The 70,934-nt window shown below is 41.6% G+C and overlaps 6 protein-coding genes across 10 annotated transcripts in view; 3 read left to right on the top strand and 3 right to left on the bottom strand.

Annotated features, from left to right (window-relative positions):
* Positions 1-684, top strand: part of c3h5orf22 (chromosome 3 C5orf22 homolog) — a 13,636-nt gene extending 12,952 nt beyond the window's left edge. For both annotated transcript variants that reach the window (XM_010891377.3, XM_010891378.4), the window contains exon 9: positions 1-684. This exon is cut by the window's left edge and continues 282 nt beyond it. The gene's annotated coding sequence lies outside the window, so the exon portion shown is untranslated.
* A 6,139-nt stretch (positions 685-6,823) lies between these two features.
* On the bottom strand, positions 6,824-7,973 carry mc4r (melanocortin 4 receptor). Its single transcript, XM_010891386.3, has one exon. The coding sequence runs from the start codon at positions 7,823-7,825 to the stop codon at positions 6,824-6,826; it is 1,002 nt and encodes a 333-aa protein (XP_010889688.1). The 5' UTR covers positions 7,826-7,973.
* Positions 7,974-21,657: 13,684 nt separating this feature from the next.
* Positions 21,658-42,152, top strand: zgc:163121 (PLP-dependent decarboxylase). The gene is made up of 15 exons (XM_010891376.3): positions 21,658-21,742; positions 22,992-23,135; positions 34,505-34,747; positions 37,181-37,271; positions 37,458-37,570; positions 39,466-39,581; positions 39,678-39,757; positions 39,857-39,911; positions 40,212-40,328; positions 40,642-40,706; positions 40,928-41,006; positions 41,160-41,309; positions 41,400-41,507; positions 41,607-41,696; positions 41,868-42,152. Exons 1-15 carry the CDS (start codon positions 21,721-21,723, stop codon positions 42,063-42,065), a joined length of 1,671 nt encoding a protein of 556 aa, XP_010889678.1. The 5' UTR covers positions 21,658-21,720; the 3' UTR covers positions 42,066-42,152.
* A 5,951-nt stretch (positions 42,153-48,103) lies between these two features.
* On the bottom strand, positions 48,104-51,825 carry LOC105022712. The gene is made up of 6 exons (XM_010891375.3): positions 51,737-51,825; positions 51,371-51,651; positions 48,969-51,185; positions 48,757-48,858; positions 48,361-48,459; positions 48,104-48,207 (listed from the first exon to the last, which is right to left on the bottom strand). The coding sequence occupies exons 2-6, from the start codon at positions 51,642-51,644 to the stop codon at positions 48,179-48,181; spliced, it is 2,721 nt and encodes a 906-aa protein (XP_010889677.2). The 5' UTR covers positions 51,645-51,651; positions 51,737-51,825; the 3' UTR covers positions 48,104-48,178.
* Positions 51,826-53,215: 1,390 nt separating this feature from the next.
* buc (bucky ball) lies at positions 53,216-57,203 on the bottom strand. 3 transcript variants are annotated; one of them, XM_010891374.5, is made up of 6 exons: positions 57,068-57,203; positions 56,101-56,250; positions 54,331-55,986; positions 54,140-54,247; positions 53,919-54,029; positions 53,216-53,828 (listed from the first exon to the last, which is right to left on the bottom strand). In XM_010891374.5, the coding sequence occupies exons 2-6, from the start codon at positions 56,246-56,248 to the stop codon at positions 53,797-53,799; spliced, it is 2,055 nt and encodes a 684-aa protein (XP_010889676.3). In that variant the 5' UTR covers positions 56,249-56,250; positions 57,068-57,203; the 3' UTR covers positions 53,216-53,796. The 3 variants fall into 3 exon arrangements, with proteins under 3 accessions (XP_010889676.3, XP_010889674.3, XP_019898089.3); XM_010891372.5 differs by lacking the exon at positions 57,068-57,203 and adding an exon at positions 56,804-56,937; XM_020042530.3 differs by lacking the exon at positions 57,068-57,203 and adding an exon at positions 56,529-56,562.
* A 136-nt stretch (positions 57,204-57,339) lies between these two features.
* LOC105022719 (E3 ubiquitin-protein ligase RNF31) lies at positions 57,340-70,639 on the top strand. Of its 2 annotated transcripts, XM_013139696.3 has the most exons (24): positions 57,340-57,466; positions 57,644-57,669; positions 57,867-58,068; positions 59,612-59,758; positions 59,953-60,108; positions 60,211-60,267; positions 60,432-60,606; positions 60,699-60,858; positions 61,064-61,206; positions 61,420-61,592; positions 61,672-61,905; positions 62,214-62,558; positions 62,733-62,918; positions 63,174-63,380; positions 63,768-63,941; positions 64,218-64,316; positions 64,475-64,564; positions 64,648-64,762; positions 68,401-68,513; positions 68,824-68,934; positions 69,489-69,537; positions 69,655-69,751; positions 69,876-70,041; positions 70,130-70,639. In XM_013139696.3, exons 3-24 carry the CDS (start codon positions 57,868-57,870, stop codon positions 70,178-70,180), a joined length of 3,249 nt encoding a protein of 1,082 aa, XP_012995150.1. In that variant the 5' UTR covers positions 57,340-57,466; positions 57,644-57,669; position 57,867; the 3' UTR covers positions 70,181-70,639. The 2 variants fall into 2 exon arrangements, with proteins under 2 accessions (XP_012995150.1, XP_012995154.1); XM_013139700.3 differs by having other exon boundaries at positions 57,340-57,669; positions 61,067-61,206.
* The last annotated feature ends 295 nt before the right edge of the window (positions 70,640-70,934 follow it).

The raw sequence follows: 70,934 nt of genomic DNA, 5'->3' as shown, positions 1-70,934 counted from the left end.
GTCTGGACAAGGACACAGTAGAGTAAATACATTCAGGTATACGACATGAAAGTCAGCATTTAAGTAAATTAGATATTTTTCTAAAAGCAGTTTTATGGAATTAACGTCACATCATGCTTAGGGTAAACATTCTAAGCAGGTGCATCTGCCTCTTATTTCAGCTAAAGGAGAATGTTTAAATCTTTAAAAGGTTGTCTTGGCATGTTTGGCAGAAGCTTTAGTGACAAAGACTGCTCGGCTTGGTGTTGGATCATGGTTTCCCATGGCTTTCTCAGCGCCTGATCTTAACTGAACTGAAAATTAATTGGAATGTATTCTGTTTTGGAAATGTTTTGGAACTCACGTGGTCCCACGCCCTATTAAGAAATGTTTGTGTTTCCATGTTTGTCACATGCGTGTACTGTGTATCTAACCGTGTATGCATGTGTGTTATTTATGTATGGCTCAGAGTGGAGAAGTGATGTGTTGCATTTTGCAAAAGATTTAGTTGAATGTTTGAAAATCAAGATAGCCGTGGATTCCGACATAATACAAGTAATTTGTTTTTATACCAAATGCAGTGATGGCAAGGACAATGGTTCAACTCTAGGAATTAGTTATTAAATAAAAAATATTTTTGTGACTATTTCTTGTTGCAAATTTTTCTCAAATCCTTTCTATAATGTGATGCATCCCATAATAAAATCTGAGGTTGACCTTAGTTGACAACTTGTAATCTTTTTATTTGGATTTGGACTTCAATGTAGCAAATAATTGGTTAGATCCTACACCCAGTCTGGTTTGTTTGCTCCTGTAGCCAGTTGCTTAGCAACTCCATGCTAAGATTTTGCTCAAAGTTTGTAGAAATGTATGAAAATATTTTTCTCTCAGTCAGTGTCATGTAAGTAGACTTATGGCAAACTTCAATACCTTGCTTGTCAATTTTGTGTGCAAGAATACATCCTTAAGGTTGTATGCATGGTATTGTTCCTGTTTAAGGAATTAAATAATTATTATTTTAAGTATGTACTCTGTAACATTTTCAATTGAATTGTTTTGTCCTTTCGAGAACAGTTTTTTTTCAGTTTCTTTTTTTGTCTGTACCCATGAGAAATTGTCCAATTATAATATTCATGGCTCATGGCTTTGCATACAAAATGTCATGGACCCTTCGGGTTGGAATCGGCCTTTCACAACAGAAACACACAATAACTTCAATTAAGAGGACATAGATGCTCCTTGAAACATAATCATGATCTAATTTCTGGGATTGCAACCCACCATTTAAATATTAATTCAAAACACTGCATGCTTATTTAACACAAAGAGCATTCAATGTGTACAAAATCTCTGCTTTATGATGATTTTATGTTACATTTAAAAAAACAGAACTTGCCAGGCTAAAAGATCTGTCTAAAATTGTCTCCCTAGGTAGTCTTGGCATTTTATAGGTTTTCTATGATATGCTAGGCTTAACTTCTCCTGGACCAGGCAACAATTATTTTTTATAGTAAATGATTCCTTCCCTACACCCAAAAGTAGACCAGCTGTCCATTTTTGTCCCACAATGAAGTGTCCATCAGTCTCCATGCAGATGAATGGGTTGATAATCAAGTCGAGTTCCTTATGAAAGGACTTCAACGTGAACTTTGAGATATCATGAAAAAAGTAAAACAACTTGGTTAGAAAATCCATTTGAATGTTGTTAACACTTCCCTGATGGGATATCAGGAAAGTTCTCAAAATGAACTTCAATCGCTTGGTAGGTAAATGTGTTTTGGGAAATCCTAAATCAAGAGAGGTGTATGTTCTGCATACAGATAAGGTACCAAACAAATCCGTCAAGAATGACTGGAATATTCGATTGTGTTGCACTTACATGGAGGAGAATGTAATGTGTATATGCATATTATTTTAAGTGTCTTTTGTATTATAACCACGTATTAATACATGAGATCTTATGGAGTGAGTGACTTGACATTTCATGTAAAAAGCACCTTGTTTCATCCCTCTATGACGGTTAAATCAGCATTATTGTGATTGGACCACAAGTTGGACCTTTTAATGATCCAATCTACTTAAACATTGAAGTTACATATCATCATAGAACATTTCTTTCAAAAGTTTTTATTAAACCCAATCGATTTCAGCTCTCCACTGTCCATATCGGCTAATCATTCCCAGTATACCCAGTATTTTATTTTATGATTTAAAATGTTTGCAATATAGCCCTCCGTTCCACCACAGTCTTATCTGTATCATATCAACAGCTGTGACACAGTAGCAAACTGTCAGGGGACAAAGGGTGGGTTTTAGGTCACTTGTAGCTATGAGCACCGCTCAGGTGCAACCAACCTAGAATGCCAGGTCATCGGAAGTCAACGCCGGCCAGTTTTGACAAAATGTATGTGGATAATGATCGAAATCCGGCATTTACAAAATAAAACTTAATGTTCTAACAGTTGCGCTAAAACAGAGGATTCAAAAAGCGAACATTCACAGGTCACGTTCCTAACCCCGTGTGAACTGAAGTGAATTCCTCGCTAAATCAAATTACCCTCAAGAACCCGTAAGGTCCGCTGTGATAGATTTTTATGTATGCAGAGCTGGATCACAGCTCCTCAGTTGATTTTAAATGACTGTGTTGGACTGAGCGTCGAGACGGACCTGCGTGCTCAGCATTCAGATGCCCTAACTAAGACTGTTGAATCTTAACATACTTTTTTCCTTCTGATCACATGTCTTGAATGGGATCAGGGAGGTTACACCATTCGCGATCATGTATGACCCGGTAACAACCTGTTAGACATGATGCCCCAAAAGTAGTGTACTTTCTGTCGATTTAAAGAGTAGTCGGTGAAAACTAGTTAAGCTAAAAGAAAATATCTCAAATGCATTGTTAGACCCAAGGCGTGCCAGTTAGTAATGGGTAATGTGTGAACTGACTTTGACTTTGAATTGTAATTACATCCTTTGCAAACAGGTGAACTTCAGACTATTCTGTGTCAAATCATTGTTAGATCAGCCCACTCTGTAGTTGCAGTCTCCAGAAAAACAGGTCTGTATGAACCAACAAAGATGAGCTGGTGACCTCCAAAGTTATGTAACCTTTTCAAATGCGCCTGACAGCTGCAGGCTATAACAGGTGACATCAAAGAGAGAAACTTCATTGTGCTCTGTCTTTGTAAATAATTCTGATTGACACACCTTTTCTTCTTGAAATCAAAAGAGGAGACCCACTGCCACGCTAATGGTAGCATTAATGGAGCTAAAGTGACACAAACGCTTAACATTAACAGTTTATTTCAGCCTCCAACGTTTTGTCTATGAGAACAATCTTCAGAAACAAATAAACAGTTGTTTAATTGAAGGGGCTAATGCATTCGTTGAAAAGAAATTGGCCTACCTAGAACAGTGCTGGCTGTCTGGCTACCTAATAGCCTTTTAATGAAGTGTGTTACTGTCAATGCGAGGAACAAATACTGCAACAGTGACCATCAGAATATGTTTATTTGCTGTACCGTTCCCAGAAGACAACAGCTAACTGAAGCGTAAAAGTCTACTAGACAAATGCTTTGCAGTTCCAGTTTAACCTGTATCATTATGTGAACCTACCCTTTTAATACAGGAATTAATTGATGTAGAGGCTTCATGGGATTTTTTGTTTTGCCTATGAATGTGACACTGCATTAAATGACTGTTCCTAATAGTCTGGTCAGCTTTGCTGCATAGGACCGCTTGTGGATTTGACAGCCTGGCAGTTTGGACTGCTGACAACACCATTAACCTCTTTGCAGACGTTGACTCAAGCGGACCTAATGGATGGTAGGTACGGAACACCAGGGATGTTTCTAAAAATGGTTGGACCATTTCTAACCTTTTATTTGTCCATGTCGAAGGGACTGTTTGAGCGGCTACTTTCAAAATGTATGTGCAACTTACACTTGTCTGCTATGAATTGGTATTGGTATAAACTGGCTCAATCAAGCCAAGTGGTGACTGTCTCAAATACAGGAAGTGCATTACCCCTGTAAGTGGCCCAGCTGGTGGCAATGTAAAAAAAAAAAAGGCCAAATAAATCATAATTCCTGAAGATGTTGGTTTATTATGTTGATTATTTGTCACAAGCATTGGTCATTGGAATTAGGTCTTCTGTGGGAGAAAGTAACTCTTGTAACCAGGTAAGAAGGGCCAAAGCCAGAGAGGTGTCCAAGAACTGAATGGCCACTCTAACAGAGCTTTTCGATTTTATTTGCAATGATGGGAGAAACTGTCAGAAGGGCAATCATTTCTGTATCATTCTGACCTCTATGGTGAATTGGCTAGACTGAAGCCACTACTAAGTAAAAGGCATATGACATCAGATCATCATGCTGCGAGGATGCTTCCAAGCAGCAGGGACTGAGAGACTGGTCAGATAGGGCAGGATGAACAGAATACAGAGAGGTTCTTGAAGAAAGCATGATCCAGAAGGCACAGGACTCCAAACTGGGGTATTTCACAGCATGAAAATGACACGTCTGTGAATGTCTTTGAGTGGCTAAGACAGCGCCCAAATTTGAACACCTTTGAACATCTGTGGGGAGACCTGAAGACCGCAGTTCACAGACGCTCCCCATCCAATCTGATCGTTTGAGAGGACCTACAAAGAAGAATGGGGGAAACTGACAAAATACTTGTGTGTGAAACTGTTAGAAGTATTTTTATTTTCAATAGATTGTCAGATATTTCTAAAAATGTGTTTTTATTTTGTCATTATGTTCTGTGTAGACTGATGACAAAAAGTTAATATTATTTATTTAACATAACAATATATAGCTCTCGTTACATCTCTATCCTCCTTACGGATTGTTTAACATGTTATATTCACATACAATATTGCTCTATGTAGCAGTACTACAAATGCCATTCATCACATATGCAGTTCTTGACGTTCACATGCAAAATACAGGACTGCGTAAGCCTACGTAATAACTTATTCATGTAATGGTAGTCATGCCTTTTTCTGTCTCTTCCCTACAATGAAACTGAAAGGAGCCTAGGGAAAGGTGTACGCCGTTTGTATGTTGGCCTACATACATTATTTACTCATCTATACATGCAACATCCAATTCACATAAAGCGTCAACACATTAGGTCTGTCAGCAGAGCCCCGAGAAGATTCTTTGATCGGGGGTGCCCATTGACTAGCCTCAGACATCCGCCTCGTCCTGCAAGCTTACATTTAAACCCTACATGGATGTCAGTCTGGTCAGGCAGCGATTCAAACCGTTTAGACACTGGGCATTTCCAGTGGGTGTTGAGAAAAGTTAATTTGAATGTGATTGGATCGATCTTGAACGAATCAAGCACTCACGACGTAGTACCAAAGCACCATAACTGATGTTCCTTCAATCTAGCAATCCCCTCCAGATCAGATATAACTAATGCTACTTGCACTATCAAAGATAAGCTCCTCACAAGAATCCATTGCTGTTATTTTCGCACCATGGCAGCACTGAGCGAGCTTACTCGTCATCACCTAGACCACACCCATAATTCATGAAAGGGGGCTGATTGGCCCGGTTAAATGGTAGCCGGATCCAAACTTAAGCCTACTCAGCATGACCAGACTGATATCTGTGCAGCATTTAAATGTAAGCTCGCGGGATCAGGTGGCTGTGCGAGGCTACCCATTGGCCACAGTTAACGAGCCTGACGGACTATCAATGCATGCTCATTGGTCGTATTTGAAACACAGATCGCGCCCATCGGCTGTGGTGACGCATGTTAAATTGATTTGTCCCTGCAAACAGGGGCTGAGACTGCAACAGAGGGCCCCCCCTACTTGGATGAATGTGTACACAATTACCCATATATGTAATTCAGCAGTAATGTTAAATAATTCATAAATGCTGGAATTCCAGATACGGATTGACATTAATTGGATGTTAGTGAGATTTATCTTTGATTAAAAGTATTATTAGGGGGAGAAATTTCACTAAAGTGGTATAGCTGCTATAAACAAGCTTAGAGAAACAACCTGAGGAAAATATTACACAAGAAAACGTATTGGTTGAAGATGGTACTCACTTAGCAGTTGAGGATACAAGTCAGGGTAAAATTTTATGTTGAGAGTCTCAAAATTTAGTCTGCAGATGCTTTACAGATGTTCTACTGGCTATCAGTAACATTACCATAGTAACTATCTACCACTTACCCTATAATGTATCCCTAAACCTTACCCTAAAGCTTTAACACCTAACCCTATACCTAGCCAGCAATTGCTTATCAACAGACAGTTTGAACTTTTGTTGATAATATTACTGTAAATAGAACGTCTTTAGATGGAGATTGGGATGTAGGTTAGAGGGTAGGATGAACATTTTTGATTACATATATACTCAAAACTGCATGTCGCTCAGGGTAAGACTGTCTGTTGTTTAACTTAAATGTTAAATATTACTTCTCACCTGAAGGATGATACTGGCATGAGTAAAAGGGTAATTTTACATTTCGAAAATTACAATGAGTTACAAGTCACATATTCACACAACCCTTTCACAGTCTTCCCTGATGTATGTTATGTGTTGATATAATATATATGAAAGGCTTTGTAGCTCTTGAGGAAAGAAATAGAATCTGTTTTAGATGTAGGAAGTTATAAAGAGGGGTTTGTAGAATTTGACAAGGCACTGCAGTAACTGCAACTGTGACCATTTTTTGTGCATTGTTATAAAGATCAGACAAGACAAAAATAGTCCTTTTTACCAAGAATATAACACTGTTTCTTTAAAAGAGTCTAGCTAATCCCAGAACAGTTCACATAATGTATACCCATAAGATCCATGCTCTGCTGGGCATTTCACACATAGAGACACAGCAGGGAGCTAAAACCATACCAGCAGCAGATCTCCTTGAATGTCTTTCTCATTTCCTGGCTCCTGAAGGCGTAGATCAGCGGGTCAATCACAGAGTTGCACATGATGAGGATAAGGTACATGTTGAAGTGGGACATGAAGCACAAGCAGTAGGGGTTCCTGGGGCAGGAGATCATCAGGATAAGGTGGAGGAAGAAGGGCGCCCAGCACACCACGAACACGCCCAGCAGGATGGTCAGGGTGATGGCTCCCTTCATATTGGCAGCCTGCAGGATGGGGCCGTTGCCCGGCAGAGCCGCGATCCTCTTCATGTGCAGCCGCGCCAGCATGAACATGTGGACATAGAGCGAGGCCATGAGCGCCAGCATGCTGAAGAACATGACAATGAGGCAGATGAGGACAGTAGTGCTCTCCGAGTAGATGATGAAAAGGACACCGGACACCGTGCAGAAGGTCCAGATGCTGGTGATGATGGCGGCGGCTCGGTGTACCGTCATGATGTTGTGGTAGCGCAGCGCGTAGAATATGGTCACGTAGCGGTCCACGGCTATGGCCAGCAGGCTCCAGATTGACGCCAGCAGGGAACTGCAAATCATTGAGTCGAACACGTTGTCCACGCTTTTGACCACGCCACCACCCATCTCTATGTTACTGTCTGTGATCCATACCATGACCACGGTCTCGGTGGCGTTGGAAACGCTGACCAGCATGTCGGCTACAGCCAGGGAGCAGATGAAGAAGTACATGGGAGAGTGGAGGTTCTTGTTCTTGACGATGGCAGCGATGACCAGGATGTTCTCCAGCAGACTGAATATGCCCAGCATGAGGAAGACCTCTGTGGAGATGAGCAGCTGCTCGTAGCACCCCGTTGAAGCGTGGTGTCTGTCAGCCCCAGTTGGAGGCTGCTGATGTCTGAGAGACAGAGCTCCAGAGCTGTGGTTCCGCAGGTGAAACGATCCATTGTGGTGCTGTCTTGTGGTATTCATTGTTTAAGTATAATCGGTCCACTTAACACTCTTCAGTTAAATTCTTTCTTCATTTTTCCCTCAATAAGTCTACAGGGTTTCTATGCTTCAAGAAAATCGTCTTACTTCAAGAGCTCTGGCTTCAAGTGCCAGTCACACCGGAGAGTGAAGTAGAAGATGCTGGTAGGTAGTCCAATCCGCTTCCACACGCAGCTGTCTGACTCTGCCGTTTACTCTAACTCCACAGGGAGGAAAGCCCCATCATCTGGTCTCACGCTGCCATCTACTTACCGCAGCTTTGTCCAGAGATGAAAGAAGAACGAGGGGTGATCAGGGAAGATAAAGAGAGAGGAAGGGGAAAGAAGGAGATGAGGGAGGGGGGGAGGCAGAGAGAGATTTTCTGTGTGTCTGACTGAGTTCAGTGAGTGAACAGTTTGAGACTAGCTGAGAGAAGAGGTATTCAAGCACACATAGCCTGACACATCGTAAGCACAACAATTCTCCTTTCCATCTTGCCTCCCCACAGTACTCTCATCCCTGACTCCTCAGAGTTGGTGTATCTGTGGTAATACGTTTGAAATGCAGCACGACTGACACTCTTAATATTGTTGTGTTCCATACAACAATGGTATTAATAAACACATGTTTAGACCTGTTGTGAAATGCAATATATTGTGTTATTTTATGGGGTGATAAACCATTCAGTCACACCACAACCTTGCACAATGAGTTTGTCATTATGAAATGCACGTATTGAATATCTAAACCACTGCATCATTTTCTGGCTGGCTATGACACATACATAAGACTGTCAAATCGGGTTGCAGTAGTATAGGTACACAGGAGGGTGTACCATAGGTCACAACATAATTATTGTAATTAAAGACACACCAGTGTCAGACATGAACACACCCGTCCATTGTGGATGACTTGGATAAATGCAGGAGAAGGAATAGAAACATTGGCACAGGTTACGCCAATCGATCTGGTTTATATGATTGTGATGCTTATAACGCTTTTTGACGGCATCATAAAATCTGCTCCTGCATTCATCCGAGGCTTTAGCATCTGAGGTGAGAGCTGGGGTGGGTACATGTCTGACATCAATATGCTTGCCATTATAATAATAACAATGTTTCATTCCAAGAAATGTATATGATTTTAACATACTATGAGTATGTTGTAATGGAATGGCAGATTTGTGGGTGTAACCCAATCCTGAAATCTTACCTGCCCCTAAACTTTAACCCTTATCTAACATTTATTACATTATTTTTTGCCATGTACAACACACAATGAAAACATGAAACTATTATCATGTACACACATTTATTCGAAAATCCCCCCAAAAATGTCCTGTTCACTAATTTCTTTTTTTATTCTTTGTTGGAAATATGAAATTTTGTGTGCATATCACAAATCTCATAAGCAGTTTCGTGTTACAGCACACATAACCAAACACACAATAATGCAACATTTCACATCAGATTCACACACATCATAACAATGTTGTAACAAGTTGTGTCATATGAGGGCTGTGATGGTAATTCCATCGATAGGAACTCTTAAAGGAGTAAGTACTGAGACCATCAAACACTGGATCCCCCTCTCCTACATTCCTTTTCTTTTCTAAACAATTGGGACTCAGTACCTTTAACTAGTAACCCATTTATACATGTATAAGACTAAGCATACATCAGTTCAAGAATTTTCAGAACAATCCATCCGCTTGATACCAAATCACCGTTTGGTATCAATCCTTAAACAATTTACTCATTAGGATGTATACTGCAACAAACCAGTACTCTATAACAACATGATCCTGTTGATATCATTACCCTAATGATTAGAGAACAAATCAGTACTCTATAACATCATGATCCTGTCGATATCATTACCCTAATGATTAGAGAACAAATCAGTACTCTATAACAACATGATCCTGTCGATATCATTACCCTAATGATTAGAGAACAAACCAGTACTCTATAACAACATGATCCTGTTGATATCATTACCCTAATGATTAGAGAACAAACCAGTACTCTATAACAACATGATCCTGTTGATATCATTACTCTAATGATTAGAGAACAAACCAGTACTATATAACAACATGATCCTGTTGATATCATTACCCTAATGATTACAGAACAAATCAGTACTCTTTAACAACATGATCCTGTTGATATCATTACCCTAATGATTAGAGAACAAATCAGTACTCTTTAACAACATGACTCTGTTGATATCATTACCCTAATAATTAGAGAACAAATCAGTACTCTTTAACAACATGACTCTGTTGATATCATTACCCTAATAATTAGAGAACAAATCAGTACTCTTTAACAACATGACTCTGTTGATATCATTACCCTAATAATTAGAGAACAAATCAGTACTCTTTAACAACATGACTCTGTTGATATCATTACCCTAATGATTAGAGAACAAATCAGTACTCTTTAACAACATGACTCTGTTGATATCATTACCCTAATGATTAGAGAACGGAAATTGCTGGATCCTCATTTACATGTTTCTGGACCATTAGCTGCGTTGTAACTCCAAGACCACACATTTAATTACACAGAACTATAACATCGTACAGAAAAATATTTTATGTTTAAAACACTGGTCAAAGCAGGTAATTTCAGGTGACACATAGATACTGACAGTATGGGTTAAGTAGCATCAACACGTGGGTGTGTAAACGCCAATCACTGAATACATCCTTCAATTTGGTACAAAGAACTCTTTTGCCAATTGCTTGATTCACTGAAAAGTCCTTTCGTGGTTCCAATAAGATGTACTTCCAAAGTCATCACAAATGTTCTGCTCCTCCAAACATCAGACAGTCAGTTATGAACAGCGCTTGACATTAATTTTTTTGCTCAACAGCCAATGTAACGAGGACGCGCGTGGAAGACACACGCCCTCCCCCCCGGCGTGGTATTCGGCGTGCGTCATCGCCGGCCTTCTAGTCACGCCGCTCCTCCTCCTACGGCACTGTCATGTCTTGTTATTGCACACACCTGGTGTCCATTCCCTCATTAGGTTGCCTATATTAGTTCCGGTGTTTCTGGGCGTCTTTGTGTGATATTGTTCTATGTTTGGTGTTGCTAATTGTGAAGCTGTATGCACGTTGGTTGTGGCACTTGTGCGCTCTTGTTTTTTGCGTATTTTGCAAAAAATACCACTATTTTGATGTTAAATCTGTCCTGTTGTCCAAATGAGCAGCTAATGCACACTACAATGTCCTCCCTAATAGTAACCAAAATATACAAGCAATATATTTATTCTTAACATAGGCCTATAAACATGTTATTAAAAATAAAAATGAAATAACTCATCAGCTTTATAATTAATCGCATATAGACGTGCATAGAAACTAAACAGAGCTGCATATATTACATCCTTGCCTTGAGGTCAAATGGTTTGTCTCCCTCTCTAGACTTCCTTCAGCTGCACTTGGCTCTGCTGCTGTCACTGATCCGTTGTCTTCTTGTTCATATATTTACACTCACCTAAAGGATTATTAGGAACACCATATTAAATACTGTGTTTGACTCCCTTTCGCCTTCAGAACTGCCTTAATTCTACGTGGCATTGATTCAACAAGGTGCTGAAAGCATTCTTTTAAAATGTTGGCCCATATTGATAGGATAGCATCTTGCAGTTGATGGAGATTTGTGGGAAGCACATCCAGGGCACGAAGCGCCCAGTTCCACCACATCCCAAAGATGCTCTATTGGGTTGAGATCTGGTGACTGTGGGGGCCATTTCAGTACAGTGAACTCATGGTCATGTTCAAGAAACCAATTTGAAATTATTTGAGCTTTGTGACATGGTGCATTATCCTGCTGGAAGTAGCCATCAGAGGATGGGTACATGGTGGTCATAAAGGGATGGACATGGTCAGAAACAATGCTCAGGTAAGCCATGGCATTTAAACGATGCCCTATTGGCACTAAGGGGCCTAAAGTGTGCCAAGAAAACATCCCCCACACCATGACACCACCACCACCAGCCTGCACAGTGGTAACAAGGCATGATGGATCCATGTTCTCATTCGGTTTACGCCAAATTCTGACTCTACTATCTGAATGTCTCAACAGAAATCGAGAATCATCAGACCAGGAAACCTTCTTCCAGTCTTCAACTGTCCAATTTTGGTGAGCTCGTGCAAATTGTAGCCTCTTTTCCTATTTGTAGTGGAGATGGGTGGTACCCGGTGGGGTCTTCTGCTGTTGTAGCCAATCCGCCTCAAGGTTGTGCGTGTTGTGGCTTCACAAATGCATACCTCGGTTGTAACGAGTGGTTATTTCAGTCAAAGTTGCTCTTCTATCAGCTTGAATCAGTTGGCCCATTCTCCTCTGACCTCTAGCATCAACAAGGTATTTTCGCCCACAGGACTGCCGCATACTGGATGTTTTTCCCTTTTCACACCATTCTTTGTAAACCCTAGAAATGGTTGTGCATGAAATTTCCAGTAACTGAGCAGATTGTGAAATACTCAGACCGGCCCATCTGGCACCAACAACCATGCCATGCTCCAAATTGCTTAAATAACCTTTCTTTCCCATTCTGACATTCAGTTTGGAGTTCAGGAGATTGTCTTGACCAGGACCACACCCCTAAATGCATTGAAGCAACTGCCATGTGATTGGTTGATTAGATAATTGCATTAATGAGAAATTGAACAGGTGTTCCTAATAATAATTTAGGTGAGTGTATATTGTTAGTGACTTACATATGTTAATTGTATATTTTTTTCACTGCATATTGCATATATAGCCCAATGTTTTTGGTGACAGTACACACCCTCATCTGATTATCTTTTCACCAGACATCTTCATTTGTCTCGTGATCTCTCTTTAAATAAATCTGTAATAGTAGGCTATACTAGAAGTCAGCTGAAAAGTTTTAAAAAATGTATGCGGCTTGGAGGTTATTACGTTTTATTGAAATATTTTGACATGCTTGAATGTAAAAGAAAACTAAGATCTACTTGTATTTCTGACGTTACTCATCTCCGCGATGTCAGGGCCGGTGTGGTGTATGCAAGGTTGCAAGATTTAATTGACAGTACGGCTATTCTCCCGTGCAAAATCACGTTTTACCATGCCAACACACCGAGGAGGTGCGAGATTTTGGTTTGAGTTTTGAAAGCTGAAAAAACCCTGTGTATAGATATAGAATGCCACCCGCCAAAGTGGCTTTTAAGCCGACATCCCAACCTGCAAAAAGTCATTTCAGGGAGGTATCCCGAAAAAAAATGTGTCTTGTATTTGCGTTTTTTGGGGCACTCTCCCTCTGCCATGGCGCTCTTGTTTCTATACTGAACTGACTGAGTATTCAGTTCGGGACTCGAGGGAAGAGATAAAAGCCCGCCCACACTGACAATTGATTGGTTGACTTACCGAAACAGGCCAATCAGGATGCTCTCTGTATTACATACGCTTCATACGGCACACACGCAGACTAGCGCACACACACACGCAAGGTCTCTCGCTCCCTCTCCCTCTCTGCCGTGCGCGCTACACGGTTTGAAGCACAGTCTCTGTCTCGCATGCGCGCCCTTGATCACTTGTTCTAAATTCCGGGATATTTTAACTTGCGGGAAACTTGCGGACTCCCGGAACTTCCGGGAGACTTGGGATGTCTGATTAAGAGTGACTGCGTTACCCGCCACAGCCGAATTCCACCCTCAACTGGCGGGTGGGCGGGTGCCAATGGTCAAGCCCTGAGTGTGACCAAGCGGCACGCACAAGCCCTGAAAAGTGAAGCCAAAACGTCTCGATCGCCCCCTGGTGAGTGGTCCCAGTATAGGTCATAAACCCCGCCCTCCCCATGTTATTCAATGGGACTCGAGACCAACTAAACAATTAAATTACCCTTCAAATATATTTTTTCCGAAGCTGGTTTCTGTCATTTACTGTAGTTTGTATCACGCTAATGTAAATTCAAGAGTTTGTTTTTAAAATAAGTTGGTTTTTAGTTAGTTATTTAATGCTCTAAAAACGGTGGTGTGACTTCGTGATTCACAGCTGTGATTGACAGCTATCTGAGCCGAGGAGCCACTGAATCTTCGGAGGACTGAGGAGATTGGAACTTTACATTTAATCTCTAAATTTCTATAATTAATATAATTTCACACGGACATAATGGGTTGTTCTGCAGTACATTGTGCTAACCGATCTGGCATTTCCAATCGATCTTTGAATTTTTTTCGGTAAGTTAAATTTATAAGCTATTTAATTAGTAAATAAATGTAATGGGCTAGCTAACGTTAGCTAAAAGACAACAAGCCTCGTTAATAGCCATGTTAATAGCTAGCAGGTGATCGTTTGCTAGAAGTTACCAATTATTTTTGTATAAGGCCTATTCTAAATTAAGGTTAAACATGATGTAAGTTAGGCTATAACATATCGTCTAGGTTTAACAAGCAAAGGTTGTACTGTACTTGGACTTGCGATTGATTACGGTATGCGCATTCTGCGAGGGAGATTGAGGGCGGGGCACAGGGGTGGGGCCGTTGATTTTGCGGCTTTACGGCTTTACTTCCTTCTCGCTACTGCGCATAACTACTGCGCAGAACTGGTCCCAAGATCGCTATCTGCGCAGACGCAAGTCCAAGATGTCAGCGTCGTATCAGGACACTGGTGGCTTCATTTTTCACCAATGGAAAAGAGCGAAAGGGCATCATCCATTATATATACAGTCTATGAGTGTGACATACAAAATGTTTGGTCGCATTTGGGGTTGATATATAATTTTGGAGGGCACTTTTATATTGAAGGACACTTACTATGGTTGGCCTATAGGGGGCAGTTTGACCTGGTCGTGTTGCGTTGGGACTGTTAGCGGATCAAAACACCTGCCCGTTCTCGTAACTCTTCAAGTAAAAGCCATGGCTTTCTCATCATTTATCCTGTTTTATTGGTCGGCAAAGTACTTTCGAAACAGTTTGATAACTTGCCTGTTAAAGTGTATGTAAAAGCGTGGAAACTGAGTGTTGGAAAAGCGTGGTAATTGTATAACTGACAGAGACCCATGTCTATGTAAATTGCCGTGACGGTGGTGCGTTCCTTTGGAAAAAAAGATTTCCTTTTTTTTCCAAAACAACACTCCTAACAATATCCCAAGGATTAATATAATAGAATTTTGTAAATGTATTGTTTAGGAATTTTGCAATCGTTGCACTGTAAGGGTTAGCGATGGGCTAGTTCCTTGTTAGCTGGCTTCGGTTGGTTATTAGCTGGCTCCAGTTAGCTGTATGCTAGCTCCAGTCAAGTGTTTGTCAGTTCTGGGCATAGACTGTAAAAAAAATGGACGACGCCCTTTCGCTCTTTTCCATTGGTGAAAACTGAAGCCGCCAGTGTCCCGATACGGCGCTGACATCTTGGACTTGCGTCTGCGCAGATAGCGATCTTGGGACCAGTTCTGCGCAGTAGTTATGCGCAGTAGCGAGCAGGAAGTAAAGCCGTAAAGCCGCGAAATCAACGGCCCCACCCCTGTGCCCCGCCCTCACTCTCCCTCGCAGAATGCGCATACCGTAATCAATCGCAAGTCCAAGTACAGTACAACCTTTGCTTGTTAAACCTAGACGATATGTTATAGCCTAACTTACATCATGTTTAACCTTAATTTAGAATAGGCCTAATACAAAAATAATTGGTAACTTCTAGCAAACGATCACCTGCTAGCTATTAACATGGCTATTAACGAGGCTTGTTGTCTTTTAGCTAACGTTAGCTAGCCCATTACATTTATTTACTAATTAAATAGCTTATAAATTTAACTTACCGAAAAAAATTCAAAGATCGATTGGAAATGCCAGATCGGTTAGCACAATGTACTGCAGAACAACCCATTATGTCCGTGTGAAATTATATCAATTATAGAAATTTAGAGATTAAATGTAAAGCTCCAATCTCCTCAGTCCTCCGAAGATCGCGAAAAAAGCCTGATGGCGCTTCAGTGGCTCCTCGGCTCAGATAGCTGTCAATCACAGCTGTGAATCCCGACGTCACACCACCGTTTTTAGAGCATTAAATAACTAACTAAAAACCAACTTATTTTAAAAACAAACTCTTGAATTTACATTAGCGTGATACAAACTACAGTAAATGACAGAAACCAGCTTCGGAAAAAATATATTTGAAGGGTAATTTAATTGTTTAGTTGGTCTCGAGTCCCATTGAATAACATGGGGAGGGCAGGTTTTCTGACCTATACTGGGACCACTCACCAGGGGTCGATCGAGACGTTTTGGCTTCACTTTTCAGGGCTTGTTCACGCTTGGTTCTGGGTAGCACTTTGCTAACTTGCTCACCCATGTTCTATTTGTGTTAACATGACGGTCATTTGTTAAACTATCACTATCTAGCCTACTTTATAAATAATATTTTGAATGGGATTATATTACGAATAGTTTATATTACTTAGGCTATTTATCATGCAAAGAACTAGGTACTGTACATGAATGGTTGTCCTGTATCAACCTTAACAAATTACAGTACCAAATGTGTTCTTGCAAAAAACGACATGAGTTTATGTCCTGTGTCAACGTGAACAAATGACACTACACTCTGTTTGTTAATGCATTTTTAAACCATTAATAAATTAAGGGTTATCATTGTTAACTGTTTGTTCACGTCTTGTTCATCAATGTTCGTTCAACATTTGTGGTGCAAAAATAATAAAGGAATGTTATTGCTTTGTTAAGGTATTTAAAAGCATTTGACAGACTTAATTATTTTTGACAGTATTTGACAAACTTAATGGCATCTTTATGACAAGTCCAAATTCTGCCACTGTACTTGAGGTCAAGAAAAATATTAATGACTCTGTTATAAATGCATTTGACAGAGTTACAACACATCATGACAACTTTATGACAAGTCTAAATTGTACCACTGTACTTGAGGTCAAGAAAAATATTCATGACACTGTTATGAAAGTCTTTAACAGTGTTATAACACGTCATGACATCTTTATGACAAGTCAAAATTGTTCCACTTTACTTGAGATCAAGAAAAATATTCATGACACAATTATAATGGTCTCATGACAACCAATGTCAAAACAACCACATATGACAGTTGTATTTAATGCTAACACATAAAGCTAAATAGTTTCTTCAAGTTTGATAATCAGGCCTGCTATGACATGTTTATGACAGGTAATGTTTCTGTCTAACTGTGCCCCTAGCATGGTTTGGTGTTTGCTCCGTAGCCGACTGGAAGGCCCTGCAATGGGTGGTGGAAACCGCCCAGCCCATCACTGTTACCCAGCTCCCGGCCATCGTAGACCTCCAGCACAAGCAGTGTCTGCACAGGCTGTGTGGCATTATCAGGGACCCTTCACATCCATGCCACAAACTGCACTCCTTCCATCAGGCAGGTGGTACAGGTCTCTTAGTTCCCGCACCAGTAGGCTCAGGAACACTTTCTTTCCATCTGCTGTAACCTTGCTGAATTCCGTGACCCATCACTAACCATATCCACATTTTGTACTACTGGACTCTAATACTGCCTTGTAAAGTCTTAAGTTTTCAGTTGTTACAGGTATGTGTCTACCTCAGGAGCCTCATTTGCTGCTATCCCTGCATTTCAGTTGCACATGCTACCCTACTTCTTCAATTTAATTGTACTGTACTTGTTCGATTACAATAAAGTTGAATTTAATCTAATGTTGTTCTGGTTAATGTCAAGTTGTCATTACAAAGACAGTGACAAATTGTGTTGACTCAGTTAATGTCAAGTTGTCATAACAAAGACAGTGACAAATTGTGTTGACTCAGTTAATGTCAAGTTGTCATAACAAAGGCATCCCAAACAATGTCAACCTTGCAAAACAAATGACATCTTCAACTGAACGAAACCTAATGACAACATTCATATACGTTCTTACATGTGTCATGTCATGGCTATGACAATGTCTTGTCACTCTTGTGCACACCCCTTCAAATAAAGGGTTACCCAGTATTTTCATCTCATCTTCTCATCTCTTCTTCATCCGCTTATCCGGTATCGGGTCACGGGGACAGCAGCTCCAGCAGGGGACCCCAAAATACCCAGTATATTGTACTGCAATATATTTTCTGGTCAGGCCGGATGAACTGGAAGGGTGAATGAGCAGACTGGAGCCAGCTGTTCACTCAGACATGATAATGCTAAAGATTACAGAGAAACTGTTAGCTCAAATAAGAAAGCATGCTCACATTAGACAGGGAATATCCACACAGACTGGAACCGGTTTTCAGTGGTGAACAACTTGAACCATTACTCTTCATTTATCAACCATATTTGCGAATGCTGTTCATACAAAGAATACTACACAATGTTGTACTCTATATATAAAAAGAAAATGTAGGTTTGATTTAATTGAGCTTCTTGTTTCAATTTTTAGACAATTTCTTATATTATATACACACCGTTCAAAAGTTTGAGGTCACTTAGAAATATCCTTGTTTTTGAATGAAAAATATTTTTGGATACATAAGAATAACATCAAATTTATCAGAAATATTGTAGAACTTTTGAATGTTGGAAATGACTATTGTGGCTGGGAAAGGATGATTTTCAAGAGAATATCTACTGTACATAGGCGTACAGAGGCCCATTATCAGCAACCATCACTCTTTTGTTCCAATAGCACGTTGTGTTTGCTAACTCAAGTTAATAATTTTAAAATGCAAATTGATCATTAGAAAACCCTTTTGTGATTGTTAGCACAGCTGAAAACTGTTGTGCTGATTAAAGAGGCAATAAAACTAGCCTTTAGACTAGTTCAGTATCTTCAGCATCAGTGTTTCTGGGTTGGATTACAGGCTCAAAATGATCAGAAACAAAGCTTGAATCAGTCGGCCCATTCTCCTCTGATCTCTAGCATCAACAAGGCATTTTCGCCCACAGGACTGCCGCATACTGGATGTTTTTCCCTTTTCACACCATTCTTTGTAAACCCTAGAAATGGTTGTAAGTGAAAATCCCAGTAACTGAGCAGATTGTGAAATACTCAGACCGGCCCGTCTGGCACCAACAACCATGCCACGCTCAAAATTGCTTAAATCACATTTGTTTCCCATTCTGACATTCAGTTTGGAGTTCAGGAGATTGTCTTGACCAGGACCACACCCCTAAATGCATTGGTTGGATTACAGGCTCAAAATTAACAGAAACAAAGAACTTTCTTCTGAAACTTGTCAGTCTATTGTCAGGCTATTCCATGCGAGAAATTGCCAAGAAACTGAAGAACTCATAAAATGATGTGTAGTACTCCCTTCACAGAACAGCGCAAACTGGCTCTAACCAGAATAGAAAGGAGTTGGAGCCCCTGGTGCACAACTGAGCAAGAGGAAAAATACATTAGTCTCTAGTTTGAAAAACAGATGTGTCACAGGTCCTCAACCAGCAGCTTAATTAATTAGCACCTACAGTGAAAAGGTGACAGAGAAGAGGCAACAGTGAAGAGGCGACTTTGGAATGCTGGCCTTCTAGGCCGAGTTCTTCCTCTGTCCAGTCTGAGTTCTTTAGCCCATCTTAGTCTTTTTTTATTGGTCAGTCTGAGATATGGCTTTTTCTTTGCAACTCTGCCTAGAAGGCCAGCATCCCAGAATTGCCACAAACGCTGATGCTAAAGATACTGAATTAGCCTAAAGAAGGCCAGTTTTATTGCTTCTTTAACCTTCTTTCTAACATAATCACAACATTGTTTTCTAATGATCAATTACTTGGATTAGCAAACACAATGTGCCATTGGAACACAGGAGTGATGGATGCTGATAAAGGGCCTCTGTATGCCTATGTAGATATTCAGCTGTTTCCCGCTACAACAGTCATTTACAGCATTAACAATTTCTACACTGTACACTTCTGATCTATTTTATTTTATTTTAAAAGGACACATTTGCTTTTCTTTCAAAAAGAAGGACATTTCTAAGCAATTCCAAACTTTTGAATGGTAGTGTAGAAATGACCTGAATAGCTTAACTATAAGGCCTGAGGTGTGGTGTGGTCTATAATATAACAGTTCAGGACTGCTCTTAGGCATGCTGCAACGCAGAGCGTCTGGATTCACACAGCTCTAACCCTTGGTATGTCGATCATAAAACACATCGCTGAGGTGGCTTATTGCTTTAATAAACTGGTTACAATCAACAAATAGTTTTGCATCATAATCATGGTAATCATCTGATATACCAGGATTTTAAAAGTCCAGAACTCAAACTATTTAGTTTGTAACTGACAAGATACAGCTCTGGAAAAAATTAAGAGACCACTTTGAGATTTTTCTTTCCTTTCCAAAAAAGTCAAAAAAGAAAGTTATGAGTGAGGAACAGAAGCGTTCAATTTGCAGTGGTCTATTAATTTAAGCCTTCTGTTCCTCACTCAAAACCTTCCTTTTTGACTTTTTGGAAAGGAAAGAAAAAGGTGCAGTGGTCTCTACATTTTTTCCAGAGCTGTACTGTCTGAAAACGGTGGTATATTGTATTACCGCATGCCAAACAATTATGATGTGTTGTGTCATGCCTACCACCAGCCCTTAGCCGTAATATGGCCAAAAATAGCTTTCTCGAATTACTTCGCCCCTTGGTAGAAATTAGGGAAAATGGCTGACAAAATGTCATTGTTGTCTATAAGCTTGATCATACACTCATAAAAAGGATGCGTTTGATTGAGGTAAAATGTTCAAATAAAAATCCAGTCCTAATCAAGCAATATATATTTTTTTTAAACGTCACATAGTTACAATAATAGGCACCCCTAGGAATTCTGAGAAACAAATAGAATAGAACAAAATGATTGTTATATCATTTTCCAAGTTCATCTAAGATATTATCAACTCTTACTGTAAGTGGTCATTCATAACTTCCTGTTTAAATGGTGTATAGATAAGAGATGATACACTTCCTGGTCATCAATCAACATGATGAAGGTAAGAGAAAATGCTAATGAAATGAGCCACACTTTTGTTGATTCTCATAAATTAGGCATTTGCTATGAAATAAATTGCTACATCCCTGGAAATACCAATTTCTACTATAAGTGTAGTAAATAAGAAGCTTAAAATCAAAAGGGTCATAGTTGGGGAAATCCAAAAGTTGGTTTAAGATTCGGGCACTAAGTCACCAAAACTAATATAAAACATCACCTCCACAACATCTTCCCATTACAAAAAGCATATAGGCTACCTTTTTACTACTTCAGCGCACAAACCATCAACCCCCAACTGTGCTTACACAACAAGGTACACAAGTGAATGGCAGCCTACCCAATACACCTACATAGAATAAACCATGTCAAAAAATATGGTTATTGTTCCATTCATCATATTATGTCAGAGTTTCATAATGTGTGCATCACTCCTCTGCGAAAACAGGTTTCCTCATTGGGGGAACCGCCCCAGTAGCGCCAGGAGATACTAGATACCATCCCAGTACCTCCAGAGGATTCTAATCCAAAGGGTTTAAACCTTTCAATAGGTTTCAAATTGAGTCTTTTGTTATTTTGATAATTCAGATGTTTTACTGTGCAATCACAAGCCCTGATAAAAAAAATCTCAAAAGTATGTTTTTGATTCTTCAGAATAATAAACTATGCAGTGCATGTTAAGTAGCAAACGCATTATCTTTTGAACAAAATAATTACACACAAAATGATCAAAACACATAATAGACCAAAAAGCCTATTCTGAATCGATGTGAGTACATTGTAATTTCGGAAACGTGAGGCTCTCAAAAGGGTAAAAGCATAATTATATAAGGTTCCCCAAACACGCCTACATTCCCCGGCAGGTTATATAGTCAAGAGAAGCATTCCTGGTTCACTATGAATGAGCAGCAGTGGAACAGTGAGATACAGTTTTAACATTGCTTTCAAAACTCAACCATCTATGGGCTAATTATGGATTCCTTTCACCTGTCAGGTAAGAGTCATTATTTCATGATATCATTTAGCATACATGTTTTTGTTACTTTACATGCTCAAATGTTCACTTAGTTAAAGCACTAAAGGAAAGCCTTTGCATAATTAATAATAATTTAGAAGCTTTATGTGAAACAACTTACATTTATGTGTGCATACATTTTACATAAAACAATGTATCCTACTATCCTGGTTTTGAAGGAAACATGCTCAATCAATTTAATTGAAAGGGACCTTCAGTCAAATTTGTTTTACATTTCTCATTTTGGTGTATAAAGCTCTGGAAAGAATTAAGAAACCACTGCACCTCATTCTTTCCTTTATAAAAAAAGTCAAAAAGGAAGGTTTTGTGTGAGGAACGGAAGGGTTAAAATTAAGAGACCACTGCAAATTGAACGCTTCTGTTCCTCACCCAAAACTTTCCCCTTCAACTTTCCTCTTCAAAGACAATCATGCTATCAACAATTTCTTCCAGTACACAACATGCAGTATGTGGGACATTAAGTATTTATTTGTCTGTACTCTGAAAGTTCAAGATTTTCTGCTTTCATTTCAGGGTATTTGTGTATAGGGTATTTGGTTTTACCCTTTTACTTTATGTATACCGAATATAGCACCTCTAATTCAGAGCACCAATTACTGGTAAAGATTAATTTATCGTCCAAATTTAACACACCTGCTTCACAACTGAGACCTTGTAATACTAACGAGTCACATGACACCAGGTAGGGAAAATGGCCAATTGGGCCCAATTTGGACTTTTTCACTTATTGGTGTACTCACTTTTGTTGCCAGCGGTTTATGATGTGTTGTGTTATTTTGAGGGGACAGTAAATGTACACTGTTATACAAGCTGTACACTCGCTTCTTTACATTGTAGCATAGTGTCATTTCCAAATATTTGAGGGGTGTACTCACTTTTGTGGTCATAAAATTAGAATATCATCAAAAAGTTGATTTATTTCAGTAATTCCATTCAAAAGTGAAACTTGTATAATGTATACAATCATTCCACACAGACTGATATATTTCAAGTGTTTATTTCTTTTAATTTTGATGATAAGAACCAGCACCTGTACTGTAGGTCATTATAATGATATTAATACCGTGCCCATATCCCTTCTAAGCAATCTAAGCAAAGTCATTACTTTAAAGGCTTTTAAATACATATATTTGTCATCATTTGACAACAATATTGTATTCCAATATTGGTTTTGAATGTTGACCTACTCTTGGTTTATTCGTTCCAGGAAGCATCAAAGAAAACTCTAAAGCTGGTGGAGGGGTTTTGGCAGAGAGTGAACAGAGACACTCCTCTGACAACATCAATGCTCCACTGACAAATGATAACACCTGCAGCTTAACCAAGGACTTCAGCTGCATTTATAGCAAAGGTAAAGACAGCCCAACAAAACCTGCATTGTGAGGCTGTCATATTATCAGTGAAAGCATTATGTAGTGAATGGCTATTTGGGATGCAGGAAAGGTTATCATTGTACTCTGTCCTTATTCATGTCAGGGAGGGATGTCAACAACAACAAAAATGTAATCTTCATTTTACATGTATTCTACTAAGATACCTTTTTGCACAATTGGCAAAAGCCCTCTACATACTTTTTCATTGACTGTTCAATACCAAACCGCAAATATGTAAATGAAGACCATGGTTCACGCAGTGACTATCTTAATGAAAAGTTGAATTCATTCATGCATGAGTTTCAAATATCCCTTAACAGCCCCTCAGTGTGAGTTTTTTTGCGCGTGATTTCAGTGCTCACTCAGAGTTCCTGAATTTGATGACGTCACAATACACTTAATCCGCAGCTTCCCAAAAACACCACGCTGCTTACTAGTTATGCATCACATTTTTTATTTTAATTATATTAGCAAACATCTACCGGTAGTAACTGTTAAAATGTATATTGAACAATTATTGACCAATCTTAAAAATGCTGTCCTTTTTCTAAAGATTGCGGGGCAAAAGATACTGACATGCATCACTTGTTTTATCAATAAAACATACACTATAACTTTCAGGCAATAGGTGGTATGTACATCATTTATTTACGTAATTATTCAGAAGCGCTCAAAAGTTTATGACAAATTATGAATTTTGATTCCTGCATTTATGGACAAATAAGATCAGTGAAACATTTAATTATTTTAGTTTACGTAGAGCTTTTTCTCAAGAGCAATTCCTGATGAGGACAACAAAAGTAGTAGTGTAATACTGTTTTAGTTTGTGCCATCGGCACGCTACTAGATCTGCCAATTGAGCTATTGTGTGTGAACCCTACTAACATAAAAACAAACTGACTGGATTAGCCCCACGTTAGTTACGTGCATTGAGTGCCGTTCAGACGGTTGACATGAACAGTCACCTTGCCAGGTAAGGAACACTACATACATTGCATTGCAAGCTTCTTTCATTGACTCGTATTCAAACTGCTGCAAACACTGATTGATGTGTTACTGTAGCTAGCTAGCAAACGTGCTAGCAAAATGTGTGAGCTGTAATTCAGTGCAGCGAAAATGATTGGTGACGGTTATAAATGTGTCTGATTGTATTGGGCGGTAAAAAAAAAAATCCTTTGTTTCAACTAGTTACTGAAAGTCAGCCACCAACAACAGCGTCCCTCAGATTCCCACACATGCACTGTGGCTATGTAGTACAGTACATCCTATCTGCCAGGGATCAGTTCTGCGAACCCTCTCAGATATGGAAAATCGCGGATAAGTGACGCACCCTTAAAAATCCCTCCCTAACACCCAGTTACCCTACACAACATGCCCCATTACCTCAGTTACCCTACACAATATGCCCCATTACCTCAGTTACCCTACACAACATGCCCCATTACCTCAGTTACCCTACACAACATGCCCCATTACCCCAGTTACCCTACACAACATGCCCCATAACCCCAGTTACCCTACACAACATGCCCCATAACCCCAGTTACCCTACACAACATGCCCCATTACCTCAGTTACCCTACACAACATGCCCCATTACCTCAGTTACCCTGATGATAATAGTACAGAAGATATAAAACACTTATAAATACATTAAATATACATAAAACAATGTGTTTTTATATTTTTTATTATAGAAAGACTTCATGCAATTAACCGGATCGACACTTGGATGGCTGAAATTTGCGCGTTCCGCAGATAGTTGAGTTCGCGAATGTGAAATCGCAGATAGCTGGGGGACTACTGTATCTGCTTGATGTGCCACTGCTGAGGACTGGATCAAACGATTGTGATGCAAAGGGCAGTGGGTCGCAATCATTTGAAACTTAAAAATGCACCATTAAGTGTCTACATTCAGCCCAAGTGCTTTCATTGTGTGTTATAAATATGATTGAAATTAGTTATTTTTACAGTGATATATTGGGGAGGGACAAATCATAATTTTCCCAGGATGGCAAATCTGCCCGAAAGACTGGCAAATGTAAATTACCATCGGGTCTCAGAGTTATTCACCTTTCTTTATCTTTGGTTGATAAACAAGCATAGCGGCGCCCACAAACGGGTAACGTAACTTCTAGAAAGTTTTTACACAGTGATTTTGACTGGTTTTCAGCTCTTCCAGGAAACGGCCAGATGCTCTACAGTAGTCGCTAATATCATTCGTTTTTGTGTCAGACGTATTATGTTCATTTTAGAAATGTTTTACTGTTGGCTGCCTGTTGGTACGTTAGTAACCCTTCTTGTCTCAATTTGAACTCTTGCTACCTGGTTAATATCATAATGTGGTTTTCAAACAATTACAATCAGGAAATAAAGTTATAAACGCTGTTTGAGCTAAATGTGAGTAAATAAAAGTGCGGTCTGACCAGCCATTGTTACATCACTCGAACCAGACGTTCTAATGGTGCGTTCTAAACAATACGTTGTAATCACACTGGTGTGATCGTACGCGTCAAAGGGTTAAGTACTTACCAGAAAATGAATTGTGGACTAATAGGCATAGCAACAGTGTATTCTACAGAAAAAAAATTTACTGCCCAAGTAAGCATTAGTAAGATTTCAGAAACAGACCACCTTTCTTGGAGTTCAGATGGGTTTAATTTTTGTAACCCTAAAACGTAAGCTTAAATGTTACCTGGGACTTAACAGTACACAATTTTCTTTTAGTCACACTTTTTGATCCTACAGTTTCCCGTCCTCATTCACGTTTTACAAAGACAGTATTAGTAAATATAATTTGACACCAGATATTTCTTTGTGACAAGCTATACAGCAGCTTAATCATAGACTGTAAAAAAAAAAAAAAGCTTTTAAAAAACATTTAACTGATGTTCTTTTTAAACCCTCTATGGTTTGGGAAGTGAAATACAACTATTTCTTGACATACAACATTGCTGGTTACAATGCTTCCAAACCCGAATACAATGAAAAATTCTTATCAAGTATATCTTTTTTTTGGGTAAAATATCTAAACATCCTTAAAATATGGTACATTTTTCTTAACAAGCGATATTAGAAAATATCTCTCGGTTTTAGAAAAAAATGCCTTGCATGTCAAGTAATTTGTCTTGTTCCATTGGTAAATTTTTTTCAAATATTTCAAGCAAATATCTCCACAAATATATTTAAATTTTCATATAAAAAAATAATAATATATTTTTTCATTTTAATCTGTGATTGCTAATCACATGCTCATTGCATAATTTTTTTTTGTGGTATTTTTGGAACTTGGAAACTTTATAATCAACAATGTCAAAAATATTTATGGGAAAGATTGATAGCCGTTTCTTCCAGAAAATAATCTCCTAAAGAGGGGGTGTGAGCACAATTGTTAGGAGATTATGGGGTCAGATATTAATATTCATATGCTATCATTTTGCTCATTTTCATTGGCTGAGTCATGTTAATCTTTCCAAAATGTTAATTTGGACAAATAACACATTTATTTCTATTGATGGATTTCATTGTCCTGGGTAACTATACATTTTTGTAATTTCCTATTTGTATAAAATTATTTACAACTGATGCATGCAATTTAGCTATCTAACGTATAATAGTGTTTGCTAACTAGTGGCATGAACTGCATTGCTCTTTTTTGCAAAAGTTAACTTGCACCTCATTATGTTTAGTTCCATCTGAATGACATTGCATTGCCATTCACATTTCTTGGTGTTCAACATAATGAGGTTAAATGTCCAGCCAGAGAAGGATGACTTCATCATATCAGCTAATTGGCCCATTTAGAGAACACAAGACAAGGACATTTCTTGTATTTCAAGGAATTTTTGTTGTATTGTTTTCCTACCCAAAAAGCAGCTTTCCTCCCAATAAATAATAAATCAACTGTTGCAGTTGAGACAGGATGATTATACTTTAATTCAAAACCTTTAGGGACTTTGTTTAATATAATTTTTACTAGATCAGTCCTCTGAAATGAGAATGAATGGCTCTCCAGCAAAGTATATTTTACTTGAACTGAATGCTGTAACTTCTCACAATCTTAAATCTGTCTTAGGTGAGGGGCAAGTATGTATAGGTCCTATTACTGTCACATTTCATAGAGGGAGACGGAGGCAGGCACAGAATTGAGACGTTTCTCTTTTAACAAACACAAAAACAAAGAAAGCAAAACAGAGTGCCGGGCACTACAAGATACTCAGGAGTTTAGTACCACACAAAACATGACAGGCAGACAAGCACAATGACCAACAGCGACAGGGAGAAAATGGCTGAACTAAATACACAGACTAACGAGGAGAACAGAAACACAGGTGAAAGGAATATACAGATTAACTGAAACAAGAACTGGAAAGACCATGCAAGGACAAGACAAGTCAAGGACAAACAGAAAACACGAAGTGGAACGGTCCCCTCAAGCTGGGACCGTTACAATTACATAGAAATGTCTAAAGTTATTTTGATATTTCAATTTATCCAGAGTGATTTACTATTTATTTGCAACTTGCACAGAACATCCTCTCAGAACGTTGTGTTGTCTTTAAGAGCAGGCAAGGTGAATGGGAGAGCATGATGTGTTTGTGATTACATTGTGAATAAAATGACAGTCAGCCATGTGTTTTTTGCAAGACTCTGTATCTTTCTGCATTTGTACACTACCTACCACCCATCTGACTCAACATGTTAAAACTGTTAGCTATGTCTGTTTGTGTTGTTGCTCGGGGCATAACTTGAGTGAAAGGTGTCTAGATACTAAGGTTTGCATAGCCTTGTGGGTAAGCCCTAGTGGTTGGGAAAAATACTGCAACCCATATCATACTGACATTAACTGAATACTACTCTATCAGTCTATAATCTGACATCCACTAGTTGCCCTTTGAGACTTCCTCAACAAGTTAGATACTGTTGAGAACTGAATGTCAGTCATAATAAGGAAACTGAAAAAATGAGCCAAGCACTATCTTTATTTAAATATTATTTGACAAAAATACCATGTGGAAACAGTACACTGCTATAAGAGTCAACAACAGTATCTAACGGAGCATCTAACGGAGTCAGCCCTGCAGTTTTCAGCCCTGAAGGGATGACAAAGGGTTTTATTTCTAGTGGCCCCTGATATTAGAGAGATTACTGTTTTTTCAAACATGTCTGGGCATGGCTACTAGCGTTGTACAGATTATAGCAATTACATTCTTTGATAGAGACAGAGAAGGACAGGTCCAGAATGGCATCTAACAGACTGAGTTCATTGCTTTAAAGTCTACCTCCTGCTCACGCCAATGATCACACCACCAATCCTACGAATGTAACTCACTCCCTCAAACAAGCCACCAATCCCTTGGACACAACTCACTCCTCAGATCATAATCAGCAGAATTCTAGTCACCTGTTCGCCCACATGTTTCTCATCAGCCCCACTATTTAGTTCTGTTCAGTGCACCTTTTCCTTTGTGAGGTACTGTTTGTTTTCACCACAACTCTACTAAGCCTTTTTTTGAATTACAACCTTTATTGGGTATTCGTGTACCAACTTGTTCCTGCCTGATTAACCTTTGACTCCAATTCCTAGTCTAGCCCCAACCAGTACTTTTGCCTGCCTTTTGGATTATCAGTGTATGCCCGTCAGCCGGTCCCTCGACCACAGTTCCAGCCTCCTACTTTTGGATTATTAAAATAAACATCTGCTGTATTCTGCGCTTGAAACCAGCACTCTGTATTCCCTCATATTCATTACAATAACATTGTCAACAGAACAACCAAAAGATATAAGAATGCAGTTCTGAATGCAGTTATTTATGGAGATAAGGGAATAATTGAACTCATACTCCAATTATCAAGCTGGTTTAAACCATAGGACTGAAAACAACGTGCAATTAACCCAAAATAGGCATCAAGGAAAGAAGAATAGTAATTGGGCTAACCCATCCTAAAAATATTTTAATCAAGGAAAGATGCATTGAGCAGGTAAAACCTTTTGTGCAAGATACCCTGAACAGTTCAGCTATGAATAACCAAAATAAGATATAAAGTTCTGATAATTGACTGACTATATTAAATAATTAGTGATTGTTGTCAGTATTGTGTGAAGTGATAGAGGTAAACAAATTCAACATCCAGACATTTCCCCCCAATCTAATATAAGCATTATATAAATATTCTAGTAAACATTTTATTTCAATAAAACTAAAACAGTTAAAAATCGTATCCCAGTACCCATTGCTACTTTTCAATTCTAATACGATATTTTCTATCATTATTAAAAAATTTATGTTTTACTCATGTTATTTTAAAAAAATAATTCTCCAAACATACTTGCATTACATGCATTAAAGTCTACCACTGCCTCCTAATTTTCTGTAAACAGTTGTTGGTGGACAGTGTTGCTATATTTGACTAATTCTTTCATTCCTGTCTTATACCCCAGTGAGTGACATACAATGACAAATTGATATATCTCAGTACAATTTTCTAGTGGGAAGATTCCCACGTCTTTCTCAGGGGCTCAATCTTCTGGCATTTCTTCCATCAGTTTTCCATTTATCTTTCAGTTTAATTACTACTTCAAATGAATAAAAAAAGAAGTGGAACTTATTTTGATTGAATTAATTAGCTGACCTTCAATATGCTATTTTAGCATTACCTTCTACATGTGCTATTACCTTACACCAACATTAAAAAGCACTATTACCTTACATCTTCATCAACAAACACTACTACTGTGCACCGTTATCAAAAAGCACTACTACCTTACACCATCATCAACAAGCACAACTCCATTACACAGACTTTAACAAGTGCTACTAACTTACACCATCATCAAGAAGCACTAGTATCTTACACCATCATCAACAAGCATTACTCCATTACATCATCATTAACATGCATTACTCCATTATCAACAAGCACTACTTAATTACACTGTCATCAACAAGCATGACTACCTCATGAAGAGGGAATAATCCAAGCTAATTACAAAGGAGGCAATTCACAGCCGCAATGTTGAAAGTACATACTAGTACCTTAACAAGCTTGATAACCTAACATGAGACAGGAACAAAACTAAGAGGATATAGGGTAATAATTGGGTCATATACAGGTCAGAGTAAATTATAGCATGGGTCATAATCAGGTCAGAGTAAATTAATCAGATGAGAGTATATTTCCCCCACAGAGTCAAGAGCTGAATTCACATTACCGGGCCAATTTCCAGGAAAAAGACAGGCAATACATGTCCTTGTATTAAAACAGAACAGACAACAACAGTAATATCCCTTTAGATATTTCACTATTTAAAGATTAGATGCTCTCTTCTAATCCTAGAAAGGAAAATAAAAGCATTTTGTTAGTTTCAATTTTCAAAAGGTTTATCAGTCTAATTATCAATATTTTCCTTTCTAAATAAGACCTACATCATTTTTAAGAATCCCAGGTTCTCTTTACCTGTGTTATAACATATACAGTGGGGAGAACAAGTATTTGATACACTGCCGATTTTGCAGGTTTTCCTACTTACAAAGCATGTAGAGGTCTGTAATTTTTTATCATAGGTACCCTTAAACGGTGAGAGACGAAATCTAAAACAAAAATCCAGAAAATGACATTGTATGATTTTTAAATAATTAATTTGCATTTTATAGCATGACATAAGTATTTGATCACCTACCAACCAGTAAGAATTCCGGACCTCACAGACCTGTTAGTTTTTCTTTAAGAAGCCCTCCTGTTCTCCACTCATCACCTGTATTAACTGCACCAGTTTGAACTCATTACCTGTATAAAAGACACCTGTCCACACACTCACTCAATCAAACAGACTCCAACCTCTCCACAATGGCCAAGACCAGAGAGCTGTGTAAGGACATCAGGGATAAAATTGTAGACCTGCACATGGCTGGGATGGGCTACAGGACAATAGGCAAGCAGCTTGATGAGAAGGCAACAACTGTTGGCGCAATTATTAGAAAATGGAAGAAGTTGAAGATGACGGTCAATCTCCCTCGGTCTGGCACTCCATGCAAGATCTCACCTCGTGGGGCATCAATGATCATGAGGAAGGTGAGGGATCAGCCCAGAACTACACAGCAGAACCTGGTCAATGACCTGAAGAGAGCTGGGACCACAGTCTCAAAGAAAACCATTAGTAACACACTACGCTGTCATGGATTAAAATTCTGCAGTGCTCGCAAGGTCCCTCTGCTCAAGCCAGCGCATGTCCTGGCCCCTCTGAAGTTTGCCAATGACCATCTGGATGATCCAGAGGAAGAATGGGAGAAGGTCATGTGGTCTGATGAGACAAAAATAGAGCTTTTTGGTCTGAACTCCACTCGCTGTGTTTGGAGGAAGAAGAAGGATGAGTACAACCCCAAGAACACCATCCCAACCGTGAAGCATGGAGGTAGAAACTTCATTCTTTGGGGATACTTTTCTGCAAAGCAGACAGGAAAACTGCACCGTATTGAGGGGAGGATGGATGGGGCCATGTATCACAAGATCTTGGCCAACAACCTCCTTCCCTCAGGAAAAGCATTGAATATGGGCCGTGGCTGGGTCTTCCAGCATGACAACGACCCGAAACACACAGCCAGGGCAACTAAGGAGGGGCTCCGTAAGAAGCATCTCAAGGTCCTGGAGTGGCTTAGCCAGTCTCCAGACCTGAACCCAATAGAAAATCTTTGGAGGGAGCTGAAAGTCTGTATTACCCAGCGACAGCCCCGAAACCTGAAGAATCTGGAGAATGTCTGTATGGAGGAGTGGGCCAAAGTCCCTGCTGCAGTGTGTGCAAACCCGGTCAAGAACTACAGGAAACGTATGATCTCTGTAATTGCAAACAAAGGTTTCTGTACCAAATATTAAGTTCTTCTTGTTTGATGTATCAAATACTTATGTCATGCAATAAAATGCAAATTTTACAATGTATATTTTACAAAAATCATACAATGGGATTTTCTGGATTTTTGTTTTAGATTCTCATAGTTGAAGAGTACGTATGATAAAAATGACAGACTTCTACATGCTTTGTAAGAGGGAAAACCTGCAAAATCGGCAGTGTATCAAATACTTGTTTTCCCCACTGTACTTCCTGTTCCTGGGAGAATGACTATTCAATGCATGAATTCTATCACTTCACAAGTCTGCTCAAATCTGCCCAAAATATTGTCAGCTCATCTGGCAGTCCTTAACTTATATAATTTCCGGATGCTGCGTAAATTAAAAACAGAATGCAATGATGTGCAAATCATTTCAACCGTATATTCAATAGCAAATAGTACAAAGACAAACTATCAAATGTTTTTGACTGAGAAATGTTATTGTTTCTTGAATTTGATGCCAGCAGCACATTTCAAAACAGCTGGGACAGAGGCACGAAAAGACTGGAAAAGTTGTGTAATGCTGAAAAAGTAAACCTGTGGAATATCACACAACGAATTAGGCCAACTGGCAACAGGTCAGTAACATGATTGGGTATTAAAAGATGATTCCAGAGAGGATGGGCCTGTCAGAAGTGGAATGTAATTTCTTCAGTTATTTGTATCTACCAATGTAATTAAACTTAGACATAAACTGGCTTACTTTCAACACCACAACATGTTAACTCACATCCTGGAATCAATGATCTCCTTTGTCAAGGCAAGAGCAGGCATGTTTCCTGGTCAATCAGGGTTTATAAATCATCCCACCGGAGCGGTTTCCTTCCCTGTGTTGTGGTCTTAAGTTACCTGAGAGGCCACAGAAACTGAGGGTGCATTTATACCATCACACGGCCATGGGCTGTGAGAGCACTCCCATGACAACCTAGAGTTGACAAGCAATCTAGGCCGTTAGTTGCTGTGCTGGCTGCACCTGGCATAGGAAGCAGTGAACCTTTTTGCAATATTCAGCATTATGAAAATCACTAGTCGTGAACGCTTCACAATTACCAGTCATGTTCAGTAGGTCGCTCTGGGTGTTCTGCAGGAATGGCTTCCTTACTGTGAAACCAGTGGTGGATCCCAAATAACCCACCAGCATTTCCAGTCAAAAAAGATTTCAATCCCAAATCAACCCATTGCTGGCCCTTCAGAGCATTATTGACAACAAATGACAACTGAGAACCCTCCAGATAAGTGCATAGGGCCATGGGGATAGATTGGGATTCACAGGAATACACTTCAATTCCATTTCTCAAAGTTCGGAGAGAAAACCACATATTAGTTTAAGCATTTATTGGAGAACTTATGCACAGCCCAGAACATGCAAGGGTTGGCATTAGGTTCTGCTCCTCTTGGGTAGCTCATTGCCATCACATGATCGATTCTACCAACAATAACATAACCTTGATATTATTAATGCAATTCCCATGGCACTGAGCAAGGTACGCAGTACCGATCCTCCTCCAAAAGGAACACAGAACAGGACAGGGGAAGGCAGGGGGGGTGGGTGGGTGAGCACCCGCATGCTAGTACAAGATCAACAACCGACTGAGCGAGTAACCAGATGGTTATATTGACAGGTTGCAATCTGACGTGTGATAGAGTGATCCTGCATCAGCTGATGCGTTGCTCACCACTTACCACTCAGGTTTCCTGAACTGGCTACACTACTGGCTGCTTTCTGCTGAATTTTACAGAATTTTTGGCCCCAACAGATCCCATGGTCTAGTAGTAACACCCCAGACTTTGACCCGCACCCTTCCCGTCTACACCCCATATTACTCATGTCACCATTTTGGAAGTGAATGAAAACACAACAGATTTATTCGTTCAGCGAACATTATGGTTCCTTATCCATAAAGTGATGATTTTGTAAGTACAAAAATGCAAATTAGGCAGTAAACCTTGAGAGAAAAGGGTGAAATTGTTTGGCATTGCCCAGTGACTGGTCTGGGCTCGATGTTTGCTGAAAAAATCTTGTTTGACAGGTCTGGGGCTTTTTCAGATTTTTTTTTTAATGATAATAATAATTTTCCAGTGAAAAGTGCATGCTGAAAGTCTTTCGGATAATCATTTAACTTACTTTTTAAAGTAATTTGTCAGATGGCAACATTATGAATCGTTATGATGGTAGCTTTTTCCCAGTTAAATCAGCTTATATGTCCTTAGAAGAGCATGCACAGGGAAGGTGACCGCTTAAATGAAAGTGCGATCAGCAGAACATTGTTGCTAAGGTTGTGGGGTGAATACAACCACACAAATCTGCTGGGGCTCAATAGCATTTATGTGCTCACATAGCACACAACCTTTTGGAGATGCTATTTGGATTTTAAGCTTTCAGAACAACTGGCAAAAAATAATACAAAAGTTAATGCAATTCTTTTTAATTATGAGCCCTTATCTTTTCTGTTCATCTTTAGATCTACTCCCTGCACTCAGTGGTGAAGAGTCAACCAAATGTTTCTTCCAAGAGCTGGTGAACATTCTCCTCAACTATGTCTCCGCTTCGTTCAGACGGAACTCCAAAGTACTCGACTTCCATCATCCTCATCAACTTAAAGAAGGCCTGGAGGGCTTCCGTCTGGAACTCCCCGACCAGCCAGAGAACCTGGAGCAACTTCTGGTTGACTGCAGGGACACCTTAAAGTATGGGATTAAAACAGGTACAACATGCGCTGCTGGCTGTATACTTAGTAGTAAACGTACTCCATGTGCCAACATACTACGCAATTGGTCTTAAGGAAAAAGCTAACTTGCCATACAATTACTATGTTGCATAAATACACACTTAACATTGTGTACATTTATTACCAAGTACAACATACAAAATATTGCCCACATACCTCCCATATTTTAAGTTGCAAGAACTTTACATTCTTAAAAAGCAAATCAGAAAAATTTAACATTAACCATGAAAGACCTTGAAGGATGGGCTGGTAACCATCCATTAAATTTAAGTTACAGTTGAACCACTTTTCTAGGCTATATTTAACCTTTCACCCTATCTAACCATTTACAGTAGGGAGAACAAGTATTTGATATACTGGCGATTTTGCGGGTTTTCCTACTTACAAAGCATGTAGAGGTCTGTATTTTTATCATAGGTACACTTAAACTGTGAGAGACAAAATCTAAAACAAAAATCCAGAAAATGACAGTGTATGATTTTTAAATAATTAATTTGCATTTTATTGCATGACATAAGTATTTGATCACCTACCAACCAGTAAGAATTCCGGCTCTCACAGACTGTAAGTTTTTCTTTAAGGAGCCCTCCTCTTCTCCACTCATTACCTGTATTAACTTCACCTGTTTGAGCTCGTTACCTGTATAAAAGACACCTGTCCACACACTCACTCAAACAGACTCCAACCTCTCCATAATGGCCAAGACCAGAGAGCTGTGTAAGGAAATCAGGGATAAAATTGTAGACCTGCACATGGCTGGGATGGGCTACAGGACAATAGGCAAGCAGCTTGGTGAGAAGGCAACAACTGTTGGTGCAATTATTAGAAAATGGAAGAAATTGAAGATGACGGTCAATCTCCCTCGGTCTGGGGCTCCATGCAAGATCTCACCTTGTGGGGCATCAATGATCATGAGGAAGGTGAGGGATCAGCCCAGAACTACACAGCAGAACCTGGTCAATGACCTGAAGAGAGCTGGGACCACAGTCTCAAAGAAAACCATTAGTAACACACTACGCTGTCATGGATTAAAATCCTGCAGCGCACGCAAGATCCCCCTGCTTAAGCCAGCGCATGTCCAGGCCCGTCTGAAGTTTGCCAATGACCATCTGGATGATCCAGAGGAGGAATGGGAGAAGGTCATGTGGTCTGATGAGACAAAAATAGAGCTTTTTGGTCTGAACTCCACTCGCTGTGTTTGGAGGAAGAAGAAGGATTAGTACAACCCCAAGAACACCATCCCAACCGTGAAGCATGGAGGTAGAAACTTCATTCTTTGGGGATGCTTTTCTGCAAAGCGGACAGGAAAACTGCACCGTATTGAGGGGAGGATGGATGGGGCCATGTATCGCAAGATCTTGGCCAACAACCTCCTTCCCTCAGGAAAAGCATTGAATATGGGCCGTGGCTGGGTCTTCCAGCATGACAACGACCCGAAACACACAGCCAGGGCAACTAAGGAGTGGCTCCGTAAGAAGCATCTCAAAGTCCTGGAGTGGCCTACCCAGTCTCCAGATCTGAACCCAATAGAACATTTTTGGAGGGAACTGAAAGACTGTATTGCCCAGCGACAGCCCCGAAACCTGAAGGATCTGGAGAATGTCTGTATGGAGAAGTGGGCCAAACTCCCTGCTACAGTGTGTGCAAACCTGGTCAAGAACTACAGGAAACGTATGATCTCTGTAATTGCAAACAAAGGTTTCTGTACCAAATATTAAGTTCTGCTTTTTTGATGTATCAAATACTTATGTCATGCAATGAAATGCAAATTAATTACTTAAAAAACATACAATGGGATTTTCTGGATATTTGTTTTAGATTCTCACAGTTGAAGAGTACCTATGATAAAAATTACAAACTTCTACATGCTTTGTAAGTGGTAAAACCTGCAAAATTGGCAGTGTATCACATACTTGTTCTCCTCACTGTATTTTATTGACAAACATCGGAGTAACTGAGCTCCAGTGCATTTTAGCGAAGGGATAGAGACGGATGGTTGTGCGATGCCGTAGACTAGAAAACCCAAAAAGTATCCCCAAAGAAACTAAACCAACACAAATAGAAATGCCATCAGAAAGCGTCCATGCAAACTTTTGTGTGGATTCATCATCGGGTTGGTTGCTGCCATCCAGCCTACTTGAGCGTCTGAGGGGGAACAGTCAATACAAGTTGTGTTGTACATCTGGGTGGCCTGCCTCACCCTTTATAGCCGCTCTGATTTGGGGCCATCCTTGATATTCCATATATTCCAAATCTCAGCGTTCCATGGTGCATGCTCTTCTTGTGGTGTAACATTCCCGGTGGTGTTACATTCTCAGTGGTGTTACATTCCCTGTGGTGTAACATTCCCGGTGGTGTTACATTCCCGGTGCAGACCCACTGTACCACAATGTCCTCCTCTGTCCCCAGGTCACCCACGCTTCTTCAATCAGCTGTCTTCAGGGCTGGATGTTATTGGCCTGGCAGGGGAATGGCTGACATCTACCGCCAACACGAACATGTAAAATCTCATTTCTCAGTAAACCCTCTCATTTAAAGTAATTTGCCAGAGAATAGGTCTGACATTTCCATAGGAATGCCGGTATAATGTTATTCTGGACTTAGTTTAGCCTTTGAGATTAATTAAATAAGATGGATAAGGTGTTTTTCTACAGTGTGGGTTGACCCCACTATTTTTTTCTTCTAGGTTTACTTATGAAGTATCCCCTGTGTTTATTCTGATGGAGGAGGTTCTACTAAGAAAAATGCAGGAGATTGTGGGTTGGTCTGAGGAAATGGGTGATGGCATCTTCTGTCCAGGTATGATGTGAGCTACACTCTGAACTTACCATCAATATTAACAATGTTACCATTGGAAAACATACTTTTCACATCCATTGAATTTGATGATTTTATTATCTAAGTCTTGGCTGTATTGTGATGATTATGAATATAAATAAAACCAGAATAGGACAAATGCTAAATAAATTCTGGTGTGCTTGAAATCTTATTACTGAGTACTTTTCGTATGCATTTTAGAATGATTTCCATATGCATTTAGGTAGTGGTAGTGATTGCAGTACAAATGGTAATGACTCAGTATAGTTGAAAAGATATGAGAGGAAAATTGTTAATAGTTGATACTTTTAATCATTTTAATTTAGGATTACCTGGACTTTAGAGTTTTAAAGAATTTGAAGATTAGCATTAAACATTAAAAGAGTTTTGTTGATGTCTTGAACATTCTTCAAGGGTTAATATTGGGTAGTAATGACTTAAGGAATTGAAATTTAGGTTAGCCTGAATATGTCCTCGGAAGACCAGAATTTCAATCCTGCTGTCTGGTTTCTGGGTGTTAGTTATAGAATATGGCTGCCTTGCCTTCTGGGGCTCCAGCGCCGACCTGTGGTGGCTTATGCATCTGTGAGCTCTATCAAGGTAACAGGCCGGAAAGGGTCCCCCTTCTGGCAAACAAATCAGATGAATAATATTTAGAAAAATACCTTTTTAGGGTTTTAGATTTACTCAAAATTCAAAATGACAAAAAAACTAACATGGGGAACTTACCACTACTAGCCAAATGTGTTCCTTGTCTTGATTCAAGAGGTGAGGAGGGGGATAAGTGAGCACAGGAAATGTAATTTGCATTCACCACTTAAAGTGGTAAAGTTATCAAAAGCATGCTGACTGGCACTGGGTCAAATGTAAATAAGTTTAGAAATAGAACAATAGTGTTGATAACATACTGTAAGCAGTGTTAATTTTTGCAGTGTTTTAGTAATTTTTGAAATTGTAGTTTTTAACAATCTACAATACTTCTGAACAACAGGTCGATAGTGGTTGGACAAATTATTATTAGCAGTTATTTCAATATAAGCTGTTCACTCAGTTCACTTTTAACTTCCACACTCTGATGAAAATCATGGTTAGAATGAGGTAAAAAGGGCTATGAATTTTGCATATATGTACTTGGATGCACCTTAGGTGATTTTCTCTCATTAAAAAGTGATTTCTTTAGTACTGCATGCAATAGCCTGCAACGAGGTAAGAATGTCAGAAATTAAATAGCCGTTATGTCCATTCAGTCAGTACATTATGTGTTGTGGGTGTAACATCTTCCACAAAGATGCTATTCATGAATTGCACATCCACTACTTGGTCATGTCGTTGCCATGGTCACTAACATTATATAAACAGAGCAGTCATGTTGATGACAAGAAGTTGAATGGGGCTATTGACATTAAAGGGGGCTAGTTACAGTTATGTCTAAATTACACTATAGGTGCTTGGAAAAACAATATTGCTAAATTGGTTAATATTTTCCCTAATGTTACCATCATTATCATCCAATGCACTTTTTATAGCAATGTTGTCATTAGTTTGCCAAACCAGTCAAAACTAATTACGCTAATTTTAGCTAACACAAATTTGGTTGACTCCCCCTATAATAATTAGCTAGATTACATTATACTGATTTTTATCGCTGTTTTGTAAATTGGACTCCTGCATCATTATACATTAGACATGCATTTAATGTATTAAATACACACGATGCACAGTATGTTTGTACAACATAAAAATATAACATATAACGCCTAACAATAATAATACATTCCAGAGTTGTGCTATATTTTGGTTAGCAAGCACAGCCAACAACAAGATTAATATCTTAGTGACATATGATATCCATCTGTAATATGTGCCTTTTTCCTTAGGAGGGACCATATCCAATCTGTACAGTGTACATCTGGCCAGATACTATTTCTTCCCCGAAGTGAAGACCAAAGGCATGACTGATCTGCCGAGGCTCACACTTTTCACCTCAGCACATGTAAGCATCAGTAGTATTCACATTTGGTCATGCATAATATTATCCAGAAATATTCTTGTTACTGGATATTGACAAACACTTGTTTTCCACCCCCAGAGTCATTATTCAGTCAAGAAATCTGCAGCTGTCCTTGGAATAGGGAGTGAAAACGTTGTGGTGGTGAAATGTGATGATCGGTGAGCAAGAAGGGCATTGTGATTTGCATTGCTAAACGCTAAATGTTGACAGTACCATCAGTAATATAGTAGATAAGCCATATGTTTTTTCTGTTAAAGGGGAAGGATGATTCCTGCAGAACTGGAGTACAGTATAATAACTGCCAAAGATAAGGTAATGGATGAATGTACATCTTGCTGAACTGTGGATAATGGGCCTTTGTATAAACAATGTGCACAGGCAGCATTTTCAGCCAGGGAAAGATTTAGTCAAATTAGTAAAAATGTCTAATTAAAAATCACAGAACCAGCCAATAGAATATTCTTAAATCAGAATTGATGCAGTCCAGTCCGCTTTAGCTGGTCTGAACAATTGCTATGAGAGCTCTATTGCAATGGCAAGGAATGGTTGACAGAAACTGTTCAATAGACTCATCATGATTCCTGTCACCTCTCTCCATTACTTTGTTTCCAGGGTTGTGTCCCGATCTACGTCAATGCCACCGCAGGTACCACCGTCTACGGTGCTTTTGATCCTATCAGGGTCATTGCAGACATCTGTGAGCGCCACAGACTTTGGCTACATGTTGATGTATGTGCCTTTTATCTTCTGCCTACACATCATGGCTTCCCAGACAGATTACATATAATGTTGGATTAAAAATCGACTTCAATTAGGAAGGCTTTTCAATTCAGGACTAGCCATGAAAAGACTGAACGAGGTTCTAAGCACTAACACATTCGTAACAGTAGTTGTAGACTATCATATGGAACTACTGGCTGAAACTGTACAAAACCACACTGGCAACACTTTAATTTCTGTTCAGGAAACAATCTCTATTAGAGTGTTATAAGATCTAAAATGCAAATGGACTGTATTTATAGAAAGATAATCTTTTTTACAGGCAGCCTGGGGTGGTGGACTGTTGATGTCCAAGAGGCACCGGATGAAACTAGAAGGCATTGAACGGTATGGCATTAAATCAGAGAGACCAGATATATCAGGGCAGCCATTATCTAAAGCTCTCAAAAACAATGACAAGTTGCAGAATTTCCACTTCACAATATTGCCAGGGTCAATTCCATTTGGAAGGCACCAGTTCCATTAACACTTGAAATTGAATGGACCCTTAATGGCAACTACTTGATTTGTTCTTACATGTAGGACTATTTCAATTGTTTCCACTATAGAGCCTGGTCTGTGACTTGGAACCCTCATAAAATGATGGGTGCTCCACTGCAATGCTCAGCCATACTGGTGAAAAAAAAGGCGAGTGATTTTTTTTTTGTCTGAATAAAAACCACCATTACATTTTATCTTCAGCATTTTTACGCACGTATGTACTCAGTGCAGACACACACAACTGGATTTACAAACACACAGTACACATATATGATGTAATGTGTGCTTTCTCACACACAGGGCCTCTTGCAAGAATGCAATCAGCTGTGTGCAGAATACCTCTTCCAGACTGACAAGCACTATGACACATCCTACGACACTGGAGACAAGACCATCCAGTGTGGCAGACACGTCGACGTCTTCAAGCTCTGGCTCATGTGGAAGGCCAAGGTATTTAGTAACAGTTTAAGAAAACACGTTATATCCATCCTGACTCCTATCTATTTTATGTATATATTTGTGTGTGTGTGTATTTCTTAGGGTTTAGAAGGCTTTGGATCACAGGTCAATAAATGTTTGGAAAATGCGGAGTACTTGTTCAACAAAATCAAACAAAGGCCAGACTTTGAACTCGTCTTCAATAGCAAGGTAAGTCTGTTTTAGACTCATTAAGTCCCCTATAGATATTTCAACTTTGCTCAGTGAGATTAATTGTTGCAAAGCCTTTCATCTGTAATCCCTGCACAGCCGGAACACAGCAACGTGTGTTTCTGGTACATCCCACCCAGCCTGAGAAACATGCCGCCAGGTCCTGAAAGGAACAGGAGACTACATGAGGTAATGTAGAATTTGAATCACTAATCTTAGTGATACATCAAATGCACCCCAAATTATTCTTTGTCCATTAGTTACAGCATGTGTACTAATAACAAGCATCACATGACTTCAGTCCATAATGTGCAACTATACTGTATTTGGCTATTACTAAATACCTGTTTGGTTTCTAAGGTTGCACCTAAGATCAAAGCCCAGATGATGGAGAATGGAATGACCATGATTGGCTATCAGCCACTGGGAGATAAAGTGAATTTCTTCAGATGTGTCATCTCCAACCCTGCAACACAGACAGAGGATGTGGACTTCTTGTTGGAAGAGATTGCTCGTATCGGTCAAGACATTAAATTACAATTGACTGAGACAAATTAATGAATTAGGAATGGGGCAAATCAGGTTAAAGACCTATGAATCACATTTTCTCTCAGATCAAATATAATAACTGTAAAAAAAACAATCATGAACCAAAGTTTCTTTTGTTAATTGTTTTATTGTGTAAATAGCTGTTTTAATAAAATGTTTTATTCCAGAGTATCAAAGAATATTTTTTACAGGATTCAGTGGTGCAATTTATTTGTTTACATAATTTGAGTCTAAGGACATTTTCATATTTTCCATATCAAATATTTTTACATTTATAAAATGTCAACAGCAAAAACAGGGAGCAGGTGACAATTTTTTTAATTATCTTAATTAATGGGCTATTGAAATGTTTATTACATCATAATGTAGCTGTCATTGTGTGGCCTGTGTTACATTTTACTTAAATGCTCAACACCACCATCTGTTGGTGAAAAGAAAGACATAAGACTTGATCAGATCAGAGCACTAAAATTGGTCTGTATTCATGTTTTTATATGTAGATATAACACACTGTATCTTAGCCACAAGGCCTATGCTTTCTTAATCTGTTCCCTGCATGCGATGCAGTACAACATACATAATTAACAATAGGACAAAACCCAGAAGAAACACTAAGCATGCCTTGGTCATAAACAAGCTCTTACAGCCTCCGTTCTTCCTCTCCTGTTCCTCTCCCAACCCTGGGCTTCTCACATCCAACACAGGCACTAGAGATATCTCTTTCAGCTGCCCAGAAAGTAGGTGCCTAGCCAAATGTTCATCCAGCGTTGTAGCCCTCTCATCATAGTCTATGGGCAGGTAGTAGGTGTTACTGTGCAGCCGTATGAAGACAGGTGTGTATTCTGGGGTGTAGCGGTCAGACAGCATGGCCATAGTGTCGAGGTCATCCGGCAGTTGGGAGACAGATGCCCCTGGTGGCAGTGGGGTGACACAGCGACACCAAGGGCAGCGCAGCTCCTGGCTCGTCCTCATCCGGGTCAGGCACACTGAGCAGCAGGTGTGCCGGCAGTCCAGGAGCTTGGGCTTGCGCCCTGAACTGTAGCAGTTAAGACAGATCTGACATTTTTGCTGTGAGAACTGACATTTTGGAATGGATTCTGGTGAGAGAGGTTCCATTACGACCAGAAAGTTGGTCTGCTGTTTCAGTGACAGCTACACAAGACCAGAGTTTGTTGTTCTCTGCAAATCCGGATGGAAGTCTCACAGATGTTGCATGCTATGGACAGACCTCCTCGCTTCCTCAGTTGTGTTGCGTGTGTCACAGTACCATGCGAGGCTTCATCTACTCTATTAGAAAGAAGAAATTTTGTCAATTCAGTGTTTGATTGCCTAATCCTCCCCCAAAGAAAATACACTGAACAAAATTATAAACACAACCCTTGTTTTCCCCCCCATTTATCATGAGCTGAACTCAAAGATCTAAGACTTTCTCTATGTACACAAAAGGCCTATTTCTCTCAAATATTGTTCAGAAATCTGTCTAAATCTTTGTTAGTGAGCACTTCTCCTTTGCCAAGATAATCCATCCACCTCACAGGTGTGGCATATCAAGATGCTGATTAGACAGCAAGATTATTGCACAGGTGTGCCTTAGGCTGGCCACAATAAAAGGCCACTCTAAAATGTGCAGTTCCATCACACAGCACAATGCCACAGATGTCGCAATTGGCATGCTGACTGCAACAATGTCCACCAGAGCTGTTGCCCGTGAATTGAATATCCTCATCAGACATTTCTCCACCATAAGCCATCTCCAAAGGGGTTTCATAGAAGTTGGCAGTACATCCAACCCACCTCACAACCTCAGAACACATGTAACCACACCAGCCCAGGACCTCCACATCCAGCATCTTCACCTCCCAGATCGTCTGAGACCAGCCAACCGGACAGCTGCTGCAACAATCGATTTGCATAACAAAATAGTTTCTGCACAAACTGTCAGAAACCGTCTCAGGGAAGCTGTTGTGGAAATTCTTGAACTGATGTATTCTTGGTCGTCCTATACATGCATGAATGAGTTACTAGTTAAAGATGCCGAGAGGGATCTAGTGTTTGAATAGGAGACATCCTTGACCGGCACCTGTGGATTAGAGGGTTACTCGTAAATCTGTATAACCCTTTAGTGTCGCTGTTGATTATCCAGACATTGTGTCTCCTCAGGAGTTGAGAAGGATAAGGTGAGGGGACAGCCCACCCTTTGGGTAAATGTTACACAAGACAGATGGGCAACAACTTACCACACCTCTTCTAACATTTGAAATAAATACGGATTGTTCATGTCTTACGGCAGAGACTCCTCGGACGATTATGTTTGTAAGCGTTTCTCTTATTTGCAAATAATTAATAAAACTGTTAATTGTGCCAAGAGAATTTTGTCTCTGTTTCTTACTCCTTTAAGTGTTGATCAATGGAATTACCATCACAAACTCATCTGCATGCTCGTCATCCTCATCTGGGTCTCAACCTGACTGCAGTTTGTCGTCGTAACCGACTTGAGTGGGCAAATGGTCACATTCGATGGCGTCTGGCACTTTGGAGAGGTGTTCTCTTCACAGATGAATCCTGGTTTTCACTGTACAGGGCAGATGGCAGACAGCGTGAATGGCGTCGTGTGGGTGAGCGGTTTGCTGATGTCAACGTTGTGGATCGAGTGGCCCATGGTGGAGGTGGGGTTATGGTATGGGCAGGCGTGTGTTATGGACAACGAACACAGGTGCATTTTATTGATGGCATTTTGAATGCACAGAGATACCGTGACGAGAACCTGAGGCCCATTGTTGTGCCATTCATCCACGACCATCACCTCATTTTGCAGCATGATAATGCACGCCCCATGTTGCAAGGATCTGTATACAATTCCTGGAAGCTAAAAACATCCCAGTTCTTGCATGGCCAGCATACTCACCGGACATGTCACCCATTGAGCATGTTTGGTATGCTCTGGATCGGCGTATATGACAGCGTATTCCAGGTCCTACCAATATCCAACAGCTTCACAAAGCCATTGAAGAGGAGTGGACCAACATTCCACAGGCCACAATCAACAACCTGATCAACTCTATGCCAAGGAGATGTGTTGCACTGCGTGAGGCAAATGGTGGTCACACCAGATACTGACTGGTTTTCGGACCCCCCCAATAAAGTGAAACTGCACATTTTAGAGTGGCTTTTTATTGTGGCCAGCCTAAGGCACACCTGTGCAATACTCATGCTGTCTATCAGCATCTTGATATGCCACACCTGTGAGGTGGATGGATTATCTCGGCAAAGGTGAAGTGCTCACTAACACAGCTTTAGACAGATTTGTGAATAATATTTGAGTGAAAATGGCCTTTTGTGTACATAGAGAGTCTTAGATCTTTGAGTTAATCTCATGATAAATGGGGGCAAAAACAAAAGTGTTGCGTTTATAATTTTGTTCAGTGTAGTTTTGAACTGAAGTTCTAGCAAGTCCTGACATACCAAATTCTAGCTCTTGTAAGTGCTTACATGTCACCCAAACCAGCTGACCAGCTTCTCAAGTCTAAACAGGACATATTCAAATGATCCCTCTAAACAGCAGCACTGACACAGATCCACATCCTGCATTCCAGTTACTGAAGCTGCCCATCCCAAGTCATTAATTTAGCTACAAATATGTTCTAGGACAAAGACACAATAAATACTTTGTCATTATTTTAAATAGTCCTGTGGTTAAAAATCAAATAGTCAACTTGTGATGCAAGTATCACAGTTGGTACACTAACACTGAATTTTCTGACATTGAAAGTCTTACAATAAACTGTTTAAAAATGTGTTTGTTCTGGTTAATGTGGGAATTAAAAAATGACGATAACCAGACATATAGCTTTCGCACTGCCAAAACCTTCCATACTTTCCCTCCACAAACAAAAAGAATGATTAAAAAAATAAGTGATCCCATGGTAGAGAGCGCGTAATCTAATCTTATTTACTTAGTTGGCTTGTTGTTGTACATTCTGCAGGTAATTTGTTAAAAAGGGGCCGATCCCAGCTTTCAATTACTACTCTTACGCAAGCTCTATTCCTCTTTTCAGACATTAAAATAATAATTAATTTGCTAACTAGTTAAACAGGTTTGGATAATGCATACAGTCAACTAAATTATTGGCACCCTTGAGCCAAAGTGAATGCAGAAAATACTAACCATGTATAGGCTATAATATGACATAACATTTGATGTTATATAAATATAATTTTGATGATTGCTACAAAATAAAAATCAGGACCCCTGATAGCAAACCAGGCTTTTGTTTTGCTTTTTTTTTACTCTGCTTGGGTCTTATCTTACTATCGAGTGTAAGACAACTAGATTGCACCAGTCCCAACTTGGTTGTGCATAAAATTATATCTGTGTTAGTCACTAAATTAGCTGATATTTAACCATGTACTGAACATTTTTGATTGGTAGGCTAGTTAATCTAACCAACATCGGAGTAGTCATGGGGCAACCAATTAACCACTACATGGAGTGACCAGTGATGGGCAAGATTCTACAGGCAGAATCTAAATTAGCAACCCAATTAGGTTGACTTTGGACAAGGCAAGAACCCTGTTACTGGAGAGCTACCATCCTGGATTATTTCTCTTAAGGCATCTAATATACTGATTTAAAACGTTTTTACTCATATCATAAAAGTACATTTCAGCTATCTACAAAAATGAATTCAACCTATAATGGAAAAACATGCTACCTGTAGGCTAAACACTGAAAGCCTAGCCCTAAATATGATGAGTCATGTCAGTACCCTAGATTTTTATGACTAAAAGCATTACATTCCTGAAATATTCGAGCATGCAGGCAACCTTAATTTCTTTAAACGTCTAGGCAAGCAACAACGTTTACAGCTGAGAGCGTACTGAACAAAGTTTAGAATCCACATTCAAACTACACGGCAAATGAACGCACCAGCACCTAAACACACGGTCGCATGCAGGTCTTACCAAACTTTTTGAAGCCAGTCCTTTATAGTACATTGTTTTGTTGAGGGTTTTATTAAACCCTAGAGAGATTTTTTGTGCAACCTCGTCGATCTCTTTCATGCAGTCAAAACAGTTTTCTGCGTAATTAGCCGCGCCTACTTAACAGCCCTATAGTGGTGAGTTGCGCTGTTGGGTAGGCTCTCTTTTAGGTTACCATTTTTAAGTTACCTCCTGTGTAACACGCTTGTTAACGCGTATCAATCTAATACTCAAAATATTGCTGGACTAATTGCTCAACCTTTGTTGTAGTCACAAATGTGTTCATGGATTTATTAATAATGAATAAAACCCATTGTATATGTACATCGTATCTTTTTCATTTAATCAATGCATATTATTCCAGAAAGTGGGCTTACTTGTTTATCCTTTGTTTTGGTGGAAACATATCTTGGATTTTTTTATCTGACAATGGTGATTCCACATACAGATTAGCCTATGCATACATAAACATATTACACATGCCAAAAATGAGGTTTACAAGAAGTTACATATATTTCGCAAGTACAAGACTGCCTCTAAGTGGCAATTAGGACCAGTGAGGCTGTTAAAAATGGTATTGTATTGAATCAGTGACACTAGTGTACATGCATAGTCCAAGCACCAAACCTCACCCATCTTTTCCTGCCCAGAAGTTGTAGCATCCACAGACTATCACCCCATTCTATCAGCGAAAATGAACATTTTAATAAGAAAACGTAATATGAAAACTATATTTGAGAGTTGTGTTGATTGTGTTAATAGATCCATTGCCAGGAATCCAGGGCCCCCTGAAAAGATAGTGGGGTGCTCAGGCATACTGTAAGACATTAACATTATGATGAGTGGGCCCTGCCAATCCATGGATCCCGTGAATTACATCCACTTTTCCCCCACCTCAGCAACAGCCCTGGGACAATGTATTACACAGCTTTGGTGCAACTTTCTTTCAAAATAGTAAACACGAGTCTACAGAATGACATGGTCAGAACTACCTCAAAAGCACTGTACCCATTTTCCAATTGTCATTTAATAAGCCTCCCCTCAAAGACAAAGACCACAGATTTATATAAAAAGTTTATTTATTGTCTTAGGTAGGCCTATAAATAGGGGGTTAAAAAAATTGTTTGACAGTCTCTGGTCAGTCAGTACCTTTTGTTTCTTCCATTTGCTCCTGGAGAGAGAACCACAATTCAAAACATTCAAACTTGTTCTACAATTGAATACATTTATAATTTAATTGTACATCCTATATAGGATCAACTTTGATCAGAAATTATATTTGAACTCCAGTATAAGTGATATTAGTGGTTCTTGTTCTACTTACCTCTTGTTTTACCAGATCTGTCATACCCATTCCAGAGTTCTTCATCATTCCCCTGTCCAAAGGGGTTGTTTGATGGGTTAGCCTGTGCCTGTGTTCTCACTGCAGAATAACCAGATATTCAACTTGGAAAACCCCAGGAATAACAGTAGTCCAGAGGTCTTAAACCGGTTCCACGGAGGGCCAAGTGTCTGCAGGTTTTCGCTCTCACCTTGTACTTAGTTGACTATTTAGGTCACTAATTGGTTCGTTTCTACCCCCACCTGGTTGTTTAGGTCTGAACTGGGAACCAATTTAAAGGAAAACCCAAAAACCTGCAGACACTTGACCCTCCGTGGAACCGGTTTGAGATCTCTGCTGTAGTCCATTGTAAAAATATTAATGTCTAACAGTACATACATGGTCTATTTTGCCATTGCCTCCGTTTCTTCGGATAGTTCAGACCATATCCATTGTCACAAGATTCACAATTAGGCCTGCCCTTACCATCCCTTCTGGAGTCTGCAAAAGAAAAGTACAATTTATAATATTGCTTTTTGGATAACCCATCAAAGCACAAGGTAATTTGAAACATTATCAGAAACAACCAAAAAGCAGACTATGCCTCTTACTAGTTGGTCGTTTCTGATGTGTAATGCGACGCTGCTGCTCCTGATGCTTGAGATCAAGGGCCATCTCAGTCAGATTTCCTTCAGGAGTTTTGCCTGTGGGACTCTTCGTGAAACTCAACACGTCAAGAATCGGCTCTTCGCCAAAGCAGTTCCTCTGCTTAGAGCACATCAGACCAGATATCTTGAAGTTACCATTTGAAGAGGGATCCATTAGCATCCGAACATCCGCTATCTGCTTGCAGTCCTGCCGACTGGGCACGACAGGATCAGTCTTTTTAACAGGTTCTTTCTCAGCCTCTTTTTCCTGGTTGAAGGGATCTGGACAACCGCAGGCAGTCTCTTGGTCTCCTGCCACGCATTCAGACGCATGCGTTTCAGGGTCCTCTGGAGAGTTCTGGGGCGTGCACTCTGTAACATCCACACCCTTTCGATTTGGGTTGCATTGAACCTCGTGTAACGGTGACCCTCGAGTGCTCTTCATTGACCCTTCAACAGGGGGGATTAATGTGCTCTCACCTGAGAGCAGAGATGGGGAAACATCCAACTTTTCCTCTACAGGCTCAATGTCTATGTCGTGTTGAAGCTTTCTCTTAGCTTTGCTGCAGGGCAGAGCTTCAGAGTTCATGGTTGGCCGGGCTGATGGGGTAAGTTTATTAACAGGTGTGCTGAAAATATTCCCAGTCTCCTGAGAGCATAGCGGCAGATTGCCATAGTAGTACACATTCCCTAAATCGGCCAGCCAGCTGGAAGATGGACCATTAGAGCCAACAGAGTCTACAGATGATAGGGACAAACGTTGAGTTCTCCTCTCTGTTATTGCCAGTACTTGACTGGCTGTGAGGCCTTGACTGACATTACAGTCAGATTCTTTGTCAGTCACCTGCTCCGGATCCAGAATCCCATTCTGAATCAACCACTCTCTTGAGGGTACATAGGAAGCTAAAGACTGCACTGACCATACAGACTCATTCAACTTCTTCGGTACCTGACTATAACAAAAGGATTGCAGGTCTGGAAAAATATCCTCATCAGACATTTTCTCAGCCTCTTTCACATTTTCTAAAGTCAGGGAAAACCTCTGACTTCTCCTTCGCTCAGTTATAGCTATGACCTGATTGGCTGCCAGGCCTCGAGTGACATTAACTTCTGATTTCTTCTCAGTCACCGTCTGGGGTTCTTTTGATCCATTCTCCATCAGCAACTCTTTGGAGGGGACATAAGGGGCTAAAGACTGCACTGACCACACAGACTCATTCAACTTCTTCGGAACCTGACTAAAATGAAATGACAACTGGCTTTGATTAGCATGACGGTCTGAACCTTTCTCAGATGAATCCTGTTCCCCATCTTCCGCCTCGATCAGTCCATTCTTGATCATCCAATCAATGGAGGGAACATATGGTACAAGTGACTCCACTGACCACACAGACTCATTTTCCTTTGAGTCAGTGACCAAGTCATTAATGACACAAGGTATCGCTTCCAGCTCACTGCTTTCAGGTGGTACCACTGTGGCATGTTCCTGCATTTCTTCATGGGTACGGGTCTGGCCACATTTTGGTGCCCTTTCCATTTCGCATGGAGTCCCTCCACCTATAATGACATCCGTAGAGGACGACACATGCCTCTCGGAGACGTCATCCTCCTGGTCAGAAGAGCTACACATGGGGACCATACCTTCGGCAGAGCAGACTGACCACACATGGCGACGAACTAGATGGCCATCATTGCCCGTTCTCCCCAGGACCTTGGTAGACTTCCTACAGGAGTTGATGGCCTCTGTACCTGCAGGTGTGTGTGTGTCAGCACCCAGACCTCTCACCAACCCCTGTGACCCAGTTTGAGAGGGAACTGGAGAATTAGATTCTCCTACCGGGCGGCTCAGTTTTTCTGCATACGAACTCGGCGAGGATGGTGTGGCGCAGTCTGTGCCTCTTCCAGAATCAGAGCCGGCCAACAGGCTATTTGAAGAGGGACGATCCTTCGCTTCAGGGGGTGTTTCAGTCTGTACCTCGGAGTTTGCCGTCTCCCTGGGTGTGGCGGTCTGGTAAAACATTCTGGACCTACTATTGTTCTGGTAGATCACGGCAGCAGGAGGGAACTGATATTGTCTGTATTCTGTAGGGTGCAGCGCAGCATGAGGAAGAACATACCCTGGGACCTCTGTGTATGGGTGTGGAGGGAACGGTGGCATAACCATACCCGGCATACCGAAACCTGAAATGAAAAGGGATTAGCGGCATTCAATCTTTCAAGCTAAACAAATGACAAGTCAAAAATATGGGGTTCCTCAAAGTTGTACATTGACTAGAAATATAGTAGCTACATTTTAGAAAACAAACATTTGAATATTACATCCCCAGCCAGAAACACTTCTACCACTAGGGAGGGTTAAAACTTACCCAGGCCTGGGTATCCAGAGTAGGGGTTGAAGGGGATAGGCATGGGCCACTGGTAGTGGTAGAGGGGAGGAGGGGGCTGTATTGGCTGCACGTAGAAGTAGGGTCGAGGATGGTGAACAGGAGGATGGTCGGTCGGATAGGGCCCAGGTCCCTGGGGACCGTGAACTGGGTATCGCCTGCCAGGGGGTAGCTGAGGGACTGGGTGGCGTGGCCCAAGGTGCCTTGTGGCCGTATGACAAACATGTGATCCATTTTCCAACGAAGCCGCTGCCATATTTGAACTGGTGAAATAAACCATTTTAAGGAACAACATTAAAAGTGACCAGAAATAACAACCAAACAGAGCATAAACATGTAGGAAATTACCTGATGAACACCAGGACACAAGATTAACCTGACTTGCTCTACAAACAACTGATTAAGAGTAGAACACAGACACACCTGGCAATAAGTAGATGATAAGAAGAGGTGTGGTCTCAATTTGAAAAACAAATTCCTACATTTTGATTGGCTTACCTTACCTGGTTCAGTTAATTTTTCATTCTGGAAAGTTCAATTTAATAAACACTGTTTTACTGAACAAAACTATGGCCATGTTTCTATATAAATCAATTAATAGAGTAGATGACTCCAAATTCTACATGTGGGGCATGTTGGTTCTACATTTCTATCAGAACTTTCACAGAACCTATAAAAATATACTGAAGGCAACTGTTGGAAAAGGGGTGGGGTTTTGATTGAGTTGTCTGCATAGAGAATTTAATAGGCACCTGGTGGTCAAAAGACTGTTTTAGCATGGACATTTTGAAGTTGTGTAATGTTTTAATGTTGTTAAGTGGGTGGAACTTCACCCTTCCTGATGACCCAATCAACTGGGTGGTACAACTACATTGACTGTTTAACAAATTATAACTATGGAAGTTCCGACCCCTTGACTACATGAAAATGTCAGCAGACTAATGCCGACAGCTTGCCCTCTGAGACTCTATAATGGCAAATGTGTAGGGATGTGTCCTATAACATAATTTTTTTTGGAACACTGTCAGAATGGCCACCACCTTATAAAATATCACTTATCGCTTAAAGCCTTGTCTTTTAGTAAACAGTTCAGTCAACTTTAATATTCAGGCACATATTATGGAACGCACATAAGTTCCTAAAACAATGACATCTATCATATTTAAACAACACTGCTGGAAACCAATTTAGTAGACAGCTTGAAGATATTTATGGATGAAGACAGTGGTGACAGACAAGGCATAGCTGGCAGACCAGTGGGTCAGTTTCAAATCTGCAGTGTTACATGTGCATCAGAGACAGTTTCTTAGGCTGCTGGACCCCAGGTTGCCTTTTGTTTTTTAACTATTGGGTATGCGGGGGGAATACATGTTTTACCACAAGTGATTACCAATAGCAGAGACTCTTAACTCTAGTGTTGTGGTCAATTCTGCACTCTATTGGAGCATTCAATCTCCATCTTCACTGCTTTGAAGACAACTGAACTCAAAGGTTTGTGCTTCAACCTAAAATGTTCTCAGTCATGTTTAAAGCACCATGTATACAACGCCTGAAGTATTGGCTTTGATTTCAATCCATGACAGAATTTCACTTCAGAAGTGACTCCAAAAAAATAAAAACACTCATGCTGATCACACCTATCTGTAAAGCTTTCTCAATCACTGCAAAGTGACAAGCTAACAAAAAAAGTTACAAAAAATAAAATAAGATATTTTGGCCCCAAACTAGATTTAACATTCTTAACTGATTAGTAGAAAACTACAACCATATAAAGTCTGATAAAGTCAACCAATATGCATTACATATAAAAAAAAACAAAAGTTTGAGTGCAATGTAGGGATTTTAATGACACAATAACACTGTGCAGGCAAGTAAATGTCAGTTTGTCTACATTACACTGCAAGGTTTAAAATATCTGCACAATAATAAAAACAGACACATGAACTTCGACTGGCTCTTGAAGCCAAACAAGATCAATTGGTTTCACATCTCCAAGCCACTGCATTTCCACTGCTTGATAATCAGATTGCCTGGGCTTCAGTCTCAGTGAAATACAGACATTGATTTGAGAAGCTGCAAACTAGACTGGCTCAATATGTCCAGTTTGCAGGGCAAGGGACCAGAGTCACAATAGTCCAGTGAGGGTGTAGCCCAGACTACAATTAAGATGAAAGCAAATTGTCCAAACTGGCTCCCATCATTATGCTCTGGAAATGCAGGCATCTACTGTACAGCAAGTGGTAAAACTGCTGCCTTTAGATTTCTTTTAACACTTATACAAACATTAAGAGTGTCTTTATTTATTACAATGTGCTTTGTGTGCATTTAATTGTGCAAGTGAATATAATGTTAGGTAATACATTTACACAAATATATTAAGTTAGTGCAGTTTCTTTAAATACAGTAGGTTAGTATCTTGTGCCCCTTCTATTCACGGTTCCTGATGAGAGAGAAGGGAAAACATTAACTCCATTCTTTGTTTGATTAAAAAAATTAAATAAAAAACAGCAACATCCACAATGTCCCATACCTCTGCCCCTGTGGGAGCAAGGGAACTCTGACCCCTCACAGTGGTCACATTCGGTCCTTCTGGGCCTCTGGACAAACGTCTTGCAGGAAGGCCTTCTGCATAGGGGTCTCACTGAAAGATTCAGAGAGTAAAGCATAACAGGGGAATTCAATACACACAAGGTTCTAGTGAATTCATATTGAAATGTTAACCAAAAACTGCATTTTGAGAGGGAATTGTACTTTTTTCTTGGGACCCATTGTCGTGTCTAAAAGACTTCAGTTTGTATTTGGTACCACTACTCCCCCAACTATCTTGGTCCGATACACTGCCCTCTCGCCAAGGTTTCTCTGGAAAACAAGAATTAACCAAATTCTTATTCATAATGATCAATTAAAAAGCGACATGAAGACTCAGCTGGAACAAATCGTACCATTCGAAAGCATGGACGGGGGATTTAGTAATTTTCCTTTATACTTGTCAGCTTTCACATTGTCGTTGTGCTCCTCACAGCAGTCAGAGCTCCAGAGGAAACCCTGCTCTTCATGGCACAAACATTCATTATGGTCCTCACAGCAGCTCCGCCTCGGTTTCCTCTTAGAAAACGGTTGAGTAGAGAGCAAAGACAGTCTTGTAGGATGTTGTGGTTTCTTCATGAGCGTCGGAACCTGACAGGTACTCGGCAGCTCCTCTCCATCATTGTAGTCATTTTCCTCTTCCTCTAAATCGTCACCCATTTCCTCCTGATCCACATAACTACCGGGTCCATGTGCCTCATCAGGCCAGGGTTCTCCAACCAGGCTCAATCCACAGCTGAGACAGGTCTCTGAACAAGCCGCGAACCTTTCCTCAGATTTAAAATGCAGGTTTTCCTTGCCCAAGAGGTCAGCAGTGTTGCCTGCTGCCTCTGCAAGCTTCCCACCGCCCATGTACACCGGGCCAGACATTAGGTCTAGGTCATCAACGTCTGTGAAGAGCTCGTCCCTGGAGGAGAGCTCATCCATGGACAGGCTAAGGACACTCTGGCGATCCTGGGCCACTGGTGGGTAGTAGCTGTAGTAGTAGGCACTAGCAAGCATGGGCAGGCTGCGTCGGGGTAGATCCCCGAGACTGGACGCAACAGAGTCCACATACAATAGTGGCTCATCGTTCGGCGGCGTGTCCACTGTTACCCCGTTGAAGGGCATACCAGGGATCTGGCAAGGCAGGTCTTCCACCACAGGGGCCAGGTTTTCTGCATCCTTCAGCTCAGAGCCGGAAAGAAGCAGAACCATTTCATCTTTTCCTGAAGAACAGTCGAGGGACTTGCGGTCCGGTGAAACACCATTCCGTTCAAGTCGCTGCAACGAGGTCCCATATTCATGTTTTGCATTGTCCAAGAGAGGTTTGGGATGTTCTCCAGGCAGTCCGTCTATCCCAGGTTCTCTGGTGTTCAGGCAGATCTTGTCAGAGTGGTATTGCTGCCTAGACTCCAGCATATCCTCATGTACGTCACGGTCAATAGGCAGAGTGCCAGAGCAAACGGACCAGACATCCTGCTTGGCCTGCCCATCCAGGCAACTCTGGCTGGACTCCGCATCATAGGCTGCAGCACACGTGGAATCAGAGAATACACTGCTGGACACAGTGTAGTCCCACTGCCTCTTACTTGGCTGGGGTTGTCTTTGTGGCAAAGGCCTGGGCGCCGACGCTCTACCCTGTCCGCTTGGTTCCGCTTCCACATCCCCAGACATTGTCCCAGAGGAAGCAGGAGACACGCTCACGTTAGAGGTTAGCGTCAGGTCGGAGTTAGGCATGTGCCCCCTGTCGCCAGGTGGGATCTTAGTGGTCGCAAGCCTGTCTAGGCCGTCAATCAGCTTGTGGATTGCGTCACACGGATCGGTTTGAGCTTCAGAACAGGCGGTTGTTCGCCGAACACGGGCCTGCTGCTGAAAGTGGTGTCGGAACTGGATGTCATAGGTCGCAGAAGCGATATGGGGGTTGAACATCCGACTGTAGTCGACGGGCTGCATGGGAGCTTGTGGAACCATGTACCCTGGATACTGCAAGTACTGATATGGAGCCATATATGGACGACCATACGGCATAGCTGGAAAACAGGAAAACTAAAATATTAAACATGTTATAAACACTAAACATTCCACTTGGGTATTTTACAAGAAACTGTAGGTACGTACAAAGAAGAACTACGGAGACACTGTACCTGATGAAGGTTGGCCATACAGGTTCATATTCCAATGATGCATATTATAATAAGGTTGAGTTGGTGGTTGAACATAGAAAAATGGTCTTGTGTGATTAATTTGATGGTGCGGTTGCCCAACTCCCATGGATTGTGAAGGATTATTCATATCTACAAAAGGAGAAAATATATTAGCTCACTGAAACAAAGACATCCTCCAAAGACAATTTACAAAATAAATCACCTTCCATTTCCTGGTCAGGGGCAGAAAAAAAACACCACAGGATATTATACTGTACACCGCAATACTAGTGCAAAGAACACAGCGTGAAGATGTCATTCAGCCTACCCACACACACCACATAACCTGGTCAGTACAGAAACTGGTAATGTTTTACTACTTGTAACAAGATGACATTAGAAGATATAAAAGAGGTTCTTCAGTGTACCTGTATTTTGCATTACCATTATTCTCAGTTCAGGCACCTTCTAATGGTGTATAATTTCATTTTTTTTTCTCAGCCTTTTGCGCCAAGAAGTAATAAAATAGTGTCCTTCTTTCAAATCCTTGCTCACCGAGTTAGATTGGTGGGCATGCATCCCAAGTACCTGTACGTCATGGGCCTTTTTTCAATGGCAACGAGGAGGCAAGAAGCCCAAAATCTTTTTTGCTAAATATGACACACTGCTCACAACAAAAAAGGCCCATACGGTTGTTACTTACACATGGTAGGATTACTTCATGGAGTAAAAAAGTAATACATTTGACCAAGTCAAGGAAGAGATAGTATTGCCAAAATCAGCATGTCATTGCAAACTAGTAACACAAGATTGTCCCATCTTGTCATATTGTCGCTAAATGTGCTGCGTAAGCTTTATAAGGCAGCATCACTGCATCCATAAACAACTGTTATACGTAAGTATGTGCCACACCCGGTGACAGGCATGGAACGTGTGGCCAAAAATTTGAAATGTGAACATGACCTACCGAAATGTGAACGTGATGGTCAATATAAGTGAGACCGTAGAAGTGCACGAAACGAGAGCAACACAAAACTCTATATTTCTCCTACCCTCTCATAACATTTATCACCTTCCCGCCCCCACACCAATTAACGTCTAACTAATCAAAATATTATTCAGGTGAGCTCATAGACAGATACGTTCATTCGTAATTATCACCACAAGATGGCATCCAAACTTAAAGGGAAATGTATGTGTCTACTGCAGTGGCTTTACGACGTTTCCTCAGTCCCGAACCATTTTGGCTCTCAAGATCTCCGAATCAGAATGAGATTTTGACACACAATGGCGACGCACGGGGTGTAGTTTTACTGCACGAAGCTGAATACGGCATTTTTCTCGCAGTTGTTTACATTCACAGCTAGTAATGCAGCTACTTTTCGATCCCGTTACTGCTTGTTTTAGAATAAGATTTTATGCATGTAACAGAAGTAATATTGTGTTTTAACTAACTGGCCTGCGTTGACATAATTGGGTGACATGGTGTTGTGAAAGCTCCGGCTTTTGAATGAATTGACATCTCATTGTGAATGTCTGACAGGGCAGACTGCTGAACGAATACACTGGGTAAGCTACTATATTTATACTAATTTTAGTGTTGCTACGTAAATGCAGTTGGCTTTAACACTGTTAGAATTGTGACTTCAAAATCTAATTGGCTGCTCATTGTGTTGTAACTGTCCTGCAGATTCAGTAAATCATTGATGATGATGGTGATGATTATAATTATGATGGAGATTGATGATGATATGTCGCTTCTCCAGGATGGCCAGCACACTTTCAGATCAGCTAGAAGAGATACGATGCCATGTAGAAGCCTGTCTGTATTCCACTGGCTCAGTGCTGGAGGTCCGGGCAGGAATATCAGCCATGGCCAACATACCCCTACCACCATCTGCTAAATACCGCTACATTGCAGCTGAGACGATGATCACTGAAAACAGCGTTGGTAACAACAGAAAAGAAGTACGTTTAGTGTATCAAGCACACAAAATATCAATGTCAATATTGCAATATTACCCTCACTCAGGCTATGTCTCAATTGGAATATACTTTCCCTCTGTTTCTATTAATTGTGCTCATGTTTTTGTTCCATTACGTTCTGTAATAGTAACTCAATCCATTACAGGTATTTAATCAAGCCCTTTTACATCAGCATTTTTACACTGTGCTTATGCAGATAATGAGGTTCAGACACAAAAAGATGTTGACTTAATATTGATTAATAACTCCATAGAAAGTCAGGAACCTTGGAAGAAACCTAGAGGGGAGCTGAGCTCTGGTGCATGGCCACTCCTTTTCTAGTTGTGGTGGGTGGAGACAATAAGAGTACATTACCTTTTAAAGCCAAATCTTTCAAGATACAGCTCTGGAAAAAATTAAGAGACCACTCCTAATTTTTCTTAAATCATACATGTATGGTAGCCATTCCATTTTAAAACAGTGCAAGTAGTACCTCAAAGCTAATTTGAATGAAAAAATAACTATTCAGCATGACAAAAGAGTAGAAAAGAAAAGCTTTGAGTGAGGAAAAGAAGGGTTCAATTATGGCTTTACTGGCAGAGGGATACAGTGAACGTCAGGTTGCTCCCATCCTGAAAATTTCAAAAATGCGGTTCATAAGAACAAGGTCAAGCAACAGACATTGGGGACAACAAAGTTGCAGATTGGCAGAGGGTGAAAACGACTGTCCACTGACTGAGATGACCGTCAACTAATTTGAATGTCACTCAACAACCGTAGGATGACATCAAGTGACCTACAAAAAGAATGGCAAACAGCAGCTGGGGTGAAGTGCAGGGCGAGGATGGTTTGAAACAGGCTCCTAGGGGCAGGGCTGAAATCGTGCAAAGCTAGGAAAAAAGCCAGGTCAATCAATGTGTGGATGGAGGACCACCAGATCAAGACCCTGTCATGGCCAGCCCAATCTCCAGACCTGAATCCCATTGAAAACCTCTGGAATTTGATCAAGAGGAAGATGGATGGTCACAAGCCATCAAACAAAGCCGAGCTACTTTAATTTTTGTGCCAGGAGTGGCATAAATTCACCCAACAGCAATGTAACAGACTGGTGGAGAGCATGCCAAGACGCGCGAAAGCTATGATAAAAAATCAGGTTTATTCCACAAAATATTCATTTCTACAAATAAATACTCTAAATGACTGTCTTTTTATTTGAGAGTAATGTTGTCAGTATTTTATAGAGTAAAAAAAAACTGTTAATTTTACTCAAACAAATATCTATGAATAGTAAAACCAGAGATAATTTTGCAGTGGTCTCTTAATTTTTTCCAGAGCAGTATATTGAAACATTCATATGTCCCGCAGGGCAAAACCTCCCTCCTCTGAAGTAAATGTAAATGTCATGTGACATTTTGTAACCGAGCATTAAAAAAAGTATGGTTTAATAGGGAGCAAAACGTTAGGACCTCCACGGGAGAACGGAAAGGAGTTCAGAGGTTGACGCCGAATTGGCACCGCCCGTTGTGTCTTGCTTGTCTCTTGCCAGACCATAGGTTCCCTGCAGAGACTGTCCACAGCACTGAACATCCTGGAAAAGTATGGCTGTAACCTGACCAGTCCTAGTAGGCCTAAGTACTGGCGCACTGTCAAACACAACAACCCTGTCTTCAGAGCAACGGTAGACGCCATCCAGGTGAGGAGGTCTTCAGGTGCAAGTGCATTAGGCCCTGGGGGGTGACATTCAGCCTGCTGGTATTGCCTCGACGTCGGCCTAGCTCATAGTGTTGAATAGTCGGCTGCCTTCATCGGCGTTCGTGCTACCAGCTGTTACGTCGACGGCTTTGCGTGAAACCCTCTCTCCTTTCCCTGACCCCGGTTCTACCGCAGGGAGGAAGGGCGGTGCTCTGTCTCTATGGTTACTCCAATCAGCAGCCGGACGGCCTGAGTTTCCCCGATGAGGTTGTGGAGCCTGACGCCGAGAAGGTTGCGGCGGTCACGTTGGAGATCATGAGCCTGCGCGTGGAACTGGACATGCTCGTCAAGGTCCGGACCAATGGCGCTGGCCCAGTGTCCCCTTTCTGATTTACGTCAGACGCCTGTGAGGTGGGTGTACGTACTGAGTCTGTGCTGTTGGTGTTTCGACAGGAGGCTCATCCACACCCAGAGTTCTTTGAAGCAATCGTCCCCTCGCTGAAGGATAAGGTACTTTCTGCGGTTTTTCATGGCTGTCATAAGCTGTCCACTACCTCTCTGCCTGATGGTTGGTTCAGCCCGGTAGCCTGTATTTAACTCAGGCAGGTTTCATGTCTGTGCGGGTTTGTGTCTGGTACTGTCCACTGCAGAGGAATTCTCCTGTTTGATTCCAGGATGATCTGGGACCCATGTCTGACGCGCAAGCTTTCCCCTCCAGCCTGAGAGAGAGCCAACCCTTGTACATGTCTCTGGCCTCCTTGTCTCAGTCTCCTAAAGCTGCCAGTGCCTTTATTCCAGTACGGACCACCAACGCCTCCACCTCCACCTCCATCTCCACCAGGCACACAGGTTGTCTGTCTGTTAGTGTGCTGTTTAGTGTGTGTATGTCATGTGGCCCAACTGTGAAATTCCTCTTATCTTGTTTCTGTTCCACACTGCAGACAACTGCACTATCTGTGGTATTTTCCCTGTGGCTGCCCACTGCAACTCTTGTGTCCAGTGGCTGTGCACGGAATGTGACAGACTGTACCACTCCTACCCAGAACGGGCTAATCACCACAGGACTGTCATCACGTCCTCTAGAATACGAAAGAAGCACAGGTAAGACGTGACCAGTGACACTAATTGAATAGAAAAACATGTTAAGATGTGAAAATTGAGACTAAATAATGAAAAAAAACAGGTAAGTGACCAATGAGACTCAATAGAAAGTGCAAAAGGGATGTTTCCAAAGCTGGCGGTCTTTGCTGAAAAAGGCTGCTGTCTCTGTACACTCGGTGGGCACTAGAATCACTTCCTCTCCCAGCAGCAACGTCTCATCATGGCATTGTACCCACTGCACACGGGTCAACTCCCTCCAGGATGTTCTGTGTGAGACGTGTGAGAGGCCGCGCCTGGCCTCCTCTGGCTCTGCTAAGGACGAGTCCCCACAGCCGTTCGCCGTCACTGGTGAGTTCACACACACACACACACACACACACACACACACACACGACCAACCGTGTTTGCGTTTCAGAACCAGGCCTTATCTGCACTGCCACACCTGTATGTTGTTGACTAGCTTGGGGGGGGGGGGGGCTTGGGTGCTGTGTAAAACCTGTGGGTAGTCATTGTTTTCCCTACGCTCTGTGATGAGTGCCTCCTCTCTCCTTACGTCATCAGAGTGGCGGTGTAAAAGCTGCACGGTGGTAAATGCCGGCAACAGTGTCCTGTGCCAGGTGTGTGAGCGGCCCCGCCTGGCCACCAAGCCTCCCGCAACCCCCACTCGCCCCCCCCCAGCCCCCAAGAGGCCGGCTGCTCCGGTGCTGGGTATGCCAGGAGACCCAGACAGCCAGGTACTGTTTGTTGTTCAAATGGAGTTTCAGTGACATTGGTTGGGGAGGCCGTGGTTCTGACTGTACTTTCTGGTCACAGTGGGTGTGTCAGTTCTGCACCTACGTCAACTACACTCCAATGTCGACGTGTGAGATGTGCGACCTCCCACGCCCGGAGCCCGCCAAAATGCCCCACAAACTCCACCCTCCGTCCCAGGTCAAAAGGGTCCCTGTGCTGTCCTTCAAACCCAAAGACCCGCCCACGGAGGACCCTGATTTGAGAAGACAGAAGCTGATGAGGGAGGAAGGGCTCAAGCTAATCCAGCTTATTAGGGTGAATGAAGGCACTCTGTTTTATCTGTAATATGGTGTGTAATCACATTACCCCAGTACTTGTTAGATTACAAGCTGTTAGTGACTTTAAGGCTTTGATTCAGAGACGCATTTTGTGCCATTGCTGGACAAGTTAGTGTAAAAAAAGAAAGAAAAAGACAACAGATTTGAGAAGTCAATGTGTGAAAATAAATTACATAGCCTGCTCTCAGTTATTCATACATGTCTTGAGTTTACAGCAGCTGAGGCTTAGGAAATATGTAAATAACACATTTTCCTCCTTGCCTCTGTCTCTGATCTCTTCCTCAGGATGGGGAGAAGAAAGGAGTAAGTCCAGAAGAGGTGTACACAGGCATGCGTGTCTCCGGGGACAACAACATCCTCCCCTGTGATTGGCTGAAATCTGAGCTACCTCACCTGCTGGACCAGATCTGTGCCATGGCTGCGTCGTTCAGAGCAACAGACCTGAAGACCGGACAGAACCAGAACGGACTTACCAACGGCGCCGGCTCCGCAGAGGACCCAGGTGCAGGGGACGAGCGGGCCGCGGGGGGAGTGACCCTGTCCAGGGCAGAGGCCAAGATGGCCTGGCTGTCAGCAGGGGGAGACACTGAGCGAGCTGCTAGGCAGGCTGTCAGAGACAGACACGCCAAGGTGAGAGGCTACTCCGAACTGGTTTACTGCTTATAACACCGGCACCTGTATCCCTCTGGTGACAGCTGAACCCGTTTCCCAGATTAGGCTCGGTCCAGGACTAATCTTATATGGGATATTTGCCACCTATTTAGGGGAGTAACCTCTGACGTCTCACGTGGTCGTCTCTGGCAGGTGAAGGAGCTGTGCTCCCTTGGCTTTGCCGACGAGGCGCGGTGTCAGGACGTCCTGAGGCAGAGTGGCGGAGAGCTGCGAGGGGCTCTGTCTCTGCTACAACGCCCCCTGCTGGAGCCCTTCCACCAGCGCATGTGGAGCGACGAGCCGGAGCCGCCCATCGACGTCAACCACCCCGACAAACAGGTGGGACGCCCGGGGGCTCTCTGACCTGCGTCTGGATTCAACTGGAGCCGCGTTGGCAGTAGTCTGCACTCGACTGCCGCCGCGGGGGACGCGTTTATTTACCAGACACTTTGTCTCCCGTCTCATGTTCAGCAACGTTTTCCGGTTGAAAGGGGGATTTCTTTCAGCTGAGGGTGGGTCTGCTGTTCGTCATGCCTCTGTGCTATTGGTGAAATGGTTTTTCCTTTTGCCCCTCCCTCTTTCCCCTGGGGTCAGCGTGTGTGCCGCAGGCTGCTGGCAGTGTATGACCTGCCCAGCTGGGGCCGCTGTGAGCTGGCCCTGTCCCTGCTGCAGGAGCGCAGCGCCCCCTACTCCCTGGAGGACGTGGTGCAGGCCGTGCGCGAGTCACATGACCGGGACTTCATCCGCCGGGTGCTGGCCAAAGAGTGTCCCATCTGCCTGTCTGAGTTCCCCCACAGCAAGGTGTGTGCGTGTGGATCTGGATCTGAAAAATTTTCCCCACCAGGAAAAATGTCTGGCTTAGGCGTTTGGTCAAGGGTTAAACCTAGAGTTGGACCTGGTGTTAGGCTCTGGGATTGACAGTTTCCGTCGTAGGCGTCACTGGAGAGGTGGTTTTTGAGATCAGTGGATCAATGCAGATAGCCATGTACCCACCCCCCCAAGATTTCTATCAATGATATTGCCATTATAGGAAACGAAAATACATGCGTACTCATTCATTACCCTGACCGCTGAAAGCACAATGGTTTGGCCTTCTCTGGTATTTCTCTTGCTTTAAATGATGTTTTTTTGCAGTATCATCTAACCCCACGTATCCCATCTCCCTCCCCTCCTCCCGCCCGGCTTCAGATGCAGTCTCTGACCTCCTGTCAGTGCTCGGTGTGCTGTGGTTGTTTCCAGCAGCACTTCACCATCGCCGTGAGGGACAAGCACATCAGGGACATGGTGTGTCCCGTCTGCTGGGAGCCAGACATCAATGACCCCGAACACCTGAACAGCTATTTCTCCACCCTGGACATCCAGGTAGTACACGCCAGGGAGCACAGCATCACACAGCATCACACAGCATCACACAGCATCACACAGCATCACACAGCATCTCGCTCAGACGGGCTCTTTGAACAGATGACAAACAGAAGGAGACGAGTGCAACTTAGGATTTCCCAGGTTTTTCTTCCTTTCGGGATGTCGCTGTCGGTTTAGTCTCATGAGATCAGGGGTTTTCTGGGTCTGTTCAATATTGTGTGTGATGGTAACCCCCCTGCATTAATATTCCCGTGTGTCTGTGTGAATTCACAGCTGCGGGAGTGTCTGGAGCCAGAGGTGTATGATCTGTTTCATAAGAAACTAACTGAACAAGCCCTTATCAAGGACCCCAAGTTTCTCTGGTGCAGTCATGTGAGTTCAAATGACATATCATTTTGTATGCACATGCTTGTATGTAAAGGGAAGGATGTTCAGTTGTTTGTTTAGCGTTCTCATTTGATTATCCACACTGGATGAGAAGTCTCGAAACGCATCAGAAAAACATGTCCTGTCGCTCCTCCAACCCGTAGTGCTCCTATGGTTTCATCTATGACGGGGACCAGCTGAAGGTGACCTGTTTCCAGTGCCGGAACAGCTTCTGCGCACAATGCAAGAAGCCGGTAAGTGACAGACATGAACTGCATAGAGATGGGGAGAGCGGAGCGTTTTTGTCAGTGTGTCGTTCCTCCGTTCCTGCCTCTAGTGGGAGTCTCAGCACACCGGCCTCTCCTGTGAACAGTACCAGTCCTGGAAGAGGGAGAATGACCCCGAGTACCAGAGGCAAGGCCTGGCCGGATACCTCCGAGACAACGGCATCAGTGAGTCACACGCACCTTTTCAAACACCTCCCCGTCGGGAGCTGCTGTAGCGTTCAACCAGGACAGGCTCGTTAAGGCGAGAACAGCCTGACGCTTCACCAGGCGTTGGAGCTTGACAGAGATCCAGTTAGTCCCGGATCATCTTCTCAGTTCATCTTCCAGTACATTTCATTGACATAGTGAGGACTGTGTAGGCCTTCTGCCTGAGCTGACCCAGCTCAACTGAGCGGTTGGAAGCCGCGACGTCCGTCACATCACCTCTCACCACTAAACATTGGCCGCTGTTGAAAACATAATAATAATAATACTGACGACTGTGCTCGACATGTTGGGTCGCTCCATCCTGCCTTGATTGAATGTGGGAAAGATAGATGAGTAAATAAACCGAAATGGGACGGATTTATTTACTGTGTTTATGTACATGTTATGCTTTATTAGTCAGAGGCTGAATTCAATCCCATGCTGCACTAGTATGTGTCCTGGAGGCAAAGGCACAGACTGAGGACCACTCTGGGCCACGTTATTGCCAAAAAAAAGGATCTTTCCATATTGTGTAGTTTCTCTGTCTCCTGAAATTCATTGTTGAAAGTTTATTTACATCTTTAGTGATATGATTACCAAGTAAGTCTACTTCAATGTCAGACCACTTTATAGCTAAGCTACAGGGTATATAATGGGGTCTTTTAAAGAATCAGTAAATTATTTTGGAAACTTCTTAGTATTGTGTTTTAGTCCAGAGAGACCACCAATGATCTTAAATGAGACTTTTCAGTGACGTACCTTGTAGGTTTAATATTAATGTGTCATGAGCATACATCAAAACCTTTATTCGAAGCCTTTGATTCGCAATCTTAATTGATCTGATGAAGGAGCTAGCATGTCAATAGCCATAACTCATATGGTGACAGCAGACATTTCTTTCACTCCACTTGACAGTTAAAGTTTCTGTAACATTTTGATTATTAGCTATTTTAAATCTGGGATTAGTACCCACAGAATAAAAAACCTACCACAATAAGCATTTATTGACTGACCAGGTATTTACAGTGGGGAGAACAAGTATTTGATAACCTGCAAAATCAGCAGTGTTTCCCACTTACAAAGCATGTAGAGGTCTGTAATTTTTATCATAGGTACTCTTCAACTGTGAGTGACGGAATCTAAAACAAAAATCCAGAACATCACATTGTATGATTTTTAGGTAATTAATTAGCATTTTATTGCATGACATAAGTATGTGATACATCAGAAAAGCAGAACTTAATATTTGGTACAGAAACCTTTGTTTGCAATTAGAGATCATACGTTTCCTGTAGTTCTTGACCAGGTTTGCACACACTGCAGCAGGGATTTTGGCCCACTCCTCCATACAGACCTTCTCCAGATCCTTCAGGTTTCGGGGCTGTCGCTGGGCAATACAGACTTTTCACTCCCTCCAAAGATTTTCTGTGGCTAGGCCACTCCAGGACCTTGAGATGCTTCTTACGGAGCCACTCCTTAGTTGCCCTGGCTGTGTGTTTCGGGTCGCTGTCATGCTGGAAGACCCAGCCACGACCCATCTTCAATGCTTTTACTGAGGGAAGGAAGTTGTTGGCCAAGATCTCACGATACATGGCTCCATCCATCCTCAGGTCCTGCTGTGTAGTTCTGGGCTGATCCCTCACCTTCCTCATGATCATTGATGCCCCACGAGGTGAGATCTTGCATGGAGCCCCAGACCGAGGGAGATTGACCGTCATCTTGAACTTCTTCCATTTTCTAATAATTGCGCCAACAGTTGTTGCCTCCTCACCAAGCTGCTTGCCTATTGTCCTGTAGCCCATCCCAGCCTTGTGCAGGTATACAATTTTATCCCTGATGTCCTTACACAGCTGTCTGGTCTTGGCCATTGTGGAGAGGTTGGAGTCTGTTTGATTGAGTTTGCAGACAGGTGTCTTTTATACAAGTAACAAGTTCAAACAGGTGCAGTTAATACAGGTAATGAGTGGAGAACAGGAGGGCTTCTTAAAGAAAAACTAACAGGTCTGTGAGAGCTGGAATTCCTACTGGTTGGTAGGTGATCAAATACTTATGTCATGCAATAAAATGCTAATTAATTATTTAAAGATCATACAATGAGATTTTCTGGATTTTTGTTTTAGATTCCATCTCTCATAGTTGAAGAGTACCTATGATAAAAATTACAGACCTCTACATGCTTTGTAAGTGGGAAAACCTGCAAAATCGGCAGTGTATAAAAATACTTGTTCTCCCCACTGTATATATATATATATATATATATATATATATATATATATATATATATATAAATTCAGCTTTTTCTTATATTAAAGCCTTTTTAAAATATGCATTGAAAATCATCCCTAGCTTCTTAATGATTTGATATTGCTTGATTATTTCTAGTAGCTGTTGTATATTGTCTCCTATTTGTCATCCATGTAAAAAAGTACTTGCATCCAAATTAACAATTTCTGGTTAAAAACATTTTTGGATTCTGTGTGCTATGTATTTAGCTAATATTTTTGCTTTGCAATCTTGTCATCTAAGATACCTCCAATGTTTTAGATGTACTCAGTCTTAAAGCAATAACAAAATGTTGTATTTAATCAATAGTGAAATGAGCCCTTCTTGCTTATTACTTGAGTATTTAAAACATGCAGCTGACTGCATCAAAAACCTTTCATATCTTTGTTGTTTTTGTTCATTTGTTTAATGTGTTATTGTTTGGAAAAGGTCATTTCAGTAACCATCATTCAGTGAGTGCCGAGGAAATGGATAGGAGAACATCTGCTAGATTATCTGTAACAACCTTTTTTGCAGAATTCCTTTAATTAATATTTAGAAAAATATGTAATTTTTGTTTCAAATGCCAAAAGTTCAAGTTCCCTTACATTTTTCTTTGAGTTTGCTTCTTTTGTTTCTCCTTTAACTAAAATGGTGCCTCCATATTCTCATTTGTATTTATCTACCATACCTATACGAATAGTTCCTGTTTTCTTTTCTGTCAATTAAAAAATTGCCTCCCTGAAAACATAGATTACAACTTGGTCCAAGTGGAAATTCTGTTTTGCTTAGGCCGATTTGGATTAGCTTCTGGTCTCATTCAGTAGTGCTTTGACATTTTGCCCCACATGAGATGGCACCATTCATCCCACTGAGGATTAGCCTCTGAAGCTAAGAGTGGTCATTACCAGGATGGGAGATCAAATGCTGCCTGAACTGGTTTTGGAGTGCCAGTAGGGGGCACTCTTCCCACTACTCTAATGGCAGTAAAGGGGACATTGCCTTGTCTTTTTCTGATAGGATGTAACATAACGGGTCTCCTAAAGATCCCATAGTACTTCCACATGGTAATTTTATAGACTTCCTAAAGGCACAAGGATGATCATCAGAGTGATTTCCCTTTTGGCTCATGTGCATACTTGAAGGTCAGTGTAGGTCTTGTGTTTTTAGAGCCAAGCCTGTTACACCCAGCTGCTACACCCTTTCTAAGTCAATTTTGTAAGTACTTACAGTACTCTGTGATCTATATTCGTGGGAGTTAATAAGATGAGTTTAGAATGTTCCCTTGGTGCATAGTCAGGGCTACGTGTGCCGTCTGGGTGCCCGGGACTCATTTCCCTGACATATTTCCTCAGCCTGTCCAAACTGCAGGTTCCAGTATGCCCTGTCTAAAGGAGGCTGCATGCACTTCTGCTGTTCCCAGTGCCGTTATCAGTTCTGCAGCGGATGCAACAACCCTTTCCACACCGTAAGTCCCTCTGGAGTTACCGGATAGTGCTTATGTTACCCAGCGTGTCATTCCGCGTTCCTGCCAAGGACTTGAGTGTGTGTCGATTTCAATGTCGTTTCACTGCGAACCTTAGTCTCTCCATCCACCTCTCACTCAGCCGCTGCCTGTCTCTCTCTAAACTCTCTGTCTCTATCGCTCTCTCTCTTTCTCTGTCTCTGTCTCTCTCTTTCTCTCTCTCTCTCTCTCTCTCTCTCTCTCTCTCTCTCTCTCTCTCTCTCTCTCTCTCTCTCTCTCTCTCTCTCGCTCTCTCTCTCTCTCTCGTCTGTAGACATGTGCAGTGATCCAGTGCAGTGTGACAGGCTTGCATGCCCATCACCCACGAGACTGTCTCTTCTACCTGAGGGACTGGGAGCCTGGCAGGCTGCAAGCCCTGCTGCAGGTAAAGACTCACACTCCCCCCGGGGATGCAGAGACGGCGCCGCAATCACCGTTAGCCCCGGCTAATGCTCTTACCCCACCGCTAGCCCCGGCTAATGCTCTTACCCCACCGCTAGCCCCGGCTAATGCTCTTACCCCACTGCTAGCCCCGGCTACAGCTCTTACCCCACCGCTTGCCCCGGCTACAGCTCTTACCCCACCGCTAGCCCCGGCTACAGCTCTAACCCCACCGCTAGCCCCGGCTACGGCTCTAACCCCACCGCTAGCCCCGGCTACGGCTCTAACCCCACCGCTAGCCCCGGCTACGGCTCTAACCCCACCGCTAGCCCCGGCTACGGCTCTAACCCCACCGCTAGCCCCGGCTACGGCTCTAACCCCACCGCTAGCCCCGGGTACGGCTCTAACCCCACCGCTAGCCCCGGCTACGGCTCTAACCCCACCGCTAGCCCCGGCTACGGCTCTAACCCCACCGCTAGCCCCAACCACGTCACAGCCCATTTCACTGTCAGGACATCTGTGTCACAGGTTAAATGTTCAGTTGTCTGTGCGTTGCAGAACAAAGGCGTCGCGTTCAACACCGACACCCCTCCGGGGATTCAAGCAGGTGACGTTATGTGCTCTTGAGATTTTTTTCCCCCTCAGTAAATCTGAAGAAATGGTAAGACGTACTAATGTGTTCTCTAACACACCCATGTGTCCCCCCCCACCCCCCCACCCCAAGGGCTGTGCGGAGTGATCGAGCAGAAGGATGAGGGAGGGCTGCAGACCGATTCGGCCTGCGGGGCTCAAACCCAACCCGGCCACGCCGGACTCTGCGAGTATGTCACCTCTCACTGCCACCGCCACAGGACTCAAAGGCCTTAGTTAAGAATAGACCGCTCCCGTGAGGAAACGCGCGGGCATGCACAGCGCCTAACTGGTTTCTGCCTGTTTCTATTCCAGAAAGCACTACAAAGAGTACTTGGTGAGCCTCATCAATGGCCATTCCATCGATCCGGCACCTCTCTTCAATGCCAACGAGCTGGTTCTGGCCTGTCGGAGGTATCAAGTGGATGACTCCAGGAGGGAGATGGAGGAGGACGTGACCTACTATTCTCGGCTACTGGAGGTGCACTTTGATCTTGTAATTTAGGCTTGTCCTGGTTTTGTGAATATTTAGCGTCTCGGTTTGACCGTTTTTATACTTCTTATTTCAGAAAATGATTGATGAAGTACCACTCGGAGACAAGGTTCCTCGGAAGAAATGAAAATCTACTGATCTGCTTGTTTGCTTTCCACAATCAAGTGGTATTACTCATATTGAATGTTGGGATTTTGACTCAATCAAGTGGTATTGCTATGTTGGGATTTTGACTCAATAGGCCATTAAATGTGATTGCATCATCGTTACTGCACACCACTCTACTGAACCCAACGTTATGTCCTGATGATTGTGTTACAGTTGCTTATGAATCTATTTTGGGTAAAACACCCAGCTGCACATTATTCAAATATGATTTTAGTATGAGCCTGTGTGTGTGTTTGTGTTTGCATGCGTGCGTGTAACATTTCAAGGCTCATTGATGTCAGGTTTACAGATTAAATATCCAGTGATATTTAAAGGCATCACTTTGTTGCAAGCAGTCTGTAGGGGCATGCTCTTAACAGTGTCCTATCAACTATGAAGAAAAATAATCCAATCAGTCAATAAACAAATGAAAGGTCAATCAAGCGCCATAGTTTTCTGTCATGTTATTCATCCTTAAATATTCCTGCTGTCATTTGTGAACAAATGTATAGATGCATTTTGCACTTTCCGTAAATGATCCCTGTTTAATCTGAAAGAGATTGAAATGTTAAATATGCTTTTGTACACCATACCATTTAATAGGATTTTCAACATTGCGGAACCAGTTTCATTTACGTAACCTTAAGCCTACCATTTTCATTTTGAAAATACACTGGACAAAAGTGGGTTACACTGTGGAAAAGCGCTTATTACAACTTATTTTGTCCAAGCGC

The sequence above is a fragment of the Esox lucius genome, chromosome 3 (assembly GCF_011004845.1).
Source record: "Esox lucius isolate fEsoLuc1 chromosome 3, fEsoLuc1.pri, whole genome shotgun sequence".
Classification (NCBI taxonomy): Eukaryota; Metazoa; Chordata; class Actinopteri; order Esociformes; family Esocidae; genus Esox; species Esox lucius.
The sequence above is the reverse complement of the archived record's forward strand: the minus strand, read 5'-3'. Positions and strand labels throughout refer to the sequence as shown.

Excerpts from the sequence above, each read along its gene's own strand:
- zgc:163121 (XM_010891376.3), top strand. The coding sequence starts at position 21,721 with ATGGATTCCTTTCACCTGTCAG. Across the intron at positions 23,136-34,504 it reads CAGCTGCATTTATAGCAAAG|ATCTACTCCCTGCACTCAGT; the intron begins GTAAAGACAGCC and ends GTTCATCTTTAG. Across the intron at positions 41,007-41,159 it reads CCATACTGGTGAAAAAAAAG|GGCCTCTTGCAAGAATGCAA; the intron begins GCGAGTGATTTT and ends TCTCACACACAG.
- LOC105022712 (XM_010891375.3), bottom strand. The coding sequence starts at position 51,644 with ATGGCAGCGGCTTCGTTGGAAAATGGATCACATGTTTGTCATACGGCC. Across the intron at positions 48,859-48,968 it reads ACATCAGAAACGACCAACTA|ACTCCAGAAGGGATGGTAAG; the intron begins GTAAGAGGCATA and ends TTTCTTTTGCAG. Across the intron at positions 48,208-48,360 it reads CAGATCTGGTAAAACAAGAG|GAGCAAATGGAAGAAACAAA; the intron begins GTAAGTAGAACA and ends TTCTCTCTCCAG.
- LOC105022719 (XM_013139696.3), top strand. The coding sequence starts at position 57,868 with ATGGCCAGCACACTTTCAGATCAGCTAGAAGAGATACGATGCCATGTA. Across the intron at positions 59,759-59,952 it reads CAACGGTAGACGCCATCCAG|GGAGGAAGGGCGGTGCTCTG; the intron begins GTGAGGAGGTCT and ends GTTCTACCGCAG. Across the intron at positions 69,752-69,875 it reads GGCCACGCCGGACTCTGCGA|AAAGCACTACAAAGAGTACT; the intron begins GTATGTCACCTC and ends TTTCTATTCCAG.
- mc4r (XM_010891386.3), bottom strand. The coding sequence starts at position 7,825 with ATGAATACCACAAGACAGCACCACAATGGATCGTTTCACCTGCGGAAC.
- buc (XM_020042530.3), bottom strand. Across the intron at positions 55,987-56,100 it reads GTATGGCCAACCTTCATCAG|CTATGCCGTATGGTCGTCCA; the intron begins GTACAGTGTCTC and ends CCTGTTTTCCAG. Across the intron at positions 54,248-54,330 it reads CCCGTCCATGCTTTCGAATG|AGAAACCTTGGCGAGAGGGC; the intron begins GTACGATTTGTT and ends CTTGTTTTCCAG.